Source organism: Hakea prostrata, unplaced genomic scaffold, assembly GCF_041222555.1.
Source record: "Hakea prostrata isolate BN-2017 unplaced genomic scaffold, UWA_Hpros_2 contig_73, whole genome shotgun sequence".
Taxonomy (NCBI): Eukaryota; Viridiplantae; Streptophyta; class Magnoliopsida; order Proteales; family Proteaceae; genus Hakea; species Hakea prostrata.
In genome coordinates this window covers 120180-192268 of record NW_028291192.1, presented here as the reverse complement: position 1 = coordinate 192268, position 72089 = coordinate 120180, and the positions used below count along the sequence as shown (strand labels likewise).

Here is a 72089-nt window from a genome sequence, read left to right as displayed (position 1 = left end):
AGCAGGTACACCATTAACACCAGCTTAGAACTACAGGCCCTATGCAACAACAGGAACAGAAAAAGTATCGTGTACAAAGAATCTGAAAACCATGGCTGAATAGGAGAAATAATAGTTGAAGACATAGAAATAGGCTCATTATAGGAAACCCAACCAGAAAAATACACTCAGAAGGTGCAAAAGGAAAAACATTCTCATCAATAACCACACTTCTCAAAATATACACTCTGCTAGTAGCCTGATGAAACAATGATAACCTTTGTGTCTATCACTATATTGTAAAAATACACACAACAAAGACCGTGGAGCAAGCGGATGTATTACATATGGCCTCAAACATGGAAAACAAGTGTTGGATCCACCAAGATCTATATTGTTCCTATAATAATTAAATCATAGTTATGAATATAAACACGGAAGCATAGAAATAAATACTTGTAGTGCGTTCTTGGTGTAGATCCTCCTTTGGCTCTCCTAAAATCTTTCGTAGCCTTTCACTCTTTGGAATCCTCCGTTTGAGAGTTTGTGGAAACAATCTCAAACCCAAATATTGCGTGTGACGGCTACGGGGACCCAAGAAGATATTTATAATATAAAACGCTAACCTTTAACCACTCCCACAATAGTAAAGGTCAGTAATACCCCTAAATGAATATGGGCCTAGATAAAGGGACTAGTGTTAGTTAAGCCCACAAAACCCAACAATCTCCCACTTGGGCTACACTAACACAAGTATCTTTACCTAAGTATTTGGCCATAATGCCCATAGTTCTTCATCACTCAGAAAACCTGATTCAACTAACAAACAATTAATGTGAACGACAGTAGGAGATGCTCCTCAATATACAGAACACAACTATCTGTCATTACAGTCATTAACAACTCGCTAATATGAATCCTTGGGGTGCATACAAGAGGTAAAGAATGCAAAACCTTATGTAATCACAAAAGCATTCCCTCTTGTGAGTCCTTTCCTGATCAATGATCAGCCTACCTTGAATTACCTCATAGTTAGAATACTCAGATATTATAATTTATCAAACCGCCATTGATCGATCTAATTAATATCTAACTTTGCAAAAACCACCCATTGGCATAACAGCCTTTCGGCAAAATCGACGTGGCAAAATTGCTAACCAGGATTTGAGGCTAAATAACACCATAAATCATAAAATTGGCTAACTATCATCATAAATTAAAACTTTGGCTAAATACTCGCCATTGTCATGAAAACCTTGGCTAAATACCGCCATTGTCATTAGAACATCAAATGTAGCAAATATAAATCTATATTATTTACTAATTACATTACACAAGATGAAAACGAAAAAATCATCTTATTAATGAATAAATTTCATAATGAAGTCAAAGAATGTTGAATAAAAACAAACAACAACTCCCACTAAATAAAAATACCAAAATATTATAAGACACCCATATTGAAACATGATTTTTAACAACTCCCACTGAAAGTGCCTTAAGTAAGCGGAAGACATTTTGATGGTACTTTAAATGACATATATAACTTATCAAAGTCAATCTTAGGCATTCATTTAATAATAATGACGAAAAATATATATATTGCCAAAAAAGGAAAAATTACCATCATGCTGGTAAGAGTTGCCGACTGTTACTACATTTCAACCTTTGGGTTGAGAATGCACTAGTCCCCTTACAATTTGCAATTGCCGCGAGATATATGACTTTGAAAATGCCAACACCTTCGGGTTAATGATACTTTCAAGTCATCATATTCATTTAAAAACATGGGCATAAAGATACTTTGATGATTACACCTTTGGTTGAACACCATCAATTTTCTGCAGTAATTATATATACATTGGATCACAAAATACTATAATAAAATTATATTTTACCGCTTTAGTGGGATCCATATAATTCTATCATTATATTATGAAATCCTATTTGCAGATAATTTATAATGGGATTCTTTCAATGAGAAAACAACTATGCACATCCAATGTAAATTGTTTCCATATTTTAGAAATTTTTATAAAGCAAAAACATTTTACAGAAATATTTCCTTGGCACAAAACAAATATATTAACCCACATTAAAAATGAGTGCAACAATAATTCTGGAAAATTTCATTACCTTTGGGTAAATGAAATTCCTTAAATTATTATTCACTCCCACGTATGTGCATATACTATCATTACATAAATGATATCACATTTAAGCAAATGTAACCAAATTTTGACTACTATGACAGACAATAGGAAAGTGGAGTGATACCACTTTGGTGGATTACACTCCTCCTCTTATTATCTCCATCAAAGATTTGTAGTCAAAAAACAAAAATATGCACAATATATTAACACGTATACAACCTCTGTTATCAATTATTGATAAAACTATAATTTTTCACCATTACCATAAATAGAAAACAAAAACAAGTATCTAATTCTAATTAAGAAGCAATTGATCGGATTAATCAAACCCATTCAAGTTTTAATGTAATGGTACCTTAAAGAAAATGTGCATGCTTACCAAATTCTATTTTAATCTGTGATGATATTTCATGGGTTGAAATTTTGTTCTTTTAGCCAATCCAACCATTAAGTAGCCATGACACCTCTTTACTCCCTTTGCCCTTTGATAAGCCGAATGCAAAATCCATGGCCCATCTAATACATGACCCATGCATGTACCAAATATTCTTCCTTGTACTTTCCAACCACTTATCTGGTCATTCTGATGTTGGATATACAGGCAACATGGCTCAAGTTTTAATGTAATGGTACCTTAAAGAAAATGTGCATGCTTACCAAATTCTATTTTAATCTGTGATGATATTTCATGGGTTGAAATTTTGTTCTTTTAGCCAATCCAACCATTAAGTAGCCATGACACCTCTTTACCCCCTTTGCCCTTTGATAAGCCTGAATGCAAAATCCATGGCCCATCTAATACATGACCCATGCATGTACCAAATATTCTTCCTTGTACTTTCAACCACTTATCTGGTCATTCTGATGTTGGATATACAGGCAACATGGCTCAGGCATACACTAAGTCTCATAATAAAAACCACTAATATTCTTTTACCATGTATTAGCTATGTGCACCAATATTTCAACCAACAGATTTGTAAAATCAGGCCATGCTAAAACTGACCATACAAGGAAGCAACTAGTTCAACAAATGGGATGGCTAGAACTGAAAAACAGACTAGATTGTATCAATTCAAGATGAAAATGAACCCTTCAATTGCAACATTTTCGAACTTATGTACAAAGAGCATGGCTAACACTGGATGAAATAAATCAATGAGAAAACACACCAAAAACAATGCATATCAGACATTGAAATGGATTCTATGTGCTCAAACTACATAAATAAATCAAATTGTCAAATATCATCCAAAAGAAGATGATATATAATTAAAGGGAATCCAAATCAATTTGAGCAATCATAGTTCAAACAAGTGCACTTTGAGTCTGTCTAAGCCCATTATTTATTCCAAACTTTCGAAAGTCTGAGAATATTATCAAATTCAATCCAAAAACACTAATTAATTTTATCTCCACTTTAAAGTCACAAAAACCACCAAATTACTCAAACAACCCAATATTATGGCCATGAAGAGATGCGGCTGGTTGAAAGCAATTACTTGGGCATCTAATTTCCATGCCAATATATTACCATCATGTGTTCCAGCAAAAGGCATCCCATTGCCAACAACAAGAGCATGGACTTGTCCAACAGGTCCAATAAGACTAAGTTCATTGATGTACCATATTCATCATAGGCAGTTTGGGTGTTCCACGCCTTGACAACATTTGGAATTCAAGAAGCCTTCACTGATCATGCATCCAATCTCACCTCCCAACCAGCAACTACCCTGCTTCGAGCCTGGATCTGTGCGGGACCTAGGCAACCTCAAGCCAGCCTGGCGAGGTCCCCAACAATTCTCCTCCCCAGATCCAAGGCGAGATAATTAGATAACTAAACCTCAGCACAACCCTGGCGAGGCCCTAAAATCCTCCAATAATCCCCTCCAAACCCCAAATAGTACCATGGGGCAGTCCCATATTTTTCCCTTTTTATTTTTTATTTTTTTAAGTAAATAAAAGAAGCGAATTTTACTATTTTTATAAACCAGTCAAAACTAAATGATAAAGTGTTGGAAAATGCCATGTCAGCATTTTGCCACATCGGCCTCCATTGGTTTTGATGATAACAAACATGAAACTTGAATTCACCATGTTTTGATGATAACAAACATGAATTAGAATTCACCATGGAAAAACATAAAAATAACATGCATATGAATGAGTGTTTATTTGCTATTAATTATCATTCATATTTTCCAATCATTCATGTGTTTATCATCATCAAAAATGGGGAGATTGTTGGGAAAAGGCCATGTCAGCATTTGCCACATCAGCCTCTATTGGTTTTGATGATAATAAGCATGAATTACTAATGGCTATATTGAGTTATGATGTTTTAGTTCAAGATGAGAACAAGTGGACCAATTCCAAGTCAAAGCCATATGCAAGTCAAAGCCAAGATCATGCCAAGATAGACATGAAGTCTAAGTCAAGATGACCATGCCAAGATGGACATGAAGACCGTTGCACAAAAATCAAGTCAAAGATCAAGTCGGAGAGTCAAGACTTAGGTTGAATTAGGGCTTAGGACACTCTCGCATACACATACATTTAATGCATCAATTATATGTAATCCATATTACTAGAGTGACCTAGGACATGTTAGTGAGGTGTACAATGCTTAGGGTTGACCAAAAAGTTCAAAAACCCAAGCCATGTCCCAGCCCCAACTTAAGTCAGCAAAATAGAGTTCAGACGGACAACCGTCTGAGCAGACGGATGTCCGTCTGTACTGATAACTCTGTTTCTCAGAAAACAACAGAAGGCCAGACGGATGACCGTCTGGGCATACTGATGTCCGTCTCGAGCCGGTCCAGGCCAGATGGATGTCCGTCTGTCCCGTCTAGCCCGGATTTGACTATAATGGCTAGTTTAAAGAGAATATCCTCTATAGCTGTTTGCAACGGATACTTTTGAGACGGATGGCCGTCGACCGGACGGACGTCCGTCTGGGCTGAAAAACAGGACAAAAATGTGTCCGTTTTCTATCCGTTGGGGATTGGGTTTTGGCACTCAAAGGTGCTCTATATAAACCCACTTCACCTCATTTGAGTGGTCCACTCCCCACTTGATCACCCACTCCCCAAGTGATCCTAAAGCTCTCAAATTGCAAGAAAGCCTTGTGCTTTGCCTTTCACCTGTCTCCCCAACCTTGAAAAAGAGAACATACCAGGAGGTGTTTAAGTAAGCTTATTGAAGTCTAAGCTTGAGGTGAAACTGAACTTTGCTGAATGCATGCATTTCACATCTTGAGCACTTACAACTCTTATTGCATCAGCACACACACAAGAGGTAAAGTGTCACACCTCTTGTTAAGGTAACATCATTCTCTTGTAACTGCCTTTCAATTCTAGTCTAGGTAGATTAGAAATTGGTTTTGGGCACTCTTGGCGGTGAACAAAGATTGGTTGGGTGCTCTTGCCGCGTGAACAAAGATTGAAGAGGGTGACTTTGCCCTAAGATAAACAAAGATTGAAGAGGGTGTTTTGTCCAGTATCCAAGATTGTAAAGGGTTTGATATCTACCCATTGTATTGAAAGATAATCACTAGCGGAATACTCTGGGGCACCAAACCCCAACGAGGGGGGGCGGAAGACCTTCCAAAGTTAAACCACTATAAAATACTTGTCTTGTGGTTGATTGTATTGTTTAATTTCATTTGAATTTTTAATTTACTTTGTATTTCCCGCACAAACCGAAAATTTTGGACAATCCACTAATTTGACCTAACCTCACTCACCCCTCCCCCCTCTAGGTGGTTTGCAACATAAAAGCATATCGTTTTTTTCATCCAACCCCCCTCCCTTCTGGCACATGTCGAACTAGATATGAAACATGGTGTACCACAACACGAGATACAAAATTTGATAAGTGGCCTTTTCCAAGGATATCCCATCTACCAACATCTAAAATGACCACCCACCACGCCAAAACAACCAATGATGCAAGGAAAACTTGTCGAGTGAGACAGAGGATAATTTCCTTTTAATATATTAGCAAATTATGAATATACTTCTCATCCAACGTCCATTGTGGGAGTCTTGATACGTAGTTCAAATGTGGGACCACGAGACCCACCACATGTCCTAAATGGCGAGATTGGGGAAAAGCCTAAGATATCAAGATATTTGCTAAGAATTTAAAAGAAGAATTGCAACTACATTGGGCAACCGGCCCTAAAGGTTTGATAGTCAATTAATAAATATGATGAGCATGATCAAAGTGTCTATCTTGTGGAACTACCATAGTTGGAGAGGTATCCAATCAAATACATATTTTGTTCCTTCTAAGTTCTAATCACAGTTTTAGCAAAACCCATTGGGCCTAAACTCATCAGAATTGCTAAATTGAGAATTGCATAAATGATTAAGGGCCTGTTTGGTTACTGGTGTGGATTTCAAAAATTTAGAGATTTCAAATCTACAGACTTCAAATCTCTAGAGTCATGGTTCGTAAAATTAACTGTTTGGTTAGTTTGAATTTTTGGAATGAAACTTCTAGATTTATCCTAAAAAAATATTTATTGAATTATGGTTCAAATCTTTAATGCTTTGATAGTATGGGTGAAATCTCTGGATTTCACCTCATACCCATAAATCTCCGTATTCCCCATAGTTGTAGAGGTAAGAATCTAATCTATATTTATTCATGAATCTAGAGATTCACACAACCAACCAGAAAAATCTCCCATTTGTGAACTCAGAGATTTCAAATCCCTGACGAATTGCGTAACAGGACCCCTAAAACCATCTAGAAAAATGTTTAATAGTCCAGCTTCAATAAGCACTAATAAATATTTCATGCGGTACTTACACCATCTAGCAGTGACGGACGCTGAGGATTTCTCGATGTTTGAAAGGCCCCAAACACTCGCCCCCTCAAGCATCGAGGAAAAAATATTCATAATAATAAATACAAACAATCCTGGCCGTCCATCCGTTTGGTATTTACCCGTTCGGATCAGGACAATGACAGTGAATAGCAAAACAACCTTGAGAAACTGGAATATAAACAATGTGGGGTTTTGGGGAAGCAAGACCTAATTCCAAAGAAAAACTTCTTTTCAAATTTAAAATTTAAAAGTTCAGACTGTTTTGAGAAATAAAATAAAAAGTTTCTCAGCAAGACTAGAAGACACGTTTGAGGTGGTTTCCAACTTTTCCTCTTCATTGCATTTCTGGTGCACAGATTGGGTCCAGCAAGTTTAACTTATCAATCTCAGGTAGTAGGGAAGTTGTAAAAGCTTTAAATTACATAGGAACCCCTACCCATGGTGCAAAACAATTCTGACTTTATAACTACCTACACCCGTAACCCAACTATCAACGAAAAAAGGGGCTAACAATCGTGGCTTTTAAAGAAGAGATAAGGCAGCCACCATCCTCAGATCTTTAAACATATGATCATGTTAATAAGTGAAAACCAATATATCATGGTTATCCACAGATCAGATCAAAGAACTTTTATTGCAAATCCAAAAAGCAGAATCATCCAATATATAATGAGTTCATACTCCAATTCAGCGAAGAAAGGGGAAAAAATAGGGTTTCATGCAATAATGTCCAATGGAGGGGGGTTTTAATCAATTCAATCATATTGGATGAGTATCGGGTCGGATCAAGAATTCAAACAAGAAACATTTTCTTTATTTAGAGGATCACCCTCTTCTCCCTTTGTCACAATTAAACACATTGGAGTTAGTTAGCGAGAAGAATAAATGCCTTAAAAGGCATTAAAACATAAGCTATAATAGCCAGTTCGCAATCCCATGACATCAGCCCCTGAGAGATATTAGTGCAAAAACCATATGCCACAGAATGAAACAAATTCATATGAAACCCTTGAACTATTCTTAATACACCTTAGAAAAGATGATCACTAGTCAGTGTAATTCAAGATGTAACATCAAAATTTTAATTGGAAATAATAGAGATTCTTCAATCTTAAAACACCAAAATATGGTTCTTCAAGGGGTGGGAGAAAGTCCTCCCTAGATTTTATCTCAATCCTAATGATAAATAAGAGTATCTATCACTCACCAAATCCGAGACTAGTAAGAATGATGTGATGGTAACACAAACACCAATCAAAATCCTCTCAAAAAACCAACCGGACCACATCCGTTGGAGATAAAACAGATCCACCAACTTCTTTCTTTCTACTTGCACTCCAACCATTACACAGATCCTCAATTACTGACTAAAATATCAAAAAGAAAATGAAAATTTGATGTTTTGGCCATAGTGATTGCCCAACCCATATGCTCCAGGCAAGAGTCTACAACAACTATTCTTGTCCCCTTTCTCATAGATAAAACAACGATGAGATTGATCGATCGGATACCTGCTTGAGTTGCGAAGAACTGATCACATGGTTCAGGAGATTAATCAAAAGCCTCATGTTTCTCTATTTTCCCTCTGTTGGGCAGCTCCCGCCTTCACCACTATCAAAATCCCTAGGTTTAGAGTCCAATTTGGAGTTTGAAAAATTCGCCCAAAAGAGATTTTGAAAATATGAAATTCTTTGTGAAGAAAAACCATTCACCGAACAGGATTCAAGATCTAGAGTTTCAATAAAAATATGGGTCCTCCCATTGGATCCCAATAAATAATAAAAAAAATTAACAGATAATCTTGGTTTCAATTAACCCTAGATCCTCCCATTGGTTAGGATATCTGACTTTCACCAAAGAGACTCTGGGTTCAATAAAAATATGGATCCTCCCATTGGATCCCGATAAGAATAAAATTAACTGAACACCCAGCTAATCACACAGTAGAAATCAATAATTCATAACATTAAATTATTATAGAAAAATGGCTATGATGCCAATTGTTGGATCCACCAGAATCTATATTGTTCTTATAATAATTAAATCATAGTGATGAATATAATCAGGGAAGCGTACAAATAAATATTTGTAGTGCGTTCTTGTTGTAGATCCTCTTTTGGCTCTCCTAGAATTTTCCGTAACCTTTCACTCTTTGGAATCCTCCGTTTGAGAGTTTGTGGAAACAATCTCAAACCCAAATATTGCGTGTGATGGCTACAGGGACCCAAGAAGATATTTATAATATAAAACCCTAACCTGTAACCACTCCCATAATAGTAAAGGTCAGTAATACCTCTGAATGAATATGGGCCTAGATAAAGGGACTAGTGTTAGTTAAACCCACAAAACTCAACAACAAGCAGTGCCAAAAGTCTGCAAAACAGAATAATTGGGATCTTGACCAAATAAAACTTTAAGAGATGAATGCATATCAAGAACTGAGGAAGGCAATCTAGTGATTAGAAAAACAACAGTAAGAAAAGCCTCCACCCAAAATCGAAGAGGAACAAAGGCATGAAACAACATTGCAAGTCCCAACTCAACAAGATGCTTGTGTTTCCTCTCAATAACACCATTCTGTGCTGATGTTTTTGGACAAGACAATTGATGAAGAATACCATTATTTGCAAGAAAAGACTGAAACTCACCAAGAGAAAACTCACTGCCTCCATCAAACTGAAAAACCTTTATACCAGTCCCAAATTGAAGCTCAACCAGAGATTTAAAACATAAAAAACATCCAAATGCATAATACTGATATTTTCGTTTCACAGGATACAATCAAGAATAACGAGAATTATTATCAATGAACAATGCATAATACTGATATTTCTGAACACTAGTAATAAGGCTTTACCCCATAAATCACAATGCACTCAATCAAGAGGAGCAATCGAACAACTAAAAGAACTAATAAAAGGCATTTGTGAACTTTTGCTACATTGACGACTAGCACATACATGGTGTGATTTACTAGTAACAGTGATCATTCCCAATTTCTTGAGAAAATCAATAACTCTAGAATATAGATGGCCTAATCTTTGATGCCAAACATCTTCTAAAATAGCATAAAATCAAGAAGGAGAAAAAAAACCTTTCCAGCAGAATTACAGCTAAGAGTAGCATCCAAAACATAAAACCACCACACTTACTCCTCAATGCCAAAATCGCCTGACTTTGAGGATCTCTTACATAAAAGCCAGTATCAGTAAATTCAACCACAGATCCTAAATCTTTGGTCAACTTAGAGATAGAAAGCAACTTCCTCTTGATCTCAGGAATAATAAGAACATCACGAAGAGGTAAGGAAGAAGAACCAATATCAAGAACACTAGAACAATATGGGTAATCTGCAAGTGATCTCCATTACCAACCATTAACAAATTTCTACCACGAAAAGGAAGAAGAGTAGAAGCAAAAATTTTACCTAGAGCAAATGTTACATGATTAGAGGTACCAAAATCTGTAAACCATTTACACGAATCTGGAGAATCCAGTTACATTGCAGCCAAAGCCTTACGAATGTCCTCAGATTGATATTGATGATCAAACCGGCCCCAACATCTGAGCACATCATGACCAAATTTCTAACAAATCTGACATTGAATAGAACATTTAAAACCACCCGTAGAAGATCTAGCATCAGAAGGAACATTCAGAGATTGATTTTCTTTAAGAACCGTGGAAGTCTTAATTGGAGCAAAGCCACGATTCTGAGAAGAAAAGCGACGACCTCCACCACCGCAAGAGGCACCAGATTGACCTCCGAGAAAAAACTTCCTAGGCAGTTGAGATCCTTAGAAAGCCAAGCTCATATTTTGAGTAGAAGTCTCCGACAAGGAACCCCTGCTTTGCAATTCATGACTCTGTAGCAAGGGAAGCAAATCAGCATAAGACGGCACCCGAGGCTTCAACATCATTGTTGGGAAAGCCTCATACGCAGATCCAAGATTCGTGAGCAAAAGAAACACTTTTCGCTCACCAGAAACAACTTAACCGATAGCAACAAGTTGATCACAAAGACGCTTAAATTGACTCAAGAAATGGGTCAAAGAAAGTGCATCAAATTTTTTTAAGAAATGCAATCTTGAAAGCAACTCGAACTCACCGGCTACATACGTTTGAGAGAACAAATCAGTGAGAGCCTTCCATATCTGAGCAGAAGTCTTCATACCAACAACAAGACCAAGAACAACCTCAAAAAGAGTGCCTATAATTCAGCCCTTAACCAAGCGATCTGTTCAAACCCAGGCTTGAAAGAGCGGATTAGGAACCTCAACACCAGCATCACTCTGAACTACAGGATCTGCTGCAACATAGTCACCATTCACAAATCCAGCAAGATCTTGACTCTCTAGCAACAAAGTAATTTGCATCTCCCGCAAAAGAAAATTTTCCGGAGTAAGCCGAAGTGTTACAAAATTGGTATCATTCAGGTTACAGGGAAAAGGAAATGAGGAAAAAGGCACTGAAGACATAGGAAAAGAAGCCATAAAAATCAGAATCGAAGAGAAATTGCACAAGAAATTGTAGAGAAATTGCAAGTCAAATACAAGAAATCACAGAAATCACGTGGGAGAATCAACACTAGAAAGCCAGATACCATGTTAAGAAACACAATTTAGAGAAAATGTTTTTGATAACTAAAAGAGAGAAGTACAAGAGTACATATACACAAACTACCCGTAACTACTCAAGTACAAAATGTGAAGAGACAATTATACCCTTACAATGTTTGTGATTCAGTAGAACTAGATTCAATTAATCTTGTCATAAATATAAGATCTCGACATCTTCTAGAACATTCTTCCAAATCTCCAGTTTTATATAGCTATAATGAAGCGAAGACAAAGTAATGCTTCAAACTATGTTGTTATAAGTAATAGATTATCTTTGTTTGTAGGATCGAAAGCAACCTAAGCAGTTGGATTTGGTCTTTGACAATTAATTCTATACAGAACATGATAAATGCTCATGAATAATTCAACCATCTATCACACACCATCAGATAGATTAGGGAAAAATATATTTTTGTTGAAAAACCGAACAAAGTTTTATTGATTAGAAAAGAAAAAAACATACACACAAAAATAGGAACCATTGACACTTAGGAATAATTAAAGTACAAGAAAAATATATGTTTCTATCATGAATATGAAGCCAAGAGATGTTAATCGAGTGAACAACAACCGACCTTCAAATAGTATGAGTGCCATCTGACCACTCCAGTGAAACAAATGGAGCAGACGATGCTGGGAATTTAGTCCTAGAAATAGTGACTATAATGATTTTGTTGTGATTTGCATGATGAATATCAGGAATTGCAAAGAGAAACAAGAGAGAAAGACACCCAATATGATGACGGAGTTTGGACAAAAAGGCCTATGTCTACGGGACTCAAGATAAAATCCAATCACAATATGAAAGTTTCATAGATCTTACAGACCTTGGAGAGAGAATGTACAACACAAAGAGAGATCATCGCAGCGATCTTCCTGAAGTCATCCACTCCTGAAACTGCATCAAAATTGCTGGAGAAACCCACCTCTAACCGCACCGCAGCGGCGATGGTGAAGCTTTAACCTCCATTTGAGTGAGAGAGGAGAGAGAACAGAGCCCAAAATAGAAAACCCAAAAAATGACTTAATCACTTTACAACCTCAACCAAAAACAAATATATCTGCACAGCTTGAAGCTGTTGGTTTGGCACTAGTTCATGATTGGCTCAAGCTATGCTAACCATGGTTCAACCTAAACGCTAAATTACAAACTAGCCCAGCACAATTCTCCTTCTTAATCTGTAAGAACTTTCCTCCATGTAGTGACTAGACTTTAGCCATCCTCATCCACATGTTCTTGCAAGACAATAGGAAAAAGAAAACAATAATACCATGCAAATATAAAATATGCAAAATGCCTAAACACACGCACCTAAACATGCAACAACAATAGACACCTTGCAGGCACACCATGCAACAAATGCAACAAGTAGATAAGCTCTAAACCACGACTAAAATGTTCACAACTATGACCAAACAACTATGGGTAGCAAACATACACAAATAAGGCATACATCTCAAAACTAGAGATACACAAGAACAAGAGCTGTAAAATATTGGGCAACATCTCCCCTAAAAATGCAACATATGCAAAACTTGGAAAAGTACAAAAAAATCCACAAGACACACACCACAACCTAAAAGAACAAGTAGTATACAATTCATGACTACAAAAAATACATAAAGCTAAAAAATAACATCACCAACTCCCAACAAGTCAAAACAATGCAAGAATTTGGAAAGAGGCAATGCTTGTACCACAATCTGCAGGATTATGCTCAATACTTACTTTCTCAATCAAAAGCACACCATTAGTTAATTTCTCTCTAAGGAAGAAGTACTTAATATCAATATGCTTGGTCCTATCATGATAAATTGAGTTTTTATGCAAGAAAATAACACTTTGATTATCAACAAATACAGTAGGCTTCTTCTTTAAAACATCCAATTCACACAATAAACCGTGTAACCATATGCACTCCTTCACACACTCAGATGCAACAACAAGCTCAGCCTCAGTAGTAGATAAGGCAACCACAGACTGTTGTTGCACCTTCCAATTGATGCAATTACCAGATGACATAAAGAAATAAGAAGATAATGATTTCTTGTTATCCTTATTACTAGCATAATCAGAGTCAATATATCCTTCAAGAACTAGGTCATCAGATGAGTTCATGAATACAAGACTTGTATATATAGTACCTCTCAAATACCTCAAGAACCACTTGAGAGCAAGCTAGTGTTACTTACCAGGATTGTATATAAACCTACTCAGTACATTCAAAGCACGAGCATTCATTTACTTACATTCAAAGCACAAGCATTCATTTACTTACTAACTACCTTCCCACTTTCAAGCTCAATACTCCGGTGAACAAGTAAGTTCAGTAACTTTCTTGCCTTCTTTACTTACTTTAGTTACTCCTTTCACTTTCGCATTCATTTTCTTTCTAATTTAAAAACCACAACCAGACATTCCTTGCAATGGGAAGCGGTAAAACCTCTAACGAGGGTTCCTCTGAGCGTAATGCCGGTCGGGCGATTCTTGGTTACGAGGCCACTGTCTCCATCTCCGTTGAACAATCGGGTAATGAAGAGCAAAAATTAACTTAGGTTTGGCATGAGTTTGAAGAAGTGAGCCAAAAGAAAGAGATTGAGGTTCCAACCTTGCCCCTCTATTCCAGACCATCTAAGACTTCAAAAGCTGCCGCCAAGGCCCCTCGGCAACCCAACACACCTAAAGAAGGCCCAAGTTCTTTTGTCTCTAAATATAACGACGCTGAATTGACTTCGGCAACCGAACACTTCAATTTTCCTCCTGACTATTTTCTTCAAATTCCCAATACTGACAAGAGGGCCAATTTCTATCCCCCTGATGAAATTTTGCTGTACTTGGACACCCTGGAAAGTGGGGTTTGGTTTCCTTTTTCCAGTCCTTTATTTTCTGCAGTTTCGAACCACTGGGAGATTTGTCCCGGAATGCTCCTCCCCAACAACTGGCGTCATATCGTCGACTTTCTTGGTTTATGCTTCGAACTTAGCATTGAACCTTCTCTTGCTCTTTTTGTACATTTTTATGCTTTGTCTCAATCCAACCCTCTAGGTTGGGTTTTCCTATCCAAGTGTAACAAGACAGAGCTTGGATGGTCGAGCAGTATCCTAGCTAGGGGTATCTGTCCTTCTAACCACATAGGGTGGCGCAAATGGTACCTTTTCTGCAGAGCGCCCCAAAAAGATTTAAACTTCCGGATCGGCTGGAACCAGCTTGTATCTTATACCGAGGCTAACCACGTTCTTCTGTTGAACGACGCCGAACAAGCTGTTGCCAAAAAGATCAAGTCAATTCCGTGGAACCAAGAGATTCATGGTTTGGAGATGGAATATACAGCTGTCCTTTAGTACTGGGGTCTAGCTAATCGTGAGCTTTCTAATCTTTGTGCTTCTCCCGATCATTATGTTTCTTCATCGAGTTATCTAACTCTAGGTTTTTTGCAGTGCCTCCAAGGGTTAATCCGGAAGCCATCCAGGCAAATGCAATCAAGGGAGTTGAGGTTGCGGAGAAGAGAACGCCTCGCTCAATCACTCGGGTAGAAAAAGTTGCCTCTGAAAAAGCTGCCTCTACCGCCCCTTCCCCGAAGCCCTCCACCAGCGGTATAAGAATATTGAGACCTACGGGTGAAGGCTCAGGGAAAGGCAAAAAGCCGATCGATGATGAAGAAGTCCCTCCTCTTGTCCGATCGAAAAGGAAACATGACTGGACCGACGCTGCTGTTCCAAACAAGCAACGGAAGATCCGAGGATCGGAGGATATCTTTGTTCCCCAATGGACTTTGAATGTATCTGATCGGGTCACGCAAGATCCTGAGAAGGCCTCCGAATGGAGTTCACTTTGCCTTATGCCGGCCGATCGTCAAACCTTCGAGTCCCTCAGTGACGATGCACTCGTCCGCATTTCTACCAGGTAATTGACTTTCCTGGTTTATTAATTTCTTGATCATAACGTCCTTTGGAATTCTTTGACAATTCTCTATTTTTCAGGACCGCCGTGGAGAATTTTCACCAACAGATTGATGCCCTAAATCGAGTGGGTCGTAGCGGCTCCCGACTTCAATATTATGATGAACAGGTGAGGTTGGCAGACTCAGAGATTGCTTGATTGAAGAAAGAGGTTGCTGCACTTGAGGAGGAGAACGCCATGGTTGATCATCTTAAGAAGGATCTTGACTTGGCTAATAGCCGCATTGGAGCCTTAACCTCGTGAGCTGAAGAAGCATGAAGGAATCTCTGCTGAATATGGCAAGAGGGTCGATGTCCTGGCCAAAGAGAAGGAAGATCTTTAGGAGATGGTCATCCCCCCAAGCCTGAACATCTTTCCCAGGATCTTCGAAAGCCTTGTGTTCGAAAATATTTGAACAATGTTCCATTCAGGAACCTGATGTTCCCCTACAACACTAAAGCCTATCGAGAGGGGCAGAATGATGTATGGAAGGCCATTCTCTTGGCTGATCCTTCTTTTGACACTACTTCCTTCTAGGAGGTTTGTCGACATTCTGAAGTTTTTTAGAAGCTTGAAATACCTCTTCCCAAGTGGACCCAGGAAGATGGTGATCCTTATCTGGCCGATCCGGATCTTGATTTGTATCTCAGTGATTCTCCGCCCCTTCCCGATACTAAAGCGGTCGCCAAGAATCAGAACCTTTGGGAGCAGGCCTTATTTGCGGATCCTTCAACCACTCCAGTTTATAGACCAGCACCAAAATGAGAATTTTTTCTTTTTCTCTTTTTTTTTTTTTTTTTTTTTTTGTAAGGGTTGGCCCCCTATGACCACTTCATGAGTTAATGGATAGACCTTGATTCCTTGTCTTAAGAATTTCGTACTTATAGCCATAGTTGATTTGTGGGATTTTCTTTTCGAGAGTATCCAGAAATTGATAGCCTGACTCTGTCAGGTATAGCCTATGCTTCCTTCGGAGCCTTGTCGAATCTTGACAAAGACCAGCATTCGAGACCAGCCTAGGCTTTGTCCTTCGGAAGTCTCACATGGTACAAACTGATGCTTCGTCCTTTGAAAGTCTCACTCGGTGAAAAACTAATGCTTTGTCTTTGGGAAGTCTCACTCGGCGCAAAACCGGTGCTTCATCCTTCGGAAATCTCACTCAGTGCAAAACAGATGTTTCGTCCTTGGGAAGTCTCACTTAGTCCTAAACTGATGCTTCTCCCGAGGGTCTTATACAGTTTTACCCGAAGCCTCGCTTAGAAAAACTTTAAGTTTCCCTAACCTCATTGATCCTTTACATTGTCTGATTTTTGCAACTATTGCGTTTGGCACAATCCTTCTAGATAAAACCAAACATTTTCTCGTATTTATTTCTGGTTTAACCTTCCCAAGAAATTATAATGTTCTGTCGCATTTATTGCACTTGGGAGACAGTTCGTTTTTCGAACTGTGCTCCTTCGTAACTGCTGATTAACTTTCCATGTGGAAGCTTGCGACGGCCCTGACTCATTTATGTCAAATCTGAAAGGTCATTGATCTATAGCCGTTGATCTTTGATTCGACGATTGGTACTCGAACCGTCACTCTTCCCTAGCCCTTGATTTGTCTGAGTCATACCTCTTCGCATCATTCCTTGAGGTTATTTAAACCCCTTGGACATACTTCAAATGTTGTTTTCGTCCTTTGCGAATGTAGCAGCGCCTGAAGTCTGAAAGTTCCTTCCCACCCTCTTGGATTTCGTATTTCTTGTCTAAAGATTTTTAGCAAAACTCTGAACAGGTAAGTTTCTCCTTCTTCTCATTCTTTTGTTTTGATTTTCTGGTTTCTTCTCTTTGAGAAACTCCGAAGCGGATTACTTGGGGCAGCCAGGTCTAGAATCACCGTCTTGGCAACAGAGTCATTTTCTCTGATGTCAAAGAGTATTTCTGAGAGTATTTTGGGGAAGACTAATGTCACACCCCACCCGCCGGTGTCGGTTAACCGCCTGACAACCCGTGGGAGTGATCTGTCACAGGATCCACGGTTTTTGTCCATCAATAATAATAAATGCAAGTAAAAGACAATCGTGAGCAAGAATAAGTTCAATAATTAAATAAAGGATTATAGGAGTCCAAATACTCCAATAAAATAATCAAGGAAAAAATAAATGATCAAAAAGAATATGAGTTCAGCGGAAGCAATAAAGAGAATTAAATGATTTTCTTTCCAGATTCTTTCTCTAAAGCTAGATAATGTTTCTCATGTATTTCAAGAAAAGGGGTCCTCCAGTTCTTCTCCATACGATGGGCAAACTGCCTGGCAACTTGTCTCCTCCGCCCATCAATGGGTGCTATAAGCACATTCCATGCACTCGCAGGAGTTCCCGCACAGGCTATCTCCATTTCCCATTGCTGGTGCCACATCTTCTTCATATGAGAAGGCTCCTTCATGGGAAACCAATCCATCTTCCGACGTATATCCTCCATCTGTACAGGCTAATATAACATAGACAAATAAAGGAATGAGTTCTGGTGAACTCAGTAAGAACAACAATAATTTTCATCCATATGTCAAACCATAAGAAATGCATATATGATATGTATGAGTGCCAAGTATGAATACCGCTAAGATCTAACTGTGCAAGTCTCTAACAGTTGACATACTTTAAAATATACACCAGCCCTCCTCTAGGTAGGTCTAGTCACTCTGATCTGGCAAAGACTAGTTACCTCTGTAGGGATCCTGGGTAAAATTGAAAGTCCACACCTGGCTCTTAAACCATGGCTGGGGTTAGGTCAACACTCTCTCACCATGACCATTGGCATGAGTACTGGCGCATGTCGGGGTTTCTAATCCAATGCAAGTCATAATGGTAACATACTACATGAAGTCTAGATACATCCCCTATGGCACCAACGAACTCGGTTCAGTATCCTTCGCAACCTAGGAATGAGAACCCTCATGGACTGGATACCGCTATTGGACTCCATTCCATAACCCTATGGTCATCCACATATTGTTGGGGCGGAATGCTCTCATGACACCTCACGACACTCGGTCTGCTCCTTGAACGTCCATGAGCCCAACCCTAACATATGCAACCCTACCATTGTATGACCAACAGTGGACCACTGAGTCTCTGCACGGACTGGTTATTGCTATAGGATGAAACAAAGTCACATCACCGTTGTCACGGGTCTTCCGGCTTCAACTCCCCTACCAAAAGGGTAGTAATATGTGGGATACCTAGCCCCATGCAACTCTAGACTATACCTAGGTATGTCATCTAGTAGTTATGACAGTGCTGGAGACATCAGTGAGCATGTGTCCCATACCACAACCCTCTGATATCTCAAGCTAAGATATCCCAATGGAATACCCTTTCCATCAGAACCACAATACATCAATCATCATCATACCACATTCATGATTGATAAAGTGTATGCAAAGATAATACAAACAACAAGCATACACTAAGATCAGCAAGCTATTCATGGTTATAGCAGTATATAAAGTGAAAGAACAGTATTGAAAGACACTAGACTAGCATGTTCAAGTCATTTTATAAAGATGAGGTTGTATGTCCTTACCTGTAAATAAGTAGAACTCCTCTGGATTGCAAACCAGAAACAATTATAAGACTTTTATTCGAAAAAGAGGACACCTATAAATAGGGTTACATTAATATGTAAATCGAATGAATCAAATCGGACAAAATCCAAAAGTTACAAGCTCATTGGAAATTAGCCGGTCACTTGGGCCGATCGCTTAGGCTGAGTGACCGCCACTAGTGACCGCCCCAAAAACAGTGAGTTTCAATTTGAAACTCAAGCTTCTGATCAAGCATCTTCAATCCGATTTTTGGATGATCATAATCCGAATTTCAAATCTAACACTCCCACAACCAAGGGCAATACAAAACCTAACAATTGATACCAAATTGGTTACCTAGAATCCTCCCCTTGATTACATCAGTCCTTTTCACGAAAGCAGGGTTTCGTTTTCGGACCTGATCTCATCAAGATCATTAAAAAGGTAGGTACTGTAATAGGAGGATCATGAACAACCAAAGAGGAAAACTAATCTACTTTAATCATAGCCAAAGGTAGAGTATGAGTGAATAGGGGATCACTTACCTCAACCAAAATCAGCTAGAAAAGACAAGAGAGCTTCCAAGACATTGACAACACTTCAGATCACCTTCCAGCACGTCTCCACAGCCACCTAACCACCAAAAAAGGAATCCCGAATATAATATTCGTAAAATAGACGAGGGTTGCTATTTATAGAAGTCTGGGGGAAAAATAGGGCAAAACCCCATAACAAGGACTAGGCGGTCTCCTGGTCCAATCAACCACCACTAGCAACCGCCCCCTAGTATATTGCTATTGTCACATCCTCCCAGCCGGTACCCTATCTGGCATACCCGAGAGTGTGATCCACAGCCCGAAGATCAGGTATCGAGTAATCAACCTCCCACATAAACAATAACATAATCATGAACAATAATAATAAAAGTGCGGAAGATAAACCATAGATCCAAATAAGGAAAGAATGAATCATATATAAATCAGAGTACTAGATATAGTCAGTGTCTAAGACAGATAAGTAAAGTGAGGCAAAATCCCACTCTACAACCAGCGGAAAAGTAGTTCTAAAAGAGAATAAGCAAGACAGAATCTAATCCCAAAGGGAGGTACAATGGGTAACTAAATTGTTCTCAACTTTATAGACAACATCCCTATAAGTATAAATCTCATAAACGGCACAAGGGCGCTTCCACTCAATGGTCGGACTAAGCATCGTACGGAGCATAACCACTCGCGGGATCTTCAGTTTAATTGTTGTAACCGCAATCACCTTCCCGGAGATATGCCTCTTCTCCTTGCGCTTCTTCATAGGGGCCGTCATAATATTCAAGACTGTAGAATAGTCTAACAAACATTGTACAATAAAGGAATGAGTTTCAAAGAAACTCAAGAAAGGCGATTAAATCCATAATAACATAAATGGCAGGATTTCGTAACAAACATAAATGCAATATGGTATGAGACAAACAATGAATGAATGAATCTAACTCTATGTATGCTGGTCTCTATTGCGGACATGCTTTAAGTCATAGCACCGTACTTCTTTAGGAAGGTCTCAATCACTCATCATCAGTTGGTAATGGGTCCGGCATCCCTCGGGACATTCCATGGCTGGGGGTATAGGTCACCACTCTCTCACATCACCATTGGTCTAAGTACCGGCGCATGTCAGGGTAAAGCCTAGCCAAATGCAAGTCTTCTACTTAGTTACATCAAGTCAAATCCAGATACGTCCATTCCTCGTCCCTGACGATCCTTTCCGGTATCCTTCACACTAGAGTCCTCATAGTCCCTGACTACGGACTCATCAACCCTACTGGTCATCCACACATGGTAAACGGGAAGCTCTCACGTCCTCTCACGGGTTGGTTACCGGTCTTAAGCGCCCGTGAGCCCAAGTCTATCCATATGCAACCCTACCAATAAATGGCCCCCACAATGTGATTCCTGTCCTCTCACGGGTTGGTTACCGGTCTTGAGCGCCCATGAATCCCCATTGCTACCACGGGTCGTTCGGTCTCAATACCCCTCCGATTAGGGTCTGACATAACGGGACATCCTAGCCCAACACTACTAGACAGTCCTAGATATGTCATCCAACAGTTTAGGAAGGTGTCCAGAGGGCATCTCCGGAAACATCCCATAATATTCCTGTAGTAGTCCAAGGACAGAGTCAAAAGGACACCTCTCCTTTCCAAACCATACTTAAGCATACACATGCATCAATTCATATCATCACATATATGGTAACTTCATATATGGAAAGAAATCAATAATTACAATCAACTTGTATATAATTGGTAAGTAAATCATACATGAATCAATTAATCATAAACAAGTAATGCTACTGTAATCAAGGTTATGCAACAGTAGTATATCATTGTAAGAATCTGATTAAGGAAACAAATCAATGATATTCAAATATAGAAACTAGATTCATGCTATCTATGTAATTAAAGAAATAACCATCCTTACCTTTTATAACTCGCAAAAGAATCCTAAGAAATCAAGTAAAATCTTGACAAACTTGAGAAGAAGGTCCTAAACAAGTGTATACAACATATTAGGAAAGATCCCTAACAGAAAAGATACCAAAACATCCAACACAGACCAATTCTGGAGTTGCCGTACTCATTGGTCGAGTGGATTGGTCGACTGGTCCAGTCGACCAATCAGTCGACCAATGCAGACAGTAGCCTAAAAAAAACAGAGTTTTAAGATATAAAATCCGAATTTGGTGGTTCAAAAGGGTACTAATCAAGGGGTAAACTACATTAGTAGTATCCTAACATATAGGGGGTCTCAAAACACTAATCAAATCAAGTCATCAAGATCCAAATTAGGAAACAAAAAGTTACCATAATTAGATCAATCATGGATCTTGAAGAATTCAAGATAGAAATCAAAGACAAGAACAATAGGAGAATGGATCATTGCTTCAGGTAAAGGTATCATGAAAAGCATACTTAGATCTTCAAGAAAATAGACCTAAGAGCATAAATCTAAATAAGGAAACAAAACCTACCATATATGTAACTATCATGATTCATGAAGAAAACATGGTATGGTAGAAGAGAAACAACTAGAGATTGATAGATCATGGATCATGAAAAGAAAACACAGCAATTGACTACTAACATGATCAATATAGAAGATCCAAGGAGATCAGAATTCAAATCAAAAGTTAAACAAAGACTAGATCATGGTTTGATCATGATTCCTTCAAAAGCTTGCAATGATCATGGTTAAGATCATTGTTTTAGCCATTAATCCTTAGGAAGATCATGAGAGACAAGTCCAGAGATGTTTGCAACAGAGAATGCAGCATCTCCTCTACTGTCTCAACTCAAAAAGGAAAGAAAAACAGAGATGGAGGAGAAGAAGAGAGTGTAGACATACCTTTGATGCAAAAGGAAGAGTTTTGACGAAGATCCGTCAAGAAAATCACCAAGGATGCAAGGGAGATGACTTGTAGAGGTCTTTGGTTCGTTCCAAAGAGTTTGGAGGCAGCAAATACGAAGTAGACTCGAGATTGGACTTAAATAGAGCAAGCAAGACCTAATTGCCAAAGACAACACCCATTGGTCGAGTGGATTGGTCGACTGGTCCAGTCGCCCAATCAGTCGACCAATGCAGACAGCAATTCCAAAACAGGGAATTGAAGGCCCAGATCAAATCCAATCCTAAAGGGGTTTTGCACACATAACAAGTGACTTACCTAATAGGTAGAAATGCCTTCAAACCATGATAGAGAGCACTCCAAGTCCATCAACTAATCCGATCTTCATCAAGATTCAATTTCCATAAATAGAACTTCATCATCAACTCTCATGGATTCAAAGCCAGACAACAAGTCCTCCACTGGGATGGCCCAAAGCTGACTTCTTACTTTACTTCGGGTCACTGGACCTACAAATAACAAGGTTTCCGGGTCAAGGTTAGGGCTGGGTTTTACAGCTATACAAGGGTGCTTTGCTCAGGGGGTTGAAGTCCAAGCACAACCTAACCCTAATGAACACATGGGGGAGATCTTACCTTCATTCCAGACATCTCCAGACATCACTTGCCTTCCATAAGTCCAACTACCGAGCAAGGCAGACTCTTCAACAAGAGAATCTAGATCCATGGATTCAGGGTATGGATCATGGACTTCTATCTGGACACTCCACAAATTTACCTGGTTAGACCTTCGGGTTCTTGGACCTACATCCCAGGCTAGAAATACAGGGGTTTTTACAACTAACCTCTCATTTTGATTTCCTTTTTGACCGCCTTGTAAACTCTTAGGGTTTTTGATCCTGTATTTTGAAAAGAGTGTTTGGTCTTTATTTTCAGTGCCTCCAAGGTTTAACCCGAATGCCGTTTGGGCAAAGGCTGCCAAGAAGACTACTTCGGCAGAGAAAAATGTTGTTCGGATTGAAGAGGTGAACGTGGTTCCCTCTTCCAATGTTCAGATCCCGAACGCACCAGCTGCCGCCTCGTTGGCATCTTCCTTAAAGATAAAGATCGTTCGGTCTGAAGAGGAAAGCATGGTTCCTTCTCCCATCGTCTAGATACCGGAAGCACCAGCTGCTGCATCATTGGCATCTTCCTCCAAGTCTCCCTTGGCCATGGAGGTCCCTACCCCGATGATGGAGGATCGGATAGCTTACCAGGAAGCCAAGGGTGTTGCTTCTAAGAAAAAATGCCCTCGTTTCGACGATGAAGTGTACAAGCCCTCTTGGACGTTGAAAAGGTCTGACTTTGTGACAGACGACTTTGAAAAGGCATTGGAGTGGTGCACCTTCGCCCAGATGCCCGCAGAGAGCAGAGCCTTCAACGTTATTCCTGACGATTCATGAACTCATTAGTAATGTGAGTCTTGTCTTTTTGTCTTCTTCCTTCTTGGAGCGTCTTTGAGTTCTGAATAACTCTTGTAATGTTGCAGGAGTATTGCTGATAACTTCCACATACAAGTGGAGTTAGTTTTTCGGATCAAGTGATTGCATTCCGATCTTTCCAAGCTTCGGGAGGAAGCCAAAGCCAAAGACTCTGAGATTGAACGCCTTCGAGACCGGCTCTAGGACGTGGATAGTGTTAAAAACACCGAGATCTGGCAGCTTTCCTCGGCTCTGGATGTTGCTAAGCGGAGCATCCGTAGCCTAGAGCGAGAAGTTGAGAGGCTCTTAGGAGAGCTTAAGGAATATGGAGTGAAGAACATCGAACTCCAAAGGCATGCAGCTCCTTCTAAACCAGAACATATTCCCATCGAAGTCCGGAGGGCTTGCATCTTCAAAAATTTGCATAGTAAGCCTTTTGATGATATGTTGGATATCTATCATTTGCAGGCTTACCGAGAGGGCCAGAATGAAGTTTTGAAGTCAATCCTGAAGAGGATTCCGAACTTTGATATGGCTCCTCACCAGATGCATTGCCATCCTGAAGTATTTGAAGAGCTATAACTCACTCCTCTCGACTGGGTTGAAGACTTGGTGGACCTGCCTACTCCGGATCCGGATATAATGCTATATCTTGATGACTCTCCTCCTTTGTCCCCCTTTAGGAATGTGGTCTCTGAAGAGCCTGCCCCGAATGTCAACTTGGCTAGGGATCAAGCTTCTGCATCGGTCGAAAAGGGCAAAGAGGACGAAGCCTAGAGTTCGTTGTTCCTTCCGTTCTTCGTTCTTCTTGCTTTTACTTGGGGGAAGCTTACGAACTCTTTGCAATCTTCCCCGAAAAAGCTAGACGAAGGTATGGAATTGCGGAGTTTTTCCTGACCTTTCATAGGTGGGAGCTTACGGAACTCTTCGCAATCGCCGAGGACGAGGGATCTTGCTTTGGTTTTTCTTCCTGACTCTCCTTTGACAAAAGGAAGCCTGCTTGGTTTTTCTTCCTGACTCTCCTTCGACAACAGGAAGCTACTTTGGTTTTTCTTCCCGACTCTCCTTCGACAAATGGAAGCTTACGGAACTCTTTGCAATCACTGATGATACTTAGAATTCACCGTTTTTTACCGAATGAAGAAACTAGCCTTGACATCTGCTATCTCACATGTATCTTTTCTAAGGATAGCTTTTTGAAAGCTGAAAGGTTGGCCCCTTCTCGGTCACTAAAGAAATAAAGAATTAAATTTATCCTTCCATTTTCTCGGTGCTTGGAGATCTTATTCGGGTTTCTCACCAGAGCCTTCTGTAAAATTCCATAGAATTTTTCCTTTGAGTCGGTCAGAACCGTCGTTGTAAAAAATTTTATTCGATCGTAACCAAAGCCTCTACTTAGGGATTCCTAAGAATTCCTCTAAGCTTTCGAAGGTCCCACGTGGGTTTCAATCCAATGCCTTTACTTAGAGATTCTTGAGAATTATTCTAAGCTTTCGAAGGTCCCACTCAGGTTTTAAGCCGATGCCTTTACTTAGAAATTCCTAAGAATTCTTCTAAGCTTTCTGAGGTCTTATTCGGGCAATGCCCTGTGATTAGCATACTGAAGAATTTCCTAGAAAAATCTTTAAGCTTTTGAAGGTCCCACTCGGGTTTTAAGCCGATGCCTTTTGCCTTTAAGAATTCCGTAGAATTTTTGTAGGCGTTCGAAGGTCTCATTCAGGTTTTAAACCAAACGAAGCCTTTTACCTTTATAAATTCCGTAGAATTTTTATAGGCGTTTGAAGGTCTCACTCGGGTTTTAAATCGAAGCCTTTACTTAAAGATTCCGGAGAATTCTTCTAAGCGTTTGAAGGTCTCACTCTGGGTTTAAACCGAAGCCTTTTGATTCATTGTTCAATTACTGATATGTAGCCCCCAATCAAAAGATTTGTTGTTGAAACTGGAAATTGCATTGATTAAGCAAAAGACTCTACATCAGAAACGAAAATGTTAAATCCTTACGGATAGTACTTCTTCAAGTGCCTTGCGTTCCACGACCGATCTAGTTCACGCTCTGTGGCTATATTCTTTAACTTGTATGCACCCGAACCGACTGGCTTGACTATCATATACGGTCCTTCCCATGAAGAATCTAACTTCTTTTGGTGGCGTGGATCCAAAGCCAAAGTGTTCCTTAGAACCGAATCTCCCGATCATTATTGGCGATGCTTTACTCAAGAGTTATAGTGCGATGCTTTCCTCCGTTGCTATTTTTGAGTTCGGGCTATTGCTCTTGTCTGAACTTCGTCTAACAAATCAAGGCCGTCTAGAAGTCCATGTTCATTCGCCTTTTCCTTGAACTCTCTTTCTTGTAGTGTTCCTGCCATTATTTCCATGGGTGCTAATGCTTCAGATCCATATGCCAATTTGAATGGAGTTTCTCCAGTGGGAGTTCAAACCGTGGTTCGGTACGCCCAAAGAACGTTTTGCAATTCTTCGACCCACAAAGCTTTGTCAGACTCAAGTCTTTTCTTTATTCCGTTCAACAGCGTTCGGTTCGTGACTTCCACCTGGCCATTGCTCTGTAGATATGCCACTGATGACATTCGATGTTCGATCTGATAAGTGCTACAGAACTGCTCGAACTGTGGATTGTCGAATTGTGTACCGTGATCAGTAACAATGATTTTGGGATCCCGAACCTGTAAATTATAGATTCTAGCATGAACTTCTCCACTTTCTTCTTAGTAATTGTAGCTAGAGGGCTTGCCTCTACCCACCTTGTGAAATAGTCGATTGCCACAATGAGGTATTTCCATCTGCCGGATGCCTTGGTGAATTTACCCATAATGTCAATTCCCCACATTGCAAATGGAATGGGATCAAGAATTGACGTTAGGGTTTCTGCGGGCCTTTTTGACATTGTTGCATGATTTTGACAATTTTTGCAGTGGCGAACATATTCCATTGCAGCATCTTGAATCTTTGGCTAGTATAGCCTGAGCCTGAGGATTTTGTGAGCCAAGGCGTGACTACCCATGTGCGCTCAACAAATTCCTTCATGAACTTCCGCCAAAGTGATTTTCGATCCTTCAGGGCCCAAGCATCTAAGGAGTGGTCCAGCATATGACCTTCGGTACAACCTTCCTTTCTGGATAGTGAATCTTGATGCTCGTATCCAAACCATCTAGGCCTCTTTCACGTCCTCTGGCAATTTGTCCTCCCGAAGGTATTCCACAATCATGTCCATCCAGCAACGCTCAGCTTTGATATAGGATACCTCATTTTCCTGACTGCTCGAGAGTACTAACTCTTCTACATGCTCGAGAGTACTAACTCTTCTACATAAATCGAAGGCTCGAGCGTCTTTTCCTTGGTGTTAGCCAATCTTGAGAGTTCATCTGCCATTGTATTCTCCTTCCTCGGAATCTGGCATACTTTCAGATCTTTGAATTATTTTTGTAATGCCCACATGATCTCTTGGTATTTCTACAATCGGGGTTCCTTGACGCCATACTCTCCTTGCACTTGATTAACAATCAGCTGCGAGTCACTGAAGACAGTTACATCAGCTATCGCCAGGGCTTTAGCCAAACGGAGTCTGGCTATCAAAGCTTCATATTCAGCCTCGTTGTTGCTTGCTTCAAAGGCGAATCTCAAGGCATACCGAATGATAAAACCTGTTGGACTCTTGAGTAAAACTCCCGCTCCAGCCCCATGCTTATTGCTCGAACCATCAATGTATACCTCCCACATGGTTGGGATACTCGGCTCGGTTTCTTCTTCCATTGGAGTCGTGGTTTCCACGACAAAATCCACTAATTTCTTAACCTTAATCGCCATATGGGACTTGAAATTTACTTGGAATTCACCCAGCTCAACCGACCATGCCACCATTCTTCCAGACAAATCAGGCTTATGAAGAACTTTTTTCAAAGGAAAAGTAGTTAATACCTGTATTGGATGTGCCTGAAAGTATGGTCTTAGTTTCCTAGCCGCCATCATGAGGGCCAAAGCCTGCTTCTTGATCTGGGAGTACCGCGTTTCTACATCAAGGAGCACAAGGCTAACGTAATAAATTGGTCATTGCTTTCTTTCCTTCTCCTGAATGAGAACTGCGCTCACAGCCGAGGGTGATGTGGCCAAGTAGACTTGTAAAGTTTCTCCCTTTTCCGGTCGGGATAGTAGAGGTGGCTTACTGAGAGTTTCTTTCAAGTTCTTGAACGCCTTTTAGCACTCGTCATTCCATCTGGCCTCCTTACTTCCCCTTAGATCCTTCAAAGCTTTGAAGAAAGGGAAACACTTCTCTCCTGAATGTGAGATAATGCGGTTCAGCGCAGCTACTCTCCCTGTTAAGCATTGCACATCCCGAATGGTCTTTGGAGGTTCCATGTTAATCAAAGCTTGTATTTTGGCTGGGTTAGCCTCTATACCTCTTTGAGATACCATGAAACCCAAGAACTTTCCCGAGGATACGCCGAACGTGCACTTCTCTGGGTTCAGCTTCATTTGGTATTTTTGTAGCATCGAAAATACCTCTGCAAGATTAGCAATATGTCCCAAACGCTCCACGCTCTTGACTAACATATCATCTACGTAAGCCTCTAAATTCTTCCCGATCAAATTCTTGAAAATCTTGTTCACTGCCCCTCGATAAGTTGCTCTTGCATTCTTCAAACCGAACGGCATGACTTTGTAATAGAAACTTTAACGATCGGTCATGAAAGTAGTGAACTTTTCATCTTCCTGATTCATGAGAATCTAGTTATACCCCGAATAAGCATCCATGAAACTAAGGGTTTCATATCCTGTTGTGGCATCTATTAAAAAATCTATCCGAGGCAATGGATAGTAGTCTTTTGGACAAGATTTGTTGAGGTTCGTGTAATCAGTACACATCCTCCATTTTCCATTGGCCTTCTTGACCATTACCACAATAGCCAACAAGATTGGGCATTCAATAGGCTCAATGAACCCTAAATTCTTTAATTTCTCGACTTCACTTTTGATAGCCTTGTGCTTTTCAATTGAAAAGTTTCTTCTCCTCTAGATCACCGGTTTGGCCTTCGGATCTATTCAAAGCTTGTGCTCTGCTACTTTTCGATCTATTCCAAGCATATGTCTTCAGCAGACCATGCAAATACATCTTTGTTTTCCCGAAGGAAAATCTTCAATTCTGATTTGAACTCCTCCAGTTGTTTGGACCCAATATGAGTTGTTCTTTTTTCATCGTCGCGTATTATGGATTAACTACCTTGCTGAGTTCTTTTGAACTCACTACTTTCTGTGCATTTGTTTTGTTAGACTTCTCTGCAGGTATTGAAGAAGCCGATGGCTCATACTTTGAGACTGACCAAGATCCCGCAAACTACACTGAAAGTCTTGGCCATTATGAATGTTACAGTGAAGGTGCCGAGGGTGATTACCCTCCGTGCCAAGATTAGCCCGACTTTGGTGTGGGAGAGGCCTTGCTTAGTTTCCTTCGTGTAAACTTATGAAGACACATTATATAAGACCGAGGAGACCCTAGCTTAGGCTTTATGTTGTTCTTTTGGAACTTAGATCTGTAACTTAATATTCACTGATATACTCTTTACATTTTGGGATATGTAACTTAACTTGATTTGACTACTTTCCACTGCCACTGATGGAGTGACTTATGATCGCTCTCTCTCTTTTGAGATTATATTTATACTTTTGGTATCATCTTTATTCCGCACTCTGATTATCTATTCTTATTTTATTCATGATTTCTTTTATTATATGCTTTTACCTTGATTATCATTGTTCACGATTGTATTATCGCGTATGTGGTAGGCATGGTTGCTCGATACTTGATCTTCGGGACTGTGGATCACATACTCGGTATGCCTGGCAGGGTACCGGCTGGGTGGATGTGGCACATAGTAAGTTAAAACTGTTTCTCCTTATCATGTAGCCAGTACGAGTGCTTTATTTATTTATTTTACACTATAGAAAAGAATTGTACCAATATATATGTAGTTTTTTTTTTTTTTTGGTCATAACCAATATCTATATAATGTGCTGCTGCATCCATACCTTGTGGTTCGCTACCTTCATTGCATCTTCATTTTCTCTCTTTCAATTGGTTCTTATTTTTGCAATATGCATTATTCGTGGTGCCATTGGAGAAGATAAAAAGGCAAGTAATTTTTAAATTTCTCTATTATCATCCTCCCATATTTGTATCGATGTGTCTTTAAGATGAGAAAGGTAGATACAAGCTTAGCATTGTTTATGGATCTTATATGGATGGATTCTTTAAATCTCTCAAAATAAGTCATAAAATCTTTTACATGAGTCTGGATTTATACCTTGAGTGTGTAACTCATTTCCAAAAATTTTATAATACAGTCGGATTCTTTTATTCAAACAAAATCTCATCCATGAAAGTTTCTTTACTATTGTTAAGAAGGTTAAACTCACATAAAATAAGGATAGTTTTGGAATTACGAAATTATCCTATCATGACTAAATGGAAAATGCTAGCGGAGTGTATTACTTGTACAATTTTATGTAACATTTGAAGTATCGATGTGAATTTGATATATTTTGGGGTGCCTATACTTTTTTCTATATATGTTGGTGTGTCTTTCAATTTTTTGCCAAAACATAAATTAAAAATGCAGAAATTGGATAATTAGTTTAAAAGTAATGAAATAGAAAATTAATTTTAAAACAAAATTAAAAAAGATTTAAAAACCGAAATTAGAAATATAAACTTAAAATATTGAAACCATAATAGGAACTCCTTACCCGCCCCCCCCCCAGAAAAAAAAAAAAACTTTACTCCATGCTACAAGAAAAGGCATCACTGGTGACCCTTTTATCTTTTAAATGGTGACGGTATTCTAAAACCATAGTAAGTTAAAACTGTTTCTCCTTATCATGTAGCCGGTAGGAGTACTTTTTATTCAAATTGTAAAAAAGGGTATTCTAAAACCGTAGTAAGTTAAAAATGTTTCTCCTTATCGTGTAGCCGGTAGGAGAAAACCGTAGTAAGTTTGAATTGTTTCTCCTTATCGTGTAGCCGGGAGGAGTGCTCTTTTTTTTTACACTATAAAAATGAATTGCTGCTGCAACCATACCTTGTGGTTTTAACAATGGCTACCTTCATTGCGTCTTCATTTTCTCTCTTTCAATTGCTTCTTATTTTTGCAATATGCATTATTAGTGTGGCCACTAGAGAAGATAAAAAGGCAAGTATTTTTAAATTTCTCTATTATTATCCTCCTATATTTGTATCGATATGTCTATACGATGAGAAAGGTAGATACATGCTTAGCTACATTTATGGATCTTATATGGATGGAATTCTTTAAATCTCTCAGAATAAGTCACAAAATTTGTTTAGTTACATGAGTCTAGAGATTTCATATATCTAGAGATTTCAAATCTATGGAGTCATAATTTATAAAATTAATTGTTTGGTTAACCGAATATGTGGAATAAAATCTGTGGATTCATCTATGATTTTTGTGAATGTGCAAATGTTTAACGCTTTTATAGTAGGGATGAAATCTCTGGATTTCACCTCGTACTTTTAATATAAAGATTCACGATTTTAGTGTAAAAAGATGAATCTCTAGATTTCATAAGGGCCTGTTTGGTTACATGAGTCTGGAGATTTCAAATATCTAGAGATTTCAAATCTATAGATTTCAAGTCTATGGAGTTATAATTTATAAAATTAGATGTTTGGTTGTGGAATGAAATTTGTGGATTCATCCTAAAAAATTATTTGATCGACGTGATTTTTGTAAATGTACAAATGTATAGCTTTTTTGAAATCTCTGGATTTCACCCCTTACCCATAAATCTGCAGATTCACGTTTTTAGTGTAAAAATGTGAATCTCTAGATTTCATGAATCTATAGATTTTTACAACCAAACGGGTAAAATTCTCAGATTCATGAATCCAGAGATTTGAAATCTCTGGATTCATGTAACCAAACAACCTTAAATCTAGAGATTTTTACAACTAAACGGGTATAAATCTCGCATTTCATGAATTCAGAGATTTCAAATCTATGGATCATGTAACCAAACAAGCCCTAAAAGAATTAGAAGAAGAGAAAACGAAATCAAATAGTGTTATTTATTTATTTATTTTTATTTTTTGTTGTTGGAACTGATTTTCTTGGGATATCTTATGCTCACCTTGACTATATCTTGAAGAGGGTAGCTTTTACATATAACTTACTTTTAAGGCGGTCTTCGCTCCTAGCTCCTAGAAGATTCGAAGTCTTGACCTTAAGTTAAAAGAGTAAGATAGTTAATCACTAATTATACTTTTTAAATTAAAAAATTTGTTGAGATTTGAATTAGTTAATGAATGACAAGGTTTGGACCTAATATGTTAATACATTAATATTCCTATGACAAGGTTTAGACCTAGTATGTTAATACATTAATATTCCTTTGAGAGTAAAACGATGAGTAGGTCAAATCAATTAGGTTTAGTTAGAACCAAGGGTTCTAGATGATAAAACGGATCTGAACCGACTCTTTAATTAAGATTGCAATCAATTGATCCAACTCCAATACAATTTAATTTAGTTGGTCCAGCCCACCAAATTTGGATTGGTTCTGGATTTGGTTTTCAATTTTGGTTACTAGTTGATACAGTTATATATCTTAATGATAATGCTGAAAATCAATTGAAATATTTAACTTCTTCCAAAAAACTAAAATTAAAAAGCCAAAGATATACTTTAGGCCTCTATTGCAATTACAAATCAGGTGGCTTGACAGCAAGCCCACTTGGGATCCGATGTATTGTGGAGGATACAGATGTGATTGCTGAATTCAACCAAGAAAACATAAATAAATAAAATAAATGAAGATTGTGTGCTTACTTTTGTACTAAAAGAATTGAGCCTTGCACAAAAAATTTGTTAATAAGTCTTATTTGACTAGAATGTGGCTTTTCTATTAGTTTTTTTTTTTTTTTTTTTTTGTCTGATAATAAGTTTTCTTTTACTACAAAAATTTGATAAAATCTGTATAATCTAAGTTTCCTTTTTACTACAAAAACGTGATAGATATGTTTGGGTACAGATTCATCCATACTCAAAGTGTAAGATTTGAACCATATTCAATAAATATTTTTTAGGATAAATCTAGAAATTTCATTCCAAAATTCAAACTACCAAACGTAATTTCTCCTGCTCTGGTGGTTGTCTCAATTTGAATCTGGCCAAGCAACCAATTAAAGTCTAGGTGTATAAACATAGTAAGGAGATATTTGATTGACCAAAGATATGGCAAGAAATCAATAAATGGGTACAAATGGTAATTTCAAAAAGGGAAAACAGAAAAAATTGTAAATCACTAGCTTGCCAAACAAATAATATTCTTTCTTCCATGTATAAGTGCCTCACTCTATGAAAAGTGAGTCTCCTCATTGCAATGCTTGTGCCTTTTTTCTAACTGAGCATTGAGCATACCTTGAAGAATGGCTTACTTCCCTGCACTTTCGTTTTCTCCTTTTCTTGTGGTTTTTATTTTTGCAATATGCATTATTTGTGGTGCCATTGGAGAAGATAGAAAGGCAAGTAATATTTGAATTTCTCTATTGTTATCCTTTCACTTTTCTATCCATTGAACCTATAAGATATATATATATGTTTACCTATGTTAATGGTTCTTATGCTGATTTTGACTGCAAATTCATCATTATGGGATGGTGAATCACATGCAAGTATTGATAGAGACATTATCATCGGACGATTGTTGTTCATACCGAAATACTTGGCCAATGTTGCTAAGATTTACCTGATGAGATTAGTTGTATCATTAAGCACTAGTTGGATTAATTGATCCCATCTTATCTGGGTTGGCATAAAGATTATGCAGTTGATAAATAAATTCATATTCATGGCTCTATCATGTTGTTGATTATCATGCTTATGTTGTTGATACGTGCAGATCTATATTGTGTATATGGGTGCACTTCCTAAAGGAGAATATTCTCCTACATCTATCCACCTAAACATGCTAGAAGAAGTTCTTGAGGAAAGGTAATCATTTTATAATTTATCTACAAGGTTTTCACAATCTATCATGTGTGCTCAAGCAATAGACTTTTCTTTGAGGAGTTGATTATTTTCCTATGGAAAATTTTCTCTCTCCATTGTACTTGTTCTCTTTTTACTTTTATTCCCCTCTCAAAAGTTCAATTCTGATTCCCCCGGCCACACCCCCCCCCCCCCCCCCCCCCAAAAAAAAAAAAGAAAGAAAGAAAGAAAAAGAACTATTAAATCTCTTTCTCCCCTTATATTTTGGCCAAATTACCCTAGGTTTTTACCTTTTTAATTGGTTGTATTAATTTATTATTTTTTTGTTGTTGTTCTCCCTTCTCTCTCAATAGGAATATTATGTGTGGAATGTGTATGTATATATAAATTAAAAAATAAACATTAAATTTTTTTTTATTTTTTTTTTTTTTTTCCACCATTTTCTTTAACAGGAATCCATTAAATGTTATTAGATGTAATGCTTTTTCTTCCTCCTTTTATCAAAATCCATTAAACATGATTAAATGTAGCTTTTTATTTTTCCTTTTTTTATAAGAATCCATAAAGGAAAAGGAAAATATAAATAAAAATAAAAATAAAAATTAAATTTCCTATAAAGAGGAAGAAAAGAAAAAAATAAAAAATAAAACACAGCTTATCACATATAAGGGATTCTTATAAAGAAAAATGAGAGAGGGTAAAAATATAAAAGATAGAAAGAAACAATTTTCACTTAAAAAAAAAAAAAGAGGGTAATGTGGGCATTTTAAAATATTAGAGGAGATAGAGGGGTAAGACTTCATTTTTGGGAGGAATTGAAGGTAAAACTTTTGAGAGAGGAGCAAAGTTATATAAAGGATAAGTAAAGGGAGATATGGAAATTTTCCCTTATCCCACTTGGTTGGGTCTAGATGTAGTCTTTTCCCTTAATTTTCCTCTTGGAAAATATGTGATGATCGATCAAAATTCCAACCATAACTCTCCTCCTATATTTTTGTTAACAAACCTAGTGCCATTCTCGAATATCCTATCTTACTTATTTCAGGTTTTGGATAATTAATAAAATATTGATTAATTTATTTATTTTAGAAACTTCATAGAAGCTACATGAAGGATCTTGAGCATAAAAGAATATAAGACATGCATACTATAACAACAAATGATTACATGGGGATGTCAACTTAATACAGAATTGTAGAAAAATAATTAACAACCATATCATTTTCATGAAGATTTTTTGCTTCTTATATAATGATTTTTTTATTAAGTGGTTCATTTTAGGATACAATTATTTATGTCCATGGTTTGTTACAATAAAATTAACCTATGTAAATATTACAAAATACTTATCAATATAATGACCTGTTTGTGCAGCCCTATAACAAAAAGCTTTGTGCGAAGCTATCATAGAAGTTTCAATGGATTTGCAGCAAAGCTCAATGAACAAGAGAGAGAAAAGCTTGCTAGTTATTAATCAAAGAACTTCAATTTGTAAATTATGTTTCAGGTTTTGACAGTATCATAATAATATCTTTGTTAAAATGCCAGGCAAAGAAGGCGTAGTATCCGTTTTCCCTAGTAGAACTTTCCAGTTACAAACAACCAGATCTTGGGACTTCATTGGTTTGTCCAATACTGTGATGAGAAAACCTAAAGCTGAGAGTGATTTGATTATTGGTGTTCTTGACACTGGAATATGGCCAGAATAAGAAAGCTTTAGTGATGAAGGATTTAGTGCTCCTCCGAAGAGTTGGAAGGGTGCTTGTAAAGGTGGCTATAATTTTACATGCAACAAGTAACTCTCTTGGTCTGATAGGTCATTAATATTTACTTGATTCTTATATATTATCTCCATAGTAAGAAAACATTTGTATTGTATTCAATCAACAACTTTCCATTAATCTCCTACAGCAAGATCATTGGTGCTCGATTTTATCCTATGGAAATTAACTCAACGAGGGATTCAGATGGACATGGAACACATACTGCCTCCACAGCTGCCGGTAACTTAGTATATGATGTGGGATTTTTTGGATTGGCACAAGGGAATGCAAAGGGAGGTGTACCATCAGCAAAGATTGCAGTTTACAAAGTTTGTACGCTGGGAGGTTGCTCTACAAGTGATATCCTGGCAGGTTTTGATGATGCCATTGCGGATGGAGTGGATGTCATTTCAGCTTCATTAGGACCAGGTTTATTCTGGGAGTTTGATGCTGATCCTATTTCAATAGGGGCATTTCATGCCATGCAAAAAGGAATCCTCACATCACAAGCTGCAGGAAATCTTGGTCCGAGGAGGCGAACAACAGCAAGTGTAGCACCTTGGATACTATCTGTTGCAGCAAGCAATACAGATCGCCACATCATTAATAAGGTTGTTCTTGGGAATGGAAAAGTCATCCAGGTAAGAACCATTATGCAGATTTGATCACCAATTTTCCTATTTTTTTTCTATTTTTTAGGGGAGGGAGGGGATGAATGTTATTGCTATACTCAGGTACTAACACCATCTTAGTGATCATATGCCTATTCTTTGTTATTCGGGAAAAAAGGAAATGCACTATACAGGATGATAATCATGAAATCATGCCATACTGAGCCGAATGTGGCTTATATGTGATTTTAATGTTTTATCGCTTAATGGTGAAAATTTCTGTTTTACTTTAAATATTAATGGTCGCATTCAAGCGTTATTTTTTCTGTTGTCAGGGTAATGCAATTAATTCTTTTACTTCAAATGGAACAAATTATCCTTTAATATATGGGAAACATGCATTGCCTCGATTATGCAATGACGAAGATACAAGGTAATGAAGTTACGGAGTCCTTGGATTACTTGTTTTTTCTCCCCATCTAAATGGAACGTTTGTATCATAAAAGAACGAAAAGAAGGGAAGCGTAGCTTGTCATAGATCTTATGTGAGAAGTTACCTACAAAGATTGGTTTCTTTTGTGTTTCAGACATTGCTTGGGAGGCTGCTTAGAAAATGTGACGGGAAAGATTGTGCTTTGTGATGAGATCAGTTTGGGAGAAGAACCATTTCGAACTAATGCTTCAGGGACAATAGTACTAGCTGATGGATTTGATGACTTCTCTTATGCATTTCCTCTTGCTGCAACACATTTAATCCCCCAAAAGGGTGATCAGGTCAAGGCTTACATGAACTCCACCATGTAAGTTCAAAATATTCATTTGAGTTTAGATTTAATGATTAATATTGGTGATTTGGTCATGTTATGGGATCCCAGCATAAAACTGGTCACTATGCGTGTTTTGGACCAATAGAAAGAGACAAATGCCCCTATATCGAAAAACACCCTGAAAAGGACAAAATTGGACCTCCCTATAGTTAGGTGTCAACAACCAGCATTCGAAGTAACTCCAAATTCTAAAGAAGACCCTTATCTACTTGACCTTGGCTACCTAACAACCATCGAGACTCATTTAAGACCTAAAAAAAGTCCTAGAACATTTCACATGGTGAAAATTGGTCTTCACCACAAGAAGTAGAACTGGTTAGTTTAGAGGTTTTAGACCAGTAGAAAGGCCAAAACACCCTTATTCCCTAAAACACCCAAAAAGTTGTACATTGGACCTCCAAATAGTAAAGGGTCTACAACTAGTCAAGTTTGAAAAACCTGAAATTTTGAACAATACCCATGCAATCTAGCAATAGTGAAGGTCTAAAAACAGTCATTTGGGCATGTTTAGTCACTAAAATGAACTCTGGAACATTACACATCATGAAAATTGTTCTTCGCCACACATGTAGAATTGGTCAATATGTTGGTTTTAGACTAGTATATATTTTAAAGGTTTTGTTAGCATAATTAGCTAAGCACAATTAATTAACGTTCTATACTTTTTGATCCACAGAAATCCTACCGCAAGCATCTTGAAGAGTGAGGCGATATATGATTCATCTGCTCTTGTAGTTGCTTCATTCTCTTCTCGTGGACCAAATGGCATCACCCCATCTATTCTCAAGGTCTCTTTCTCTCTCTTTCATAGTTGCTTCATTGTGTTCCTTCATTTAGGCAGTCTTTCTCATCACAAGATCTCTCTCTGATCTTACAGCCAGATATAAGCGCCCCAGGGGTAGATATCTTGGCTGCATATTCTACTGTTGCTTCACCATCGAGAGTTGAAGGTGATGAAAGGAGTGTGAAATACAATACATTATCTGGAACCTCTATGGCGTGCCCTCATGCTACTAGTGCTGCTGCTTATGTTAAATCCTTTCACCCGGATTGGTCACCCGCCGCCATCAAATCCGCACTCATGACCACTGGTGATACCCTTATTCTATTTATATTAAGTTTCTTACAATATTTGTTAGCTTTAATCCAACCTTTCTTTCTCATAAAATCTCTATAGCTTTGCCGATGAACGCCACCAAGAACCCTGATGCTGAGTTTGCATACGGTGCTGGGAATATCGATCCAGTGAAAGCTGTAAATCCTGGTCTGGTATATGAAATTGTAGAAGATGATTATATCAAATTCCTCTGCAATATAGGCTGGGATACCAAGAGGGTAAGACTTTTATCAGGAGATAGTAGCTTTACTTGTCAAGTAGCAGGAACTAATGGAACGGAGTTAGATCTCAATTATCCAGCCATGACAGTTTTTCTTCAACAAGATGAGCCTTTTTTTCATAACTTCGCAAGGACAGTTAAGAATGTTGGCTTAGCAAACTCCACATACAACGCAGCCATCACTTCCCATTCTATGATTAATGTCACAGTTAATCCTACTGTTTTGCATTTCGAGTCGTTGAACCAGGTCAACTCATTTAACGTCACTGTTTCTGGGACCAAATTTCCGGCATCTTCTATTGCGTTTGCTTCACTGGAGTGGTCAGATGGCACTCATATTATTAGAAGTCCGGTTGTTGTTCACTCAATTAACAGCTTCTAACTTCATATTGATGATAGAAACATATTTTGCTAGTATGTTAATTATTTCCAAGTGTCAATGGTTCCTATTTGTGTGTTTTTATTTTGGTCATTTAATAATAAAAATTAATTGTGCTATTGTGTTAGTTTTACTTGCGACCCAAATGTAATTTTGGGCACTTAAGTGACCGAAAGCGAGTTTCAACCCATAATAAGTGACTCAAATGTAAATAACTCAGTATTTTATTAAGCCTATTAGGAAGATGGAAATGACGATCTTGATGCCTAATGCATTTCCTATTTCCCTAGCTGCAAGGAGAAAATATAAGCCAAGATGGAAGTGAATATCTTGATGCTTAAAACATTTCCTAATGATTGCAAGAACAAAATACACCAAGAAGCATGGAAGTAACAATCTTGATGCCTAAAATATTTTCAATTCCAAGGAGAAAATATAGTCATCCATGAATGTTTCTTGACTAGTGTTAAGAAAGTATAAAGTCACATAAAAATAAGGATAGTTTTCAAATTATGAAGTTTTCCCATTATGAAGTAATGGAAAATGCTAATGCGGTGTTTCATTGAACAATTTTATGTGACATTTTGGAGTGTCTATGTTAATTTGATATACTTTTGGAGTGTACATTTTTTGCCTTATGTGTATCTTGGGTGCCTTTCAAAATTTTCCAAACATAAATTTGAAAATAATTAAATTAGAAAATCAATTTTAGAACTAAATTTAAAAAGAAATGAATTAAAACCAAAATTGGAAAAATAAACATTAAAATATGGATGCCATAATTAGAACTCTTTCTTACCAGAAAAAAAAAAAAGAAAGAAGGAAGGGAACTCTTTCACCTTATAAATCAGCTCCAGCTGATTCATTATGTCTCCATAAGTTACAAACTATTTCTCCTTACTGTGTAGCCGATAGGAGTGCTCTGTATTGACACTATAAAAAAATAAGTGCACCTATATCTATATAACCGATCTCCGACGACACGATCATTCTCTCGAGCAACACGTCTGATAGTTGGTGAGTGAGTTCGTACTCCTGCACCCAACCTTGTATTTGAATCGGTCATACTTCCGTGCGGTCCGTCAAACCAATCGTCTCACCTAGGGAGTTCTCCAGTTCTCCTAGGTTCTCTTTCTCGCCACTAGTCGCCTTCCCGAAAGTTTTGACCGACATTCTGCTCATCGATCAGTCTTTGCTCCCGTTGTAATGTGCGCCTTTCTGCATCACGATGAACGGGTGCTTGAGGTGCCACCACTTGTCTGGTTAGCACACCGAGCGCCTGACTTACCTCCAACATCTGGAGTTTCAGTTGATCTAGTTGATATTGGAGTGGATCTGGAGGATTATTACCTCCTTGTCCGCCATCTTCCCGAACTTCAAGGGGTCGACTTCCCTCTGGGATATTTGGATAATTTACTTCAGGAATTTGAACGCTAGCAGCCCCTGCTGCTGATGATCTAGTCACCATGGCTTTCTGAAACGTTTCCCACAGACGGCGCCAAATGATGGCGTCCAAAATCTGCTCAGCCCTTAGATCTCCTGAGAATGACCTACAAAAACGAACGTTAGATGTGGCCCAACCGCTGGCATCGGGAGTCCACCTCCTAAGGCTAAGTCAGTTGATGAACTTAATCACAAACGACTCTGTTGGAGCACAGAGCTAAGGAATAAATAACGAGAATACGATTCAGATTCTATGTGTGTCTATATCCCTCCTACCTTGTGAGTAGGTGATGTCTTATATAGAGTGTACCTACGAATCTCCTTCGTTGGATGTATTTGAGCCTTCTTCGGATAGTCGTCAGATCTTAATGGATAGATCCGTTGAGTGATCTAGGTTGGACCAGTAAATGACTCCTTTGATAATACGATCATTATATGGTTGTTATCCATATAATAGCGATGAGTGACAACCGCCAAATGTTGCTAGCCGTCTCTAGGTTGATTAGCCTATTCCGATCGTATAGGATTAAGGCATGCTTGTGACTGAGTTAGTTTTCTTCTTCAACAAGCTATCTCCTGGACCCGGCTCGCTCAGAAGCGAGTCGATTCCTTTCGTCCCGACCGGGGTCGAGGGTCGAACCAAGATTGAACCAGGTTTGGTTATATTTTCTCCATATCATGAGGGAACCATATAGACTAGATGGTCGACGTGGATTTCTTGAGACCCAACGTATGATTGGTGGCACCGAGCATATGTGTCTTCAGCTAACAAGAATGAACAAGAAATCAATTCATAGCTTGGTTCATTTGTTGCGTATGAGGGGGCTCTTACAAGACAACAAATTGGTATTAGTTGAGGAACAAGTGACGATGTTCCTGCATTGTGTTGCACATCACATTAAAAATTCAACTCTGAAGCACAATTTTGGGCATTCTGGTGAGACAATTAGTTGACACTTTAATAAAGTGTTAGACGCAATGATGAAACTACACCCATTACTTCTAAAATCCCCTAGTCTCACCACACATCCGAAGATAGATGAGAACCATGAAAGCTTCTACCCATTCTTTAAAGGTTGTGTTGGAGCGATTGATGGGTCTCATATACCAGCGTGGATCTTGGATGAACAACATAAGAAGTTCCGTGATAGAAAGGGTCAAATTACACAAAACATTTTAGCTGCATGCGACCATGACAAAAAATTTACATATGTACTTGCTGGTTGGGAAGGGTCTGCATCTGACTCTCGCATTTTGGATAATGCTATTCATAGAGATGGAGATGGAAAATTAGTTGTTCCACCTGGTAAATACTATCTTGCGGATGCTGGTTTTGCCAATCAGAGAGGTTTTTTGACACCATATCAGAATGTTAGGTACCATCTCAAGGAATGGAAGAGGGGAAATCAAAGACCCAAAAATGCGAAGGAGTTGTTTAACTTGAGGCACGCGAGGTTGTGCCATGTCATAGAAGGTGCTTTTGGTTGGTTGAAGCAACGTTTTAAGATATTGGGAACTCGAGCAGAGTTTCCATACAGAACTCAAGTAAAGATTGTCATAGCTTGTGTACTGCTTCACAACCACATTTTGAACCACAACACTCTTGAAGAAGAGGAGGAATGGCTTGCTAGGGAGGGGACGCAAGGGTTAGGGACCACAACAGGTTCCTCTTCTGCACCTCACATTGTTGAAGATGAGTATGATAGTGAGTCTGATGAAAATGAAGACCACAACGACAGCCATCTGGGTTGCGAAGCATTTCGAAATGGACTGGTAGAACAAATGTGGCATGCATATACAACAAAAGTTTATGATGATGAAGACATAGAATCGGAGAGTGACAATGAGTCAGAATCAGACGATTAAGTTTTAACACTTACTGTTTAAAATGAACTACATTAATTTAAATGTATGTTTTTGAGTTAGAAATGTACTTCGATTTGATTTAATTTTCTGGTTAACTTTGTAGTATAATTGTCACAATATGTTTAATTCTACTGTTAGAATTGCATCCCTATTTTAATTGTGTGGATTTACTATGACCATCATTTTGGTATTAAGTACATCTTCTATTTCAGGATGTCAACGTGTAGTGTAAATGATGTGACAACTTCTTACTTGAAGTATAAGAACAGGAGATGCAATTGTGGGAAAGTGGCAGCCGTCAAAATTTCAGTGTCATCTAGGCATCCTGATAGGTTGTACCAAGGGTGTGAAGACTTTCCAAATGGATGCTCATTTTCCCGTTGGTGTGAGCCAATTGGAGAACATCACACACCCTTAGAGACATCCAGTGGTATGCAGATACAACAAGATGTGGATGTGAAAGATGTGTTGAAGTCTCAAAAGAAGAATGTGCAACATCTGAAAATTTTAGTTCAAGATATGGCCATGGTTAAACTATTACAAATAGGACAATTTATTGTGTGTTGTGTAATACTATTTATAGTTGCTAGGCATGGTTACTGATTTGTACTGTAGAAATGGATGTATTTTGTTAAATTAATAACTCTTTTGTTGTTAGATATACTAAAGCGTTTTGTTTTTATCTTAATTATGTGGTAATCTTTTTATACATTATGAAATTATGGTGTGGATTTTTGTGGTAGCATTGCATCATAACTGCATATATACATGTACTTTGTCACTCAAGTATATTTGTACCAGATGGAGCCTGTAAATGCGTCACAATCACGAGACAAAGACATAGTATCGTGGCCAACAGACATCTCCCTCACACTCTTGGAGGAGTTCTTAAAAATCCATAGAAGTGGTAGAGGTGGAGACAACGGACTCAAGAAAGAACATTGGATGGAGATAAGTAGAAAGATACATCAAATGTATGGCAAACATTATGATTGTGATCAATGCCGTAATCATTTTCGTATCTGGAAAACTAGGCACAATGCACTTTTAGATTTACAGAAGCAAAGTGGTCTTGGTTGGAACAATAGTGAAATGAGATTCGATATTGGCCCTCGCTTTTGGACTGATGTCAAGGTAACAGTTTATATTCATAAACTATCATTTGTCAATTCACAATACTATATGGTAACTTCTAAGCTATAATTTTTAATTTAAAATTGTAGAAAAATGAGCAGAAGTATTGGAAGGAGCATTCCGTGCGTCAAATTCACCTAGATGTTGCTGCAGCATTAGGCAACGAGATTGCAACTAGTCATGAGGCTGAAACTACTGCAGATCTTATGAATGACTCTCCATTCAAACCACATGACCAAGACACCCCATTGCATGGGATTGGGATAGACAATTTGGGTTTTGACCTTGATGCCAATGCAGCTGAAATACCATGCAACCAAACAACACAAGAGGGGGGTGCCAGTCAATCTCGAGGTAGACCACAGGCTGATGATGTCTCTGGACAGCCTAAGAAGAAGAAGAAAGGAGCTGATAAAGTTGTGAGTCTGTTGAAAGAGATATTAGGTGCTTTGAGAGAATTGGCCAAAAGTGTGGGAAAGGAAAGAGAGGATAAAGAAGAACTTATCTGTGATGCAATTAATGCAATACTAGAACTTGACTTGGAGACCCGCCTGCTTGCAAAAGACATATTTGCATAAAATAGCCATCTGGGAAATGCACTACTAAGTGAGAAAGAGTAGGATAGAGCAACTGTTATCAAGTTTTACTTGCATAGATATACTTGATGAGGTTAAGATATGTGTTTACTGTTTTTCATGCATTTGTCAGTACATTCAGTTGAATCATTTTCATTATTTGTGATATTTTATTGATTTCAGGTATCCTCTTTAACTCTTCAGTTGGACAGTTGGCTGTGTGAAGAATCTTTTGACGGGTCACAAGCACCTAGGGACAATTTACAAGATAGTTATGTTTTTTTTATGAACAATTGCTATTTAGATTTGGTGCTTCTTTGAATTTGGAACAATTGGTATTTTGATTTCATGGTTTGTTTTGCAATTGTTGGTTATGTTAATTCATTGAGGCCCGAATGGAGTTTTAAGAGCTGTCTAGCTCTATTTAGTATGTATATGCACAATTTCTATTTCTTCCCCCTCCCTTCACTTGAATACAATGTATGCAGGTTACTACAGATCATTCTCTAGTACTAACTAATCATGGGTAATGATTTGATTTGTTAGATGTTTTTATTTACAATATGATGCTTGAGTACTTTGGACAATTTATAATATGGTTCAGTACTTTAAACAATTTCTGGGTTTTCATGAGGATGACCAGCCATCTGGGTTTGCTCTTCTCTTTCTGTCTATATACTTTTTCTACCTTGAGAGAATAGTTTATCCAATGGCATCAAGCACTTGAAGGTTCATCAAATGTGTTGCAGTCGGAGATGGGACTATTGGGAAGACTTTCTTGTTAATCTGTGCTCTCTTTGTAACAAATTTCCCATTGTGAGTCTCTTCAAATTTGATTTTGAATGCTTTTAGATTTTTAATCTTTTGGGCTTTACATAAATTGTTCATCAGTATTTATTATTCTTGTTCGCTAATGGTTATTTCTTTTTCAGGATTATGTGCCTACTGTTTTTGATAACTTCAGCGCAACTGCTGTGGATGAAGGAACAACTGTCAATTTAGGTCTTTGGGATACAACAGGTTAGATTGAAAATTCTGGGTAAAATTTAACATAGATAATACTTGGTCTTTCAATGTCTATTCTGACTGTGTTTCTTCTGGCTTGATTCTCTCATTAGAGAGAGTTATATTTGGATAAGTACTTCTGTAGTTTCTATCTTGTGTATTACTATTATTGGCATGAGCTTGAAAGTTTTGAGCTAAAGCATCATTGATTGTATTATATAGATAGCCGAGGATGCAAATTATTCTGGCATAGAGAATAGGCATTGAGATCTCATGTTCGATTAGTTTTTGTTCCTTAAAATTTCAAATAGCATTAATTTACTTGCAACTGTGAAAGATCTTATGTACTGATGTGGGGTTTCAAAGTTGTGGTCTTTCTTGTTTGCTATACATCTTGTATCCGGACATTGGATGAGGCGTTTCCTTGTAGTTTTTGCCCTTGTCATGCATTTGCAACATCTCACCTTTTCCAAACTAAATTGTGTCAGCTACATGGATCCTTTCCTTCTAACCAGCTCTATCCAAGGTCTTAATTGATATAGAGCCTAAGCTGTGCATGTTTTTCCTTGTCACTTTTCCTAGGTCTCAGCTTATCCTGGCTGTTTTAGTTCCTCTCGTTTTAATCAAGTTGCTCCTCTATTCTGGAGCATCCAAAGGCCTCTGTTGAACCTGGCCATGCCAACTGAAATGGCTTTCTTCTATCTTGTCATGTATTGGACTTATTCCCATAATATGTTCATTTTTCACTTCATCCTTCCTAGTTTCTTCCCTTTTCATAGATGACACAAATATCTTCTTACTAGATGGGGAAAAAGTGGTCAACAATTGGGCATTTTTCATTGATGGCAATATGATCGCTAGATTCTTTTTGGTGTTATAATTCTTTAACTATCAGTACTTACTTGATAGAGTGTACTCTTCTACAGAACCTTTTATGCTGCCTTATTCTATTCAGAATTTCAGGTTTCTGCCTTTTTTAGTTGTGTGGACATCTTCTTTTGAAGGCATGAACCATCATTGAACCTTACCGTTTGTTTTGGATTTGTAGGCTGAAGGTTTGGGATCTCTGTCTGATATTGATGATCTTGCCAGTACCTTTCCAAAGGTTGTTTTTCCAACTCTGATGTGGCCAAGATTGAAATGCAAGACTAAAAAATATATTGTAGACTTAATAAATGCTTAATATTTATGTGTTGTTGATCTCAATACAATGCAAAGTTTTATTGTTCCTTGTTATGACTTATGACGTAGTTTTTTCCTATTTAACTTCAGCACTACCAAAATTAACTCTTTTTAACAGGAAAATTTTGGTTGTTTTATTATGTCTTAGTGCACTGTTATTAAATGTGGTTCTACTTCTATGTTCAAAGTTTATAATATTTTCATGAAAGAGTCCCGTGTCTGCAGTTCACTGCTGAGTCCATTGTCATGCTAGTGTATGAATTGAAGAGTTGATTGAAACTTTGAGATGGTTTTCTTCTCATTGAAGTCCCGTGTCTGCAGTTCACCTCAGTAAAAGATGGTTTTCTTCTCACTGAATTAAGTAGGGCTAAATTGAATCTCAAAATCAGGTGGAATGCTTAAGTAAAGGCAAAGAACTACATGCTTAGCATGACTTTGTTAGGGTTCTATTAATTTACTGAGTTTTTGTGCTTTCTTATGTGACTGACAAGACTTTTGTTATACTTTCTAACTCTGTGATCTCTTTGTGGTTCCAACACAGAAAGTAGAGTAGGGAAGTCTCCCATGTTGAATTGGGCTCGTCTTCACAAAATTGCATTGGGTATAGCTAGAGGTCTTGCATACCTGCACACAGGCATGGAAGTGCCCATAGTCAATGGGAATGTGAGGTCAAGCAATATCCTAGTTGATGAATTCTTTGTGGCCAGGCTAACTGAGTTTGGTTTGGACAAGATGATGGTTCCTACCATAGCCGATGAAATTGTGGCACTTGCGAAGTTCGATGGCTCCAAAGCCCCAGAGTTACAGAAGATGAAGAAATGCAATCCAAGGACAGATGTATATGCATATGGGATACTGCTATTGGAGATTTTGATGGGGAAGAAGCCTGGTAAGGATGCAAGGAGTGGGCAGTTTGTTGATTTGCCATCCATGGTGAAGTTAGCAGTGTTGGAGGAGACAACAATGGAGGTTTTTGATGGGGAGGTGCTGAAGGTTATCACAGATCCAATGGAGGAAGGCTTGTTTCAGGCATTGAAGCTTGCAATGGGCTGCTGTGCACTTGTGGCCTCTGTTAGACCTACCATGGATGAAATTGTTAAATACATACTCCCTTTTAAGCTTTCTTCTCCCATTGCAACATAACGTAAAGCTTCTTCGATTGATTCCTCCTCCAATCCCCAACTGTAACATGTAATATTGCTTTGTGATTCATTATGTATGTGTATGGAATTTGTATTTTAATATTAGGTTATCAACAAAGTAAAGTAAATTCCCTGTGATCATCTCATCAACCTAAATCTCATTGTCTAATTTAAAACTTGTTTACTTTTAGATTCTTTGGTGAGACTGTTTGTCTGTTTGGTCTTCAGTCCATTCAAACTTTATGAAAACAGCATGCGATGCTTCCTAGTCTTTGTTGTAAAACATAAACTCCAGAGCCAAAACAAAGTAGCTAGGACCCATTTCTGCTCCCATGCTATATAACTTCTGTTGGAATTTATTAATTTGATTCATAAATTAAATGCTCAAGGGCAACATTGGAAACTCACTATTAGGGCGGTTACAAAATAGGGTTATATATTTTGGTAACCACCGCATTAGTGAAAGTAACTGAGTGATTCATTCGCACGAGCGAATCTCTGAGAAACGGCGGCTCCATCTCTCTCTCCCTCTCTCTTAGAATCGCAGGCTTAGAAATTCTTCTTTCCTAGTATTTGATCTTCATTCCATTAATTCACGGCATTTGGGTTGTTGATATTATTCCCTTTCCCAGTGATTGTGGAATCTCGCCGGTAAATCTTTGGTGGTGGAACGAAAACGTGGATCTAGACTTCCATGCGAATACTTCAAGTAAGGGAAAGCGAATCCAGGTAAGGAATCTTTCCCCCATCAATTAATTGAATTGAATTACTTTTGAAGTATTACCAACATTGGTATCAGAGCCATTGGTTCACAAGGTTCTTTGTTCCTCCCCATTGTTTATTTTAATTGTATGGATCCAATGGGAGGATCAAGGGTTTAATACGAAACCCATGGGAGAATTGATAGGGTTTATGGAAACCCTTATTTTGATTCGGATCCGAGTGGGAGGATCCCTGTGAATTTCCCTAATGAAGATTTGCATGAATTGATAATCCATGATGGTAATTATTTTGTTTAATAATTGATGCTGGATTTTTTTTTGGATGATTTTTTGGGTGAAAAAAAGTGTTTTCCGTTTTTTTTGAAAAAAATTTCGTTCAAGAAAAATTGAAAAATCACCGTTTTTGGTCACTGTGGACCGGACGTCTATTATCAGAGTAGTCATAGTGACCTAGACGGAATTTCCGTCTAGGAGACGGTCATCCGTCTAGTCACAGAATGCCAGACGGTCATCCGTCTGGGCATAAACGACGAATTCCGTCGCCTCCGTGAGATGGATTTTTTGGATATTGGTCTATCCGGTTCAAAATGTGTTTCTAACTTACTGGACACCAATGGCCCGAAAATCTGTGTGATGTTTGGGCATTGAGGGCCTATTGGGGCCTAGTGGGAGCTAATAAGGTAGAAGTGTTCTGTGTGAACCACCTCATAGCTTGAACATGATTGCATGTTTTATTTTAATAAAACTAATTTTTATTTATGGGTCTATCAATCATGTTTCTTGCACAGAATGAAGCTAGTGTATAAGTTTATGTGGGTTTGCATGAGAATTTGATTGAATGTTTTTTAGCATCTCTTTTGGTTTAAGTGCTTATCCCATAGGTTGAGTATGCTAGTGTGATTTGTTGTTGCATGAGTTGTGTTTTATGCTAGATTTATTGAACTCATTCTTGTATGTAATATCTCTAGAAAAAATGGCTCTACCAAGAGCATTTTCCTGACCTCACTAAAGGAGATAAGTTGAATGAGAGGAATTATGACCTCTGGCACCGAAAGGTGCAATATCTCTGGAAGAGCGGGATATCTTGGAGACCATAAACCAGACCATGAACCCACCGAGGAAGGTACCCTTGCCCATCGCAGGGACCTTGTACATACAATGCTTGGAAGAGGAAAGGCCGTGCCGGTTACAATCCCGGCTCCATGAGGATGACCTGATGCTTCTTATGAGAAGCATGGACTCAAAGTCTTTGTGGGAGGCTGTGAAGGTCAGGTATGGAGGGACTTCCACCACAAGAGGCTCCACTCGACTCACTTTTGCGGTTATAAGATGCGTCGGGGTCACACCATGAGGCGCATATAACCATCATGTCTAACATGATCGGTGAGTTGAGCGCATGTGGGCGCCGGGCTGAGGAGCAAGTCTCCCAGTCATCAGTCATTGCCAAAGACTTGGGAGCATATGAAGATCTTCTTGACTCATGCGATGGGTCAAGACTTTTGATCAGCTGCCAAGCACCTTGAGCTTGATGAGGATCGGATGTTGGCCGATACCCCTCAAGCGATGTATTTCTCTGAAGCTAGCACTAGTAAGGGTGCACGCTTCGCGCAAGAGAAAAGCTCAACCTCGGCGGTCCAAGCAAAGTAACCGGGTGAGAACAAAAACAAGAGTGGGCCCAGCATTCAAGGGGGACTAGTCTTGGAAAGAAGAAATCAGCTTTGATTTGCTTCAAGTGCCAAGCTTTGGTCATTTTGCTCGTGATTCCTGAGCAAGAGGTATGTCTTGTGTGTTATACCTCATCTTGTTATGTAACAAGTTCTACTATGCTTGCTGAACTAAATCCTTTGTGGATTGTTGATTCGTGCCGAACACATAACAAGGGAACGCTCGAGCTTCGTGGAATACCGTCGTATTCCAAGAGGAAGCAAAAGAATAACATGGGGAACCTCAGCGTGGAGGTTCATGGCATAGGCACATGCAAATTAGTTTTGCGAGGTGGCCGATGCCGTTTACTCCATGATGTCTTGTATGCTCGCATTTGCAAATCTTGTTTCTGTTATTTATCTTTTAAGACATGGTTTTAGAGGTTGTAAACAATTCTTTGGTTTTGTATCTCGTGATATAGTTTATGGTTATGGTTTTCTTGATAATGGTTTCATTGTATTGGATACAATTGATTATTCATTTAATTCTAGTAATGCTTTTGTTTGCCAAAATACTGTGTGTATTGATTCTAATTTGTGGCATGCTAGACTAGGACATATTGGCTTAGATAGGATGAACAGGTTGGCAAGAGAAGGTCTCTTAGGCCAAGGTTCACTATCCGATTTGCCAACTTGTGAGTCATGTCTAGCGGAAAGCAACTAGAAAACCATTTAAAAGGCTTTGAGAGCCTCTCTTCCTTTAGAACTTATCCATTCAGATGTGTGTGGACCCATGAATGTGCATACTGAAAAGGACAGTCTTATTTCATCACATTCATAGATGACTATACAAGGTATGGTCACATTTATCTAATTTCTCATAAGTTAGAAGCTCGGAATGTTTTAAGAAATTCATGGCTTTGTTGAGAATCGGTTAGATAAAAGGATTAAAACTCTTAGAACGGATAGAGGTAGAGAGTATCTCTCCGATATGTTCAAAGGGTTATGTGATGAAAAGGGGATATCTAGACAACTTACTATTCCGGGGACTCCATAGCAAAATGGGGTTCTGAGAGGAGGAATAAACCTTGCTAGACATGGTGAGATCCATGATGGCGCAGCAAATCTACCCATCTCTTATTGGGGAGATGCTTCCTGCTGCGCCTATATCCTCACGAGTTCCAACCAAATCGGTTCCTTCCACACCATATGAGTTGTGGACCGGAAGGAAGCTTTGGTTACTTCCGCATGGGGATGTGCCATATGTTCACTCTACTTCTCACCAATATGGAAAGCTTGGACCTAGAGGAAGAAAGTGTATCTTTGTGAGATATTCCAACCCTCAAAGGGCCATGTCTTCATTGGACTAGATGAGAGTGAGAGGAGAACAACTTGGTCTGGGATGCAATATTCTTGGAGAATGATTTTCCATCTCTTTCGGAGTTAACAAAGAATCATCGATTCTTTGAGATACAAGATAGTGGTCTTGTCACTCCAGGGATTCGATTCTAGATAATGAACCTGGGGTTCATCCAGATCCTAGTGGGAGTGGGAGTGCGTGTGATACTACCTTAGATGGTGAGCAATCACATGCACTTCACCGTAGTGGGCTGGGCTTTCCTCTCAACTTTCACATAGAGGATCCTCATGGTAACTCTGAGATCCTGATGACTTCTCTGGCATGAACCAAAGGCGTGCGCTCTTGGGTCGCTCAAGGAATGGTTAAAGCAATAAGGAAGAGTTGGAGTCGTGAAGTTAATCATGTCCGGGACTTGGTTGACTTCCACCGCCAAGGCGTTGGGAACAAGTGGTTCTCAAGATCAAAAAAAGCGGATGGATCTATTGAGAGATTCGCTCGTTTGTGGCTAGGGCTACACCCAACGAGAGGGCGTTGTTTGGGAACTTTTTCCCATGTGGTTGGTTTGCCTCATTCACCTCATACTAGCCATTGTTGCTCTTGACTTGGGCTTTATCGTGGATGTAAAAACTACTTTTCTCATGGAGAACTTGAGGAAGAGATCTATATGGATCAACCTCAAGGCTTTGAAGCACATGGACTTGGCCAGTGTCAAGCTTAGAGTCCATATTGGCTTAAGCAGCATCTGCTGGATGTCGCTTCCACCAACTATGATGGAAATGGTTTTTCCATGCTTGGAAGACCCTTGTTTACACCAGAGATCGATAATAATTATGTCATTCACATCGTATGTAGATGACATACTTATGGCTAGCAATAGCAGGAGCTATTGGAAACCATTAAGAATGGTTGTCCTCCGTATTTGATATGAGGACATGGGTGAAGCAAGCTATGTGCTTGGTGTCAGATTGTCAAATAGGCAAAGAGATTCGGGTTTATCTCGGACCTATATTGCATGTCTTGACGAGATACTCACCTCAAACCAATTAATACTCCTGGAGAGGGTTTGCATTTGAGCCTTGATTGGATCCTAAGACTCGAGGAGAAAACCAAGATGGAAAGAGTTCCATATTCCTGCTGTGCCTTATGTCCTTGTGTGTACTAGGCCGGATATTTGTTATCTTTTGGTTTCTCCATCAAACCCGCATGCACCGAGTAGTCGGATATTGATATCTCGGCGTACTACATGTTGTGTTCCGATCGTTTCTTGTTGCTTGTGATGCCCTGCTGCTCATGGCCAATCAACCTCTGGATATGCTTTCTGCTTGGTGGGCCATTTCATGGTGTAGCAAAAGCCTTGCATATCCCTCTCACCATGGAAGTAGAGTATTGCTCTCACTCTTCAGGCTGTTTGTTGGAGATTCCTTCACATCTGATTGTGATGACATCCAAGAGGCGCCCTTTCTCCGTGATAGTCCCTCTTCTATGTCAAGGACCCCAAGTATCATGGGAAGACCAAACATATCAGTTAGATATCACTTTGTTAGAGACATTACATCAAGAAGAGTTGTACTTAGCACATATCTACTAGTTTGATGGTAGTTGACCCTCTTACCAAACCTATAGCCAAGGATGTTTTTATTTCTCATGTAAAATCCTTGGGCTTCTAGTTGTGACTTATTTTTGTCGACTTTCTTATTAATGAGTAATATGAGTTCATTCCCATTTTTTTATTCACTTTCTATGTGATTGTGTTTTGCTGCATAAAACAAGATATGTCAATAGGCAAGAGAATGGCTCACTCACACGAGCATTCGCCTCTGGCGCCTTGGAGGCGAGCAAAGATGAGACAGATTGTGAATGACTTTGTGTAGGTCAATTCATAATCATGATGTCGCCTTGATTTGGAATCAAGATGAGTTTCTCTATTGTGAAGAGAATCGACATGAATATTCCCACTATTCATGTTGCCTATAGGAGCAAGGTGCGAGTACTTTATGTGGTGCTAGGGTGGCGACAATAAAGAAACTCGGGTTAGGCGCAAGAGGTTGCGACTAGACTAAGACCTGTATGGTGTTGAGATGGACATACATTCTATTGTATATAGAATGCTCCACCATAGCACGTATATCATACTATGTGTGCTTAGCGACCATTGGAAATGAGAGGATGGATCCCTGCTCCTCTCATTGTGTGAGTCCTGGACCTTATGGTCCATTAGTGTTCTTAGTGACTTTCGACGACATCATGAAACGAAGGGTTGATGTGGCTACTTTGGGGTGTTACCTATGGTCATGATAGATTCGACCTAAAGGGGCACTACCGGGAAAGGAGTCAATCCTAAGTGTAGTGATGGTCTGGGGCGAAAGGAAAGGTTTGATTCAACTGCACCCTAAAAAGTGTTTGCTGGCACCAATTGTATGTGTTACAGTAGTGAATATTTTAAGGACAAGAAGGTGATCTCTCAGAGGGATCGAGATACCTTTAGTCTGGTGAGTTTGAATAAACCTAGGACACTGTGTTATACTAATGCTTATTTGATTTGTTTCTATGAGTGATGTGCCATTCTAGCCTTCTAGGAAGGTTTCTAGTTTGGGGCTCACGCGTGCAGGTATATCACCGGTCGCACAACCCATTTTGCCAGTATGATTGTGGATATTAGTGTCTGGGACACAGGTGGTCTATGTATCTGGGATACATAGTGAAGAGATCAATATATATGTATATCGGGATATGCATGTGTGTCCGGACACAAGAGGTCTATGTATCCGGGATACATAGCGGAGAGATTGAATGTGTATATCTGGGATATACAAGTGTGTCTGGGACACATTGAAAGATTAACACTTGCCCTTGTGCAAGTGGGAGCTGTTGGAATTTATTAATTTGATTAATAAATTAAATGTCCAAGGGCAATATTGGAAACTCACTATTAGGGCGGTTACAAAATAGGGTTATATATTTTGGTAACCACCGCATTAGTGAAAAAGTAACTGAGTGATTCATTCGCACGAGCGAATCTCTGAGAAACGGCGGCTCCATCTCTCTCCCCTCTCTCTTAGAATCGCAGGCTTAGAAATTCTTATTTCCTAGTATTTGATCTTCATTCCATTAATCCACGGCATTTGGGTTGTGGATATTATTCCCTTTCCCAGTGATTGTGGAATCTCGCCGGTAAATCTTTGGTGGTGGAACGAAAATGTGGATCTAGACTTTCGCTGCAAATACTTCAAGTAAGGGAAAGCGAATCCAGGTAAGGAATCTTTCCCCCATCAATTAATTGAATTGAATTACTTTTGATGTATTACCAACATTGGCATCAGAGCCATTGGTTCCCACGTTTAGTGACATAAACGTACCTCTTGTGTTATGGGTGAAATCATGGGTCATACAAAGCTGATGAGAGGAGCTCAAGAAGGATTGTCAGATCATAGTGGCTGGAAAAGAATCCATATCAAGGGCGAGGATCCTATGTAGAAACCATCAGTTGAGGTAGAAGCTCTGAGAGGAGATGATGTCAATGAATTGGCAGAAGCTTTCATCAAGCGATTCTGTAAGAAGTTACAGAATCACAGTAGTGAAGAGTTTATGAAAGTGAAGAAATCCTGAAGAAAAATATGATCTAGTCTGTATAGTACTAAGAAGGATAATATAAATTTGTGCTTACCATAAAATGACATAATTAAGGGTTGTTCAGTATCAAGAGCTTCTAGATATCAAATGGGTTATTAGTGCTCTAGTTGCCCTCAGTGTTGTACCCACATTTCAGAATTGATTGTAAGCTTTTTATATTAAATGTCTTAGTGTGAGCCAAAATGTTAAAATGTTTACCTGTAATTGAAGGTGACAAAGGACTTATGTTAGATGGCTATGCATACATGGCATGGAAATTTTTTAATTTTTTTAATACATGACAAGAAAAATCACATTCATTTCTTGGATACCTCAAGGGGAGGCAGATGCGAAATGTCTATTTATTATTGTACAAGATTTTCTAGAACGTTATTTTTTTTTGGGCCCAATACGTCAAGTTGTTGTTGGTGGTACCATCTCAAGGTTGAATCCACTCCCAGAATCAAGGTAACCAAACAGTTTTTCAGACAAATTCAGTTTCGAATCAGGGTTACCTAACAGTTTTTCAGACAGGTTTACTTTCAGAATCAGGGTAACGAAACAGTTTTTCTGATAGATTCACTTTTAGAATCAGGGTAACCAAATGGTTTTTCAGACAAATTCAGTTGTCAGAATCAGGAGAACCAAACAGTTTTTTCATAACAAATATGATTCTACAGAACCTAATTCCACAGAATCATGATTCTATAGAAACATGACTCTGAATCAGATTCCATAGAATCGCGGAACCAAACGCGGCCTAAGCCATCTGACACTGTGCTACAATAGTAGAAGTGGGGTTCTACAAATGGTAAAGGCTCAGAGGGCACTCTTACTTACAATCATCCCTTTAAAAAAAATAAAAAATTTCACCTAACAGAATTACACCTAACAGTGGATTATTGCAATTACACCTAACAGAATGTTGTAGCCCTTGGGGTCTTGTGCTTTTGCACTTCCTACTTGAACCTGCCCTGCCCCCATCATTTGTAGAGTACTTCCTCGTCAATCTATGAATCACTGATTCCTGTCATTGTCTTCTAGTTCCTAATAATTTTTTTTTTTGGGTAATTTTCATCTGGACCCCCGAGGTTTGGTCTTGGTCATTTTTAGTCCAAAAAAACTGAGACTTTGCATTTGCCTCCCCTATACTATAGAAAAAATCAATTAAAGGACAAATTATCACTTCTATGACAATTTTGCCCTTTTTTAATTTAATTTTTTTTATTTTTACATTTAAGGGATTAAAGATCATCCTGAACTTTGTTGGTTCTAATTTTCAGAAAACCCTTTTCGTTAACAAGAATTCCATTTGCAGAATAAGTCATAAACTCTCTCCATGGATCTTCCTTTTCTTTTTTTTTCCCTCTCGTTTTTGCTTTTTTCTTCTTTCCACTTGCAGAATAAGTCATAAACTCTCTCCATGGATCTTCCTTCTTTTTTTTCTTTTCCCTCTCGTTTTTGCTTTTTTCTTCTCTGTTCTTTGTGGTTTCAGATTTAAAAGATGGAATCATTTTCTCTTTGCTTGCTCTCCACTTTTAATATTGGAGAAGAAGAGGAACGATTACTGCTAGAATGAGAGGATCTGAAGTTTTTAGCCTTAAGGGACAGCAAGGAACAGAGGAAGTATACAAGTGAGAAAGTCATTTCACCTCCTCCGCCAGAGCCCGTAGAGACTCCTCCGATCGCTCAAACCGTTAACGAGCAGCAAAAAGAAAAAACGGTAGCAAGAAAACAGCAGAATTCCAACTGCTTCTACTTATTTTTCTTCTTCTGCTCTGCACTTTCTCAGTTTTGCTGTCACAAAACCTCATCTCTTTAATCCACTTAGATTGGATTTCATCTCGATTTCTGTGTCTGTAGTTTGTATTCGTTTCTCCAGGATGGATCTGTTTCTGATGCTCCCAATCTTCATCTCAATCGAATGTGAATACAAATTCGGTTTCTCAGTAATATCTCAATTCCGATCAAATTTCAATCGATCTGCTCTTTGGTGAAGAAGAAATGAAGGTTCCTTGTTCAGATCTGAAACCCACTTGGTCTGCAACCCTAATTTTTTTTCTTTTCTTAATCTTCAATAGGGATTTGGGAATCGGCATGAAGGAGGGTTTGATTTTGTAAATTTATAAACTTAACTCCTTTAAATGTAAAAATAAAAAAATTTAAATTAAAAAATAAAATAAGGGCAAATTCGTCATAGAAGTGATAATTTGTCCTTAAATTGACTTTTTCTATAGTACAGGGGAGGCAGATGCAAAGTTTCAGTTTTTTTGGACTAAAAATGACATAGACTAAACCTCAGGGGGTCCAGATGAAAATTACCCTTTTTTTTTTTATGTATTGTCTTTATAGTTAATTTATATACAACTCAAAATTTTCAAAATGCTTGTTTCTAATTTTGGCCAACATTTTCTACTTGGAGTGGCCCTAGAGATGTGAATGGATAGTGAAAAATTCAAATTCAATTTGTATTTGTATCCTTTTAAGAGCATTTAAATTCGATTTTCTCAAATTCAGATGATCTGATTAATAATCGGATTTGAATTCAAACATGTCAATTTTAAGCCGAATATTATTTAATTTGATTAGATATTTGACAAATACTATCGGTATTCAATTAAAGTTTAATTTTGAGGGATACATCATTATCCCTTCATTAATATTCATTAACTGTAACTAATTACACTAAATTAACAATAGTTACTCTAATTGGATGTCAATATCCGAACTACATTCGGGGGTATTTTTATCCATTTGATTACTTTGAATTCGGATCGATATTATTTGAAAATCCGATTAACTAAACAAATTCAAATTCGGTTATAAATTTACATGTCCGACCGGATATCGATTCAAATTTGGATAATGTATTTAATAATTGGATTCAGATTCATAAATTACCATGTTCGAGCTGAATTCGATCCTTTCACATCCCTAAGTGGCCCAAATCCAAGGGTAGGGACTCTCCCAAATGTAGTGGATCCTTATTTGTTTGTGAACTGATCACAATTAGACCACAATTGGCCTACAAAAGTATATTAGGCTCCTAGTCAGCTGGTCACAATGAGAAAGCTCTGATTATGACTAAAATCAAAAGAAAATTTATTTTCTATGAAAATAAATAGATAATCAGGAAAAGAAATTTACCACCAACAAACATTGTGTCTTGCAAGCCCTTATCTCTCTTATTGTAGATGAAAATTTTGGTTTCTTTGACATCCATAACCCAATTATTGGTAGTTCTTTAAAAAGAATTGGCTTTTTACAAGGGTAGGTGAAGTGGTGTCAATTGGTAAGCCTGGACCAATCCAATTCAATTTTTAGTATGAGAAGTAGGGAGTTCAATATATGATATCCAATATACAACTGATTTAGTTTTGATGTTATTTTTGTTTCTTACATTAGTTTGCTTTCACTTTAGGTTTGTTTTGGGTTTTATTCGCCATATAAATATAGGAGAAAATTCTCCCATACCATTGAAGATTATACCATTTCACCAACTTGTCAGTAGTAAAATAATTGTAGTGTCCCTCCACAAGGCTTTTATGTGTGTTCTCATTAATCCCTTTATGCATATAGAAATTGCCACATGAAGGAGAACAAGCTTCTCTCAAGAATGATACTATATACTACCCTCCATGTACACTCTCTACTACACAATCATGTGTGGGTCCCACCTTTGAAATTAAATAATTCAGGTGCGAGTGATCACCAAGGGCCTAAACGTATACTGACTTGAAAAAATAACTATTCATATAACAAAGAAACTAAAACCAATTCAAAGACTCTTTTTCTTTCTTTTTATTTATGGAAGGATCAAATGTGAACCAGCCTAACCAGGAAAATGTGCTCGTGGGTTTTGGTTTTGGTTTTGTGTCAATCTCATGGCAACTGCCTCACTTCAACATTATGCTATTATCAATTTTGGTAAACATAAGTACAGCCTGCTGGTTACTAATTTGAATGGTTGTTGTGAACCAATCCGACCAAGGAAGGCAGATGAAGGTCTTAGTGAATCCTAATTATGGACCAAATCATTTAATCTTCGAAGAAGATTTTGAAGGTACAAACCATTTGAGGTGGAGGAAACTGTGTGAGGACACAAAGAAAGTGGAAAGCTATTGTCCTTTATAATGGTAGTATGTAGCCAATGTCCTATTTAGTAGATTTGTCCATACATATAATTAAATTTTAAACAAACTTTGAATCTTCTTGTTTACATTATAGAGTTTGAATATTATTGAAAGTTTGATGTCATTGAGTTCCCAAAAATGTTAAATGAAAGAGTCTATGTTCGCAAACTATATGTTTGCATATCTTGAAAGTTATTAAATTGTGAATATTCTACTATGCCTAAAATCAAAACGGGTTGTTGTTTTCTAGTAAAAATCAAAATGGATTTGAGGTTTGATACGGGAAAAATATCATCGAACCGGGTCCATTCTTGGTTCAACCCTTGACCCTGGTTGGGGACGAACCGATCTACTTAAGTTCGTGCGAACCGGGTTTGAAGATAGCGTGCTAAGAAAGAAACCTTACATGATCAGCAGGCAAGCACGAGTCTAAGATTCTCGGGATGGATAACCCATAAGGAGACGGTTATTAGCACTCACGGAAGCGGACGATCGTGCAAACTTGGATAACTGCCACACTAGCAGCAAAAGATCGTGTCATCAAGGGAAGTTATCCATCACTCCACTAATGGGTCTAACCGTCAAGATTTGATGGTCACCAGAGGAAGACTTGAACGAGTTCAACGGGCAGGATTAAAAGGTACACTATATATAAGCCATAACCTACGTACGAAGAAGGTAATTGAATCGTATTCCCAGTAATCGTATTCATACTTTAACTCTGCAATTAGCTAGAGCATGTGTGATCAGTTCATTAACTAACTTAGCCATCGGAGGTGGACTCCCGACCCCCACGGTCGGGCCACATCTGATGATTGTTTTGCAGGTCATTCATCAATGATCTAAGGGCTAAGCAGATTTTGGACGCATCATTTGGCGTCATCTGTGGAAACGCTTCAGAAAGTCATGGTTACAAGGTCAGCAACAACAGCTGCGGAAGCACAGCGAGAGCCTAGCATTTGATTTCCAGAAGATATCCTTGAAGGAAGTCATGCTCATGAAGTACGTGAAGATGAGGGATTGGGCGGTAACAAACGCTTGAACCCCCCAAATCCTTGTTGGATCAAATGCAACTCTAGTTTTTGGAGATGAACCAGATGCTTCGTGTGCTGGTCAAACAAGTGGTGGCTCCCCAGGCTCTTGATCATCAGGTGTCACATCCTCCCAGCTGGTACCCTAACTGGAATACCCGAGAGTGTGATCCATAGCCCCGAAGATCAAGTACCGAGGAAATCATCCTCCCGCATATACAATAACATAATCATAAACAGGAAATAATCAAGGTTTTATATTATAAATAAGGTTCAAAACAAGAAGTGAATAAACAATATAATCAGAGTGCGGAAAATGATAACAGATATCCAAAGATATCAAAAGAAGTAGAGAGAGGCGGAAACTCACTCCACAAAATACAACGGAACGCAGTATGTAAGTCTAAAAGAAATAACAACTAAATCAAAGGAACTAAGAAAGATAACTAAACATAAGAGTTTTCTATCCTATAGATGACATCTTCAAATCAGTCACATCCACCCAGCCGGTACCCCATTTGGAATACCCGGGAATGTGATCCACAGTCCAAGGATCAAGATTCGTAGGTCCATGCCTCCCACATACACAATGACATAATCATGAACAATGATAATCAAGGTAAAAACAACTAATGCTAAGTATCATGAATAAGATAAGATTAAATAAATCAGAGTGCGGAAGACAGATAATATCAAAGTGTGAACATAGTCATAAAGGTGAGAGAAGGTATGATAACCACCCTCTCAGAGCAGTGGAAAAGAAGTGTGATAAAGTTAATTACATATCCAAGTATTTAAAGATAATCCAAAAACAAGTTAATTACAGGTCCAAGTACTCCAAAAATACACCAGGGAAATGGGGCACTAAGCTAGGGTTTCCTCTACTCTAATAATAGTCTCCTCAATGGCACGGATGAAGTAAACCCAACTTTGCCGCTCCCGCACAACCGTGGGGCTAACCCTGGTGCAAATAGTAATCCTCATCGGCACCAACACTCGGATCTTCACAGACGCCACTACCCGAAGGGTAGTATGCGGAATCATAGTCCGTCTCGAAGGGGGTGCCATCATAATCTTCGGTACCTGTAGGATAATCTAAAAACATTTGTACAAAAGGAATGAGTTCGAAGAACTCAGCAAGGTAGTTATTCCATAATTAGAAATCATAAACATACAAAACATACATAATGCAATGTGATATGGAACATATGATGCAGTATGATTCTAACTCTATGAATGCTAGTCTCTAGGGTAGACATGCTTTAAGTCATAGCACCATACTTCTTTGGGTGGTCAGTCACTCCCCCTCAATCATACAAGATATCTTGGGTCTGCCAGGAAAATTCGATAAAGTCATTTCAAAAACCATGGTAAGGGAATAGGTCACCGCTCTCTCACATCACCATTTGGTATAAGTACTAGTGCATGTCACAGTAAAGTCTAGCCCAATGCAAGTCATCTACTCAATCGGTCCAGTCAGATCCAGATACGTCCATTCCTCGCCCCGGCTATCCTTTCCGGTGTCCTTCACATTAGAGTCAGCGAAATCCCGGATTTCGGACTCATCAACCCTATTGGTCATCCACAAATAGTAAACGGGAAGCTCTCACGTCCTCTCACGGATTGGTTACCGGTCTTGAGCGCCTGTGAGCCCAAGTCTAGCCATTTGCAACCCTATCAATAAATGGCCCCTTTCGGGTATCCGTAGTATGGTTTATGTCCCCTACCGGATTGGTTACCGTCTTAGGGCGCCCATCCAACCAAACACTACCACGGGTTGTTCGGTCTCAATGCCCTTCCGATTCGGGTCTGACACAACAAGGATAAACCTAACCACCCAACTAGACAATCCTATGTATGTCATCCAATAACCCGGGAGAGTGTCGATAGGCACCATCGGAGAACATCCCATACTAATCCCTCCGATGCCTAAGGACAGAAGTGTCAATAGAACACTCCCCAATCCCAAGTTATACTTAAGCAATCACATATTCAAGTTCATCATCTTTCATGCATCCAATACATCTTATCATAAAAGTTAAATCATGATATTAAAATGAATCATCATAGACATAAGTAAACAAGAATAGTAATGTAACATGACAAGAGTATAAAGATTTCAACACTACTGTTCTAACACATATATAACAGTCTTATAAAGATTTAAAAGTAATCAAGAGATTCTATTCATAAACAAGAACATAAATCATAAGTTGGTGGTCTATATGTTTATGGAGATAACCATCCTTACCTTGGGTTGAATTGATGATGAATTGAGAATGCCAAGAAATAGTCCAAAATAATTGTTAAGGCCCTAAACAAACATCAATAGTAAGTTAGAGAAGAAATTGGGAAGATTGGATATTAATTGGATCAAACGGCTAAGGTTGCTGTCAACAACAACTTTGGTCGATGTTCTTGGTCGATGGTATCAATCAAAAGGATCGACCAAAAATCTCTTCGGGATAGAATAGTGGATTTTGGGGGTTTTCATCCGAAATGGGTTTTCCGGTGTCTGGATCAATCTAAAACTTGGAGAAATGTTTAACAACAGTAGTAGGACACTATAAGTCAAGAAATTTACCCAATCCAATGGTCCAAACAAAAAGCCCCAAATTGAGCTAACAAGTTCAAGTGACAAACATCATGGCATGAGTTGGGATTGATTGCATTGACATGGAAATGGCATGTAGTAGCTAGGGGAACTAATAGAATTTTGATTGGAATCATATAGTAGTAATAAACATGAATATAGCATGCCCTATAACTCAGTTTGATATAAAATGGCATGATGTTAATAGAAAAATTAAGCAATACATATGCTAGGCATGAGATGGAGGCATAGCATCAATGGATGGCTAAGAAGATCATAGGTTAATTATGTGTAGACACTTGGAGTGGTGGTTGCAAGGTTGCAACACCATTTCCAATGTCTCACCAGTAAGATAGAAATAGAAAAGAATAGAAAATGGTAGGATAGAGAGTGGAATGGTGATTCATACCTTGGTGTGGAAGATGTAGACAAGAATCAATAGTAAACAATGAGTTTTTGATGAGGTGCCCTTCACATTAGCCAAGGAGTTGCTTTGGGAAGCACTCCCCACGATTTCAGGTGAGAAAATGATTGCAATAGGGCTCAAGGTTATAATAAATATAATGGGAATATTCCATGGAATCATTAACTTGAAAACTGGGAAACTTTGGTCGATGGTTTTGGTCAATGGCATCGACCAAAAGGATCAACCAAAATGTTTCTCAGCAGAAAAACAGGTTTAGTTCAGCAACTTCAAGTAGGGATTTGAAAGGCTATACAAGGTCAATTTGAGTGAAGTTTTCTTCCACAGTTAAATCAAGAAGTCTAGTTTCGGGGAATACCTTCGGATTGTGCACAGGAGGTCATTAGGTACATCAACTAGATTAATCTTCTCTGATGCGCAGACTTTCCTTAAACATTGACAATACATTTAAGCAAGGGGTATCATCATCAATGTCCATAGGCTTAGTCTCCAAATCATGATCATCCATCAAAATGGTCCATAAGTCTCTTCTACCACCACTTCGAGTCTTCGGACCTAAATACAACAGTGGATCCGGGTTAGGGTTAGGGTTAGAATAGGGCTGGATATTACAAAAATAGTGGACTTCATCAATCCATTTGAGACGTTCCACCTCCACGTTGTCTTTAATCGTGGTAAGCAACTTTATCAAATAAGGGATCATCAGAGTAATCTTGATTGTTGCCAACACCTTGCATGTAGTACTCTTCATCGGCTTGCGCTTCATCGTACTATTCCCCATAGTAATCAAGTACTGTAGAATTGTCTAACAAAACAATGTACAAAAGGAATGAGTTTCGAAGAAACTCAGTAAGGTAGTTAATCCATAACAACATAAATAACATCAAAGCAAACCATAAAAAGATGCAATGCAATATGAAACAAATAATGTATGTATGCATCTAAACTCTATGTATGCTGGTCTCTATTGGCAGACATGCTTTAAGTCATAGCACCGTACTTCTTTAGGTAGGTCACGCATACGGCTCTTGTTGGTAGTGGGTTCGGCATCCCTTGGGACAAACCATGGCTGGGGGTTAAGTCAACACTCTCTCACATAACCATTTGGTATAAGTACCGGCGCATGTCAAGGTAAAGCCTAGCCCAATGCAAGTCATCTACTCAGTTACATCAACTCATGTCCAGATATCTCCATTCTTCACCTTGGGCAATCCTTTCCGGTATCTTTTCCACTAGAGTCCTAATAGTCCCGGACTACGGACTCATCAACCCTACTGGTTATCCACATATGGTAAACGGGAAGCTCTCATGTCCCCTCAAGGATCATTTCACCGGTCTTGAGCGCCCATGATCCCAAGTCTAGCCATATGCAACCCTCCAATAAATGGCCCCCACAATGTGTCACACCCCGCCCGCCGGGCCTGGTTACCCGCCCGACAACCCGTGGGTGTGAACCGTCACAGGATCCATGGTCTTAGACTATCAACAATAATAAATACAAATACAGATTATCAAGAGCAAGAATAGTGCAATAATCAATAAAAAGGTTACAGGAGTCCAAATACTCCGATAAATAATCAAAGGAAAGAATCAAGAATCAAATGTAATATCGAGTTTAGCGGAAGCAAAATAAATAACTAAATAATCTTCTTTCTGGTTTCCTTTTATAAATCTAAAAACTAGTTTTCTAACTTAGCAAATAAAGATGTCCTCCAATCTTTCTCCCTATGATCATAACAATCCTGGACAATCTGCCTCCGTCGGCCATCAATGGGTGCTAAAGGTGCACACAAGCATCATCAGGAGGCTTCATGCTCTGCAAGTTCTTGTACCACTGTCTATCTCACATCAGCTTCCTACGAGAAGGTTCTTTCATACGAATCATCTCCAACATCCGACATTGTGCAACCATCTGTACAGTTTATATAATACATACAATGAAAGAAATGAGTTCCAACGAACTCAGTAAGAACAGAACAATTCTCATATATATGTCAATACAATCCACGTATGCACATATGAAATGATATGGATGATATGCAGAAATATGAATGCTACTAAGATCTAACTATGCAAGTCTCTAACAGCTGACATGCTTTAAGATATACACCAGCCCTCCTCTGGGTAAGTCTCATCACTCTGATCCGGCAAGGACTGGTTACCTTTGTAGGGATCCTGGGCAAAGGGGGTAAGTCCACACCTGGCTCTCAAACCATGGCTAGGGGTTAAGTCAACACTCTCTCACCACGACCATTGGCAATGAGTACTGGCGTCTGTCGAGGTTTCTAATCCAATGCTAGTCATAATGGTAAAATACTATATGAAGTCTAGATACTTCCCCTATGGCACCAACCAACTCGGTTCACTATCCTTCGACCCTTGGAGTGAGAACCCTCACAGACTGGCTACCGCTGTTGGACTCCACTCCTTAACCCTATGGTCATCCACATATTATTGGGGCGGATGCTCTCATGACTCCTCGCGACACCCGGTCCGCTCCTTGGACGTCCATGAGCCCAACCCTAACATATGCAACCCTACCATTACATGACCAATAGTGAACCACTGAGTCTCCGCACGGACTGGTTACTGTTGTTGGATGAAACATAGTCACGTCACCATTGTCACGGGTCACCCGGCTTCAATTCCCCTGCCAAAAGGGTAATAGCATGTGGGGTACCTAGCCATGCAATTCTAGACTCCCTAAGTATGTCATCAAGTAATCATGATAGTGCTGGAGACATCAGCAGGCATGTGTCCCATTCCATAGCCTTCTGATATCCCAAGCCAAGATATCCCAAAGGAATACCCCTTCCATCACAATCACACTACATCACTCTTTATCATATCATGAACAGTTGTGCAATATCATAAAAGATGAAGTACATCTAGGAATACCACAAACAGCAAGTGTACAATAAGATTCACATGCTTTATACAATTACAGCAAACTACATGATCAAAGAATAGTAAATAGAACAACAGAATCATCATGTATATGTAATTGCATATAAATAAGAATGCATGTCCTTACTTGTAATTATGTAAAATTCCTCTAACTTGAATTCTAGAAACTATTATAAGACTTTTACTTGAAACAGAGAACACCTAGGCATAGGGTTACAAGAATATATAAGAGTCAAGAGTCAAAACAAATCCAAAATCAAACTTACACAGACACTGGAAACCGGCCGGTCGCTTGAGGCGGTCGCTTAGGTTGAGCGACCGTCACTAGTGACCACCCCAAAAACAGAGAGTTTCAGATCCGAAACTCAGGCTTCTGATCATCCGTTTTCAATCCGGATTTTGAGTGATCATGGCCTAAGTCTCAAATCTAAAACTCCTAAAGACAATGGGTGAAGGGAAAACTAACAATCATCATAAATGGATTACCCATAAATTCTCCCTTTGACTGGATCTATCCATTAACAAATGCAGGAATTCATTTCTAGACAGAATCTCATCAAGAACATTGGAAAGGGAGTACAACAAATGAATTGGGTAACCACCAACAAAAAGGGGATGGGTTCAAATCAATTAGAGGTTAAAAAGAAGAGAATAGCAGATGGAGATTCATTATCTTAATCAGAATCACCAAGAATAAAAGAGAAAAGGTTCCATATCATTAACAACACTTCAGACATGAATCTCGCACGTTTCCACAGCTGCCTAATCTCCCAAAATAGCAATCCCGAAGATAATAATGCGTTAATAGGGCGAGGGATGCTATTTATAATGAATAGGGGGCAAAATAAGGAAAATCCCCAAAAACAGACCGGCCGGTCGCTTGGTTCAATCGACCGCCACTAGCAACCGCTCCCATGTATATTGCTATACAATGGTGCTTTGCTCATGGGGTTGAAGACCAAGTACAACCTAACCCAAATGAAGACATGGGGGAGATCATAGTCCCAAAAATCAATCTCATTAGGTCAATAATAAAGGGGTTAGGTTTCATCATAACATATGACTCATGAAAAGGTTATGATCACGGAAAGAGAGGGAATGATTGTTATCAAGAAAATAAGAAGAAATCATAGGAAATCTAGTTTAGGTTAATAGAAACATTACCCATGAGGCTTCCCTCACATGGAAGGTTACAAAAGGTTTCCAGAAAGATCATTCAAGGGTTAGGGTTAAGGTTTCAAGAATCTATTGGCTAGGGTTAAGATCATGATGATGATCATAGATCTCAAAGAATAGAATGATATCATGGAATAGATGGTTGCAAGGATGCATCATCTTTTTCCTGATCTCAATCAAGAACAAGAACGAAGAAAGAATAATTAGAAATCCAAATTAGGTTAAACATGGATCATGAAGAAAATATAGTGTGATCAAGGATAAAGAATTAGAGAATGATAGGTTACAATTTTTAGTAAAGAAAACACATTGATTGGCTGTTAACAAGATCAAACTAAGGGTTCTTGGTTTGATCCAAGAGGTTAGGATTTCACCCTTTTTTTGGCTCCCAATGAAAAGGTTGAGAGCACCGGATGAAGGGAAGTAAATTGATAGCCAATAAAACAAGAAAATAAAGATGATCAAGTTTAGGCTAACACAAATATCACCAAAGGGAAAGAGAAACAAAGAATGCACAATCTGAAAAGGTGTTGGGGAGTTTCCAATAGATAAAAGAACAATAGGGTTTCATATATGGTTACCTCTCAAGAGAGTTGGTTACCTCCCATGAGAGTTACCCATAATTAATCCTCACAAAAACAACCCAAGATAGATAAAGGAATATCTCATTAGTATTTCAAAATAAAGAATGAAATTAGGAAGGGTCTACCAATGAGAGAAAATAAGGTTCTCAATTAAAGTGAAGGGAAAGAAATTCAAATCATACAATTAGGGATTACTAACAAGAATATGTGTATCCCACGGAAAGACTAAGGAGAATAAAGATTCACCCTTAGGGCAAAGAATTTACAATCAAGAAAGGTTTTTGGGAGAGTCCAAAGAATTAATAGAAAAAGGGTTCCCAGTTGGTTACCCTCTCATGAGAGTTACCCAAGAATTTCCCCTCAAAATCTCACCCTTTTGGTTTCCAATGGTCCAAGGAAAAATTAGGGATCAACTCCTCAATCATGAGGACACAAGGGAAGGTCATGGTAATAATATGAGATCTTCCGGACAATCATAAAGATAGGTAGAAAATTAGGGAAAGTATCATTAAGAGCTTTGGTGGAATCAAATTCAAGGATCATCGCCATATGGCTTCAAGAACATAGAGTGAATTGGGGGATTCACTCTAGGGCTAATAGAATCAGAGAAGAGGTCATTACAGCAGTGTAATACCCTTCTCAAAATCACAATATCAGAAGTAGAGAAGAAAGAATGAATTAAAGAATAAACGAATTGAATACCAACCTTATAGAAGAGAAACCGATGAAGAAATCAGAACAGATGCTTGAGGATCTTTCTTGGCTTCGAAGGAGAGGTTCTAGGGCTTTTCCAACGTTCTCCAAAGGCTTAGAACAGAATGAGAGTGAAACACATGGAGTTCCCCCTTTTAAATAGCACAAAGAGTTCAAGAGTTACTAGGATTTCACTAAACTGACCAAACTGACCCTATTGGTTGATTGGTCGCCAAAGAGGAAGTTCAAAGGTCGATCCCACGCCATCAAGAGGTTTAGAAACATGGTAGGATAGCTTACCACGAAATTAAAAGAAATAAAACTTTTAAAAACCTTCAAAACAGAAAATTACCAAAATGCCACTGCCTAGATAGCTTATTCAAAACAAAGGATTTAATTGGCCTAATTTCAATATTTTTGGATGGGCTTCTTTCAACACATCATACTACTTACCTAGTATGGAGGGATGTCTTCAAACTAGGTCCAACTAAGCTTTAGGTCCATCAACCAAGTTCTTCATTAGTTCAACACCAAATCAAAAAAGGTTTCCTTAAAGAAACACCATCATCAATATCCATGGGTTTTGGGTCAAACACCATATCTTCTACTGAGACGGCCCACAAAGACATCTTCTTCATTTTGGGACATTGGATCACTCCTAATGGAAAGGTCTGACATGGCTTCCTAATATTTTCAAAGACAGTAAAATTGAAATCACGGCCAAACTTCAAAGTCAACATTAAACAAACCCGACTTCACCCAAAACAGATCGGGTTTCCGGGCTAGATTTGGGCTAGGTGTTACACAATGTGATTCCCGTCCTCTCACGGGTTGGTTACCGGTCTTAAGCGCCCGTGAATCCCCATTGCTGCCATGGTTCGTTTGGTCTCAATACCCTTCCGATTTGGGTATGATATAATGGGGACATCCTAGCCAAACACTGCTAGAAAGCCCTAGGTATGACAATCAATAATTCGGGAAAGCGTCGATGGACAACCCCGGAAACATCCCATACTATTTCCGATATTGTCCAAGGACAGAAGTGTCAAAAGGACACCTCTCAATCCCAAATCATACCTAATCAGATACAATCCCAGATCAGTCATGACATACACAGTCAACAGTTCATCATATACAAAAGAGAATATAAAGTCATGATCTAATCATTAACAACATGATAATAACCAATTCATATAAGTATGAATAATGAAAAAGATTACCTAAACAAGTGCTACTATTCTCACAGTAGTAAATCAAAAGTAAAAGTATACAAACAGTAATTACACTCATAGTTTCATAAAGATAGAAACCAGAGAGTATGTGATCTATGTAGTTAAGGAGATAACAGTCCTTACCTTCTAACTCGTAAAGGAACTTAGAGAATCAAGTAAGACCTTGACTAAACCTGAGAAGAAAGTCTTAAACAAGTGTATACAATATGTTAGGAAAGATACATGGAAGGAAAGATCACAAATCAATCAAAACAGACCAAGAATGGGGTTGTTGTACCCATTGGTCGACTGATTGGTCTACTGCCCCAGTCGACCAATGAGTCAACCAACAGAGACAGTAGCCTTCAAGAATCAGAAATTTTAGAATATGAATCCGAATTTGGTGGTTCAAAAGGGTACAAAATAAGGGGGAAGCTTCAATGGAAGCATCCAAGTCTATAGAGGACATCAAACCATTAATCAATTCAAGTTTCCAGGTTACAACTTAGGAACTAGAAAGTTAACCTAATTAGGTTAAATCATTGATCATGAAGGGAATATAGTATGGATCAAGGATAATGAACTAGAGGATGATAGGTTATGATTCTAGTAAAGAAAACACATTGATTGGTTGTTAATAGGGTCAATAACATATATCCAAGAAATTAGGGTTTCACCCTTTTTGGCTCCCATGAAAAAGGTTGAGATCACAAGAGGGAGGGAATTAATGATTTGCCAATAACAACAAAAAAAACTAACGAATATTAAATCTAGATCAACCTAAACATTACCCGTGAGGTTTCCCTCACATGGGAGGTTACCAAAGGTTCTCCTGATGACCACACAAGGTTAGGGTTTCAGAGATTAGGGTTTCCAGGATTCAACTGGTTAGGGTTAAGATCATGATGATGATCATAGATCTCAAAGAACATGATGAGATCATGGAAATAGATGGTTGCAAGGGTGCAACATCTTCTTCCTGATCTCAACCAAGAACAGAATAAAGAAAAGAAAATCAAAGATAGAGAGGAAAGAGATCATAAACATACCTTTGATGCAGGAGGATGAAGATCACTTGAGTTCTTGCGAGATATCAACCAAAGATGCAAGGGAATTGATTAGAAAGGGGTTCTAACTCGTTCCAGAGGCTTAGGAGGCAGATGAGGCGGAGTATTCCCGAGACTAAACTTAAATAGAGTAGCCACGACCTAATTTTCAAAAACAGAATCAATTGGTTGATTGATTGGTCGACTAGTCCAGTCGACCAATGAGTCAACCAATCAAGACAGCAACTTCAACATAGGGAATTGAAGGCTCAGATCAAATCCAAACATCAAGGGGTTTTGCACACACCTAAAGTGACATACCTAGTAAGTAGAAATGCCTTCGAACCAATACAGAGAGCACTCCAAGTCCATCAACTAATCCAATCTTCATCAGGGTGTAGTTTCCATAAATGGAACACTGACATCCACACTCAAGGATTCCAATCTAGCCATCAAGTCTTCTACAGAAATGGCCCAAAGATGACTTCTTGCCTTACTTCGGGTTGCTGGACCTACAAACAACAGGGTTTCTGGGTCAAGGTTAGGGCTGGGTTTCACATCAGGAGGCTAGAAGACGTGCAGGAGAAGCAGAGATGCTCATACCACCACTGCAAGGGCATTCCCCACAAGGAGATAGGAAACTGGTAGGAGGCAAAAATTATGGCCTAAACTTGTAAGGGGATTCTTGAAAGCGAAACAGAGAGCGGAGAACTGGGAACTACCTAGAAGGAACGGTCTGCATGAATGGCCACAATCGAGCAAAACCCAATCAGTGACAAGATTGGAGAGAAGGGTATGCACTCACTCGCCAACCTCAAAACGTTTGGGTTGAGAAAGCTATCAAACTGGTGGAGGACATTCGGTCCACATGGGTTAGGAGCTTGCCGATATCAATCAAAGGTTGGGATTGCTCTCCCCAGGGAAGATGGCCAATGACATCTATTCGGTCATCAGAAAGACCCCTTTCGTTGAGGCAATAGCTGGATTTGTGTTTCCTCACAATTTTTGGCTCCCAACTTTCTCTTCGTTCGATGGTTTGGGAGATCCCATCGCCCATATCAGTTATTATCAGCAAACTATGGCCGTGGCTGGTAATTCTGATGAAATCCTTTGTAGGGTGTTCTTGTGAAACCCAGCCCTAACCTTGACCCGGAAACTTTGTTATTTGTAGGTCCAGTGACCCGAAGTAAAGTAAGAAGTCAGCTTTGGGCCATCCCAGTGGAGGACTTGGTGTCTGGCTTTGAATCCATGAGTGTTGATGATGAGGTTCTATTTATGGAAACTGAATCTTGATGAAGATCGGATTAGTTGATGGACTTGTAGTGCTCTCTATCATGGTTTGAAGGCATTTCTACCTATTAGGTAAGTCACTTGGTATGTGTGCAAAACCCCTTTAGGGTTGGATTTGATCTGGGCCTTCAATTCCCTGTTTAGAAGTTGCTGAACTGATTGGTCGACTCATTGGTCGACTGGACCAGTCAACCAATCCACTCGACCAATGGGTTCTGTCTTTGGTAATTAGGTCTTGCTTGCTCTATTTAAGTTCAATCTCGAGTCTACTTCGTATTTTCTGCCTCCAAACTCTTTGGAACGAACCAAAGACCTCTGCAAGTCATCTCCCTTGCGTCCTTGGTGTTTATCTTGACGGATCTTCGTCAAAACTCTTGTTCTTACACAAAAAGGTATGTTTACACTCTCTTCTTCTTCTTTATCCTTGT

General features: G+C 38.7%; 2 protein-coding genes across 2 annotated transcripts; one reads left to right on the top strand and one right to left on the bottom strand.

Annotated features, from left to right (window-relative positions):
• Positions 1–27424: 27424 nt before the first annotated feature.
• Positions 27425–27832, bottom strand: LOC148998995 (uncharacterized). Its single transcript, XM_089141550.1, has one exon. The coding sequence runs from the start codon at positions 27830–27832 to the stop codon at positions 27425–27427; it is 408 nt and encodes a 135-aa protein (XP_088997676.1).
• Positions 27833–31059: 3227 nt separating this feature from the next.
• On the top strand, positions 31060–38895 carry LOC148998994 (subtilisin-like protease SBT4.3). Its single transcript, XM_089141549.1, is given in 10 exon segments — positions 31060–31155; positions 33887–33978; positions 35350–35441; positions 35524–35770; positions 35887–36379; positions 36685–36782; positions 36937–37149; positions 37853–37964; positions 38054–38267; positions 38354–38895. Coding segments are annotated over 10 exon segments (2199 nt in total).
• Positions 38896–72089: the final 33194 nt, after the last annotated feature.

Bases quoted from the DNA above. Each gene is read 5' to 3' on its own strand.
- LOC148998995 (XM_089141550.1), bottom strand. From the start codon at position 27,832: ATGGTGGCATGGTCGGTTGAGCTGGGTGAATTCCAAGTAAATTTCAAG.